Source organism: Mizuhopecten yessoensis, unplaced genomic scaffold (genome assembly GCF_002113885.1).
Source record: "Mizuhopecten yessoensis strain PY_sf001 unplaced genomic scaffold, ASM211388v2 scaffold3235, whole genome shotgun sequence".
Taxonomy (NCBI): Eukaryota; Metazoa; Mollusca; class Bivalvia; order Pectinida; family Pectinidae; genus Mizuhopecten; species Mizuhopecten yessoensis.
The window spans coordinates 1,305,415-1,366,362 of record NW_018404943.1 but is presented as its reverse complement, the minus strand read 5'-3'; the positions used below and the strand labels follow the sequence as shown (position 1 = coordinate 1,366,362).

The following is a 60,948-nucleotide window of genomic DNA, read 5'->3' as shown; positions in this document are numbered from 1 at the left end:
ACAAAGACAGGCAACAATAGGTCACAAAGACATACAACAATAGGTCACAAAGACACGCAACAATAGGTCATCAAGGCATACAACAGGAGGTCACATAAAACAGTTAAAAAGGTCACAAAGACATACAACAATATGTCACAAAGACATGCATCAATATATCCCAAAGACATACAACAATAGGTCACAAAGACATACAACAATAAGTCACAAAGACCTACAACAATAGGTCACAAAGACATACAACAATAGGTCACAAACACAAGCAACAATAGGTCATCAATGCATACAACTAGAGGTCACACAAACAGTTAAAAAGGTCACAAAGACATAGAATAGGTCACAGGACATGCAACATTAGGTCACAAAAACAAGCAACTATTGGTCACAAAGACATGCAACAATAGGTCCGAAGACCTGCAACAATAGGTCACAAATACATGCAACAATTTGTCACAAAGACAAGCAACAATAGGTCACAAAGACATACAACAATAGGTCACAAAGACAAGCAACAATAGGTCACAAAGACATACAACAATAGGTCACAAAGAAATACAACAATAGATCACAAAGACAAGCAACAATAGGTCACAAAGACATACAACAATAGGTAATAAACACAAGCAACAATAGGTCACAAAGAACATGCAACAATAGGTCACAAAGACAAGCAACAATAGGTCACAAAGACATACAACAATAGGTAATAAACACAAGCAACAATAGGTCAAACACAAGGAACCATAGGGCATCAAGGCATACAACAAGAGTTCACAAAACAGTTAAAAAGGTCACAAAAACAAGCAACAATAGGTCACAAGAACATGCAACAAAATGTCCCAAAGACAGGCAACAATAGGCTACAAAGACAAGCAGCCATACGTCATTAAGGAATACAACAAGAGGTAACACAATAGTTGAAAAGGTCACAAAAACATACAACTATATGTCACAGTGACATGCAACAATATGTCATCATGACATACAACATGAGGTCACACAAGCAGTTAAAAAGGTCACAAAGACATACAACTATATGTCACAACGACAAGCTACAATAGGTCACAAACACATGCAACAATATGTCACAAAAACAAGCAACAATAGTTCACAAAGCCATGCAACAAAAGGTCACAGGACATGCAACATTAGGTCACAAGAACATGCAACAATAGGGCACAAAGACAGGCAACAATAGGTCACAAAGACATACAACAATATGGCACAAAGACAGGCAACAATAGATCCCAAGAACATGCAACTATAGATCACAAAGACATGCAACAATATGTCACAAAGACAGGCAACAATAGGTCACAAGAACATGCAAAAATAGATCACAAAGACAGGCAACAATAGGTCACAAAGACAAACAACCATATGTCATCACGGCATACAACAGGAGGTCACACAAGCATTTAAAAAGTCACAAAGACATACAACAATATGTCACAAAGACATGCAACAATATATCAAGAGGACAAGCAAACGTAGGTCACAAAGACAAGCAATAATAGGCTATAAAGACAGGCAACAATAGGGCACAAGAACATGCAACAATATGTAACAAAGACAAGCAACAATAGGTCACAAAGCCATGCAAACATAAATCACAAAGACAAGCAAAAATATGTTAGAAATACATGCAACAATAGGGCACAAGAATATGCAACAATATGTCACAAAGATAAGCAACAATAGATCCCAAGAACATGCAACAATTGGTCACAAAGACAAGCAACAATAGGTCACAAAACCATGCAAACTTAGGTCACAAGGACAAGCAACAATATGTTAGAAATACATGCAACAATATGTCACAAAGACAGGCAACAATAGATCACAAAGACAGGCAACAATAGGTCCCAAGAACATGCAACAATAGATCACAAAGACAAACAACCATATGTCATCACGGCATACAACAGGTGGTCACACAAGCAGTTAAAAAGGTCACAAAGACAAGCAACAATAGGTCACAAAGCCATGCAAACATAGGTCACAAAGACAAGCAACAATATGTTAGAAATACATGCAACAATATGTCACAAAGACAGGCAACAATAGGTCCCAAGAACATGCAAACAAAGGTCACAGACAAGCAACAATATGTCACAAATACATGCAACAATAGGTCACAAAGACAAGCAACAATAGGTCAAAAAACCATGCAAACATAGGTCACAAGGACAAGCAACAATATGTTAGAAATACATCCAACAATATGTCACAAAGACAGGCAACAATAGGTCCCAAGAACATGCAACAATATATCACAAAGACAAGCAACAATAGGTCACAAAGACAAACAACCATATGTCATCAGGGCATACAACAGGAGGTCACACAAGCATTTAAAAAGGTCACAAAGACATACAACAATATGTCACAAAGACATGCAACAATAAGTCAGAAAGACATGCAACAATATGTCACGAAGACAAGCAATCGTAGGTCACAAAGATAAGCAACAATAGGTTACAAAGACAGGCAACAATAGAGCACAAGGACAAGCAACCATAGGTCACAAAGACAGGCAACCATATGTCATTAGGGCATGCAACTAGAGGTCACACAAACAGTTAACAAGGTCACAAAGACATACAACAATAGGTCACAAAGACATACAACTATAAGTCACACAGACAGTCTTCAAAATGTCAATGAAAGTAAAACAAAGGCCACTTTATTGACAAAGACACTTCAAATAAATAGAGGTTTAACATAGAATCAGGTTAAATGGAGGTCAAAGACATATGTCAAATATATTAAACAGATACAAATTAAGATATAAGCCATTGTAAGATGCTCACACGTCGTCTGTATGGCACATTTACTTGTCAACACAAGGTCACAGACACATTAAACCATGTCAACGCCAACGCTAGGTCACAAGTTTTTATCAACTGTACATCGCAGTGACGTGTTTACCAGGGTTTCATGGAGACGCCTCGCTGAAGGTCACACAAATACGTCAACTATGGAGGTCACAGACACGCGTCAAACTAAAGGTATCGGTGACACGTCAACTAAAGGTCGAAGCAAAACACTAGCAGGGGTCAAAGATATACGTTAACAAGAAGTCACATACACACTTAATGTATATGTTACAGACACATTATTTAGAGGTCATAGAAACAATTCAACCCCGCAATGGCTAAAGAAACACGCCAAATGAAACGTCAAAATAACCGCCAAAGAAAAGGTCAAAAAAACACGTCAAATAAAAGGTTGAAGAGACATGTCAAGCTAAAGGTCATAGATACACGTCAAACCGGCTGAGATCATAGAAACATTGACCTAAACTTCTAAAGGTCAACGAGATGCGTAAAACTTAACGTCACAGAAATACGTCAACTAGAGGTCACAGAAACATGTAAAACTAAAGGTCACTTATTCAATATTTCAGAGACACGTCAACTGGAAGTCCAACTTAAATTCATGGACACGCGTCGACCGTTGGCATATCTATTGCTACACTCGATCGTCACAGTGGACAGTTTGAAGCATACCGTCAAACTATTGCTCAGAAACAGACCTTGTGATTGTGAACAGATCAGTCAAAAAGCCGTCAACAGAGTGGATTGCGGCAGCTCGTACAGCCGCTGTTACGTGAGGCTGGCGTCCTCTCCTTGATGTCCCTAAAGCGTTTATTGATTTGTTAGACAAATTCGAAAGATAAATTGTTAACCTTGCCGTGCTGAAACTCCATTCCAATTAACCGCCATGTAGAGACAACCAACAATTTACGAGGTGTCTTTGCAGAAGCGATTTCATTACCAAGCAATCACATTTTACATAAAAAAGGATCAATATTTAATATGGAAATTTAAAGAACAAATTAAAATAAAGTAACGGGTACCAGGATCTGTTAGAGAAAAATAAGTATGTGTTGTACGAAATAAGAAACAGAGGAGGTGAACTAACAAAAGGAAGATTCTTTTAGACTGAAAATGTAAACCGCACAAACAGTATTGATAAAGCAATAGTTAGTTGTTCGTAAAAGCTGGCATTATAAACAGACAGTATAGGCAAGACGAAACGTTTCTTATACTTTACACCTTTGAGGAAAGGAAGTATTATATTCACGTGAAAACACTCACAGGGACCTGCAAATTAAGACACAGTTCGTACTGGGATAGCTTTTCTATTTTAAAGAAAGCAGGCCTAGTATCAAACGTTCCATGGAATACGATCGGTATTTAACAAATATGTTATACACATGGATAGTGGCCAATTTACATTTACAACCTTTTTTCTTATTGTTGCCCCCTAAAATGAACTGACCAATCAGAGGAGAGCTTTGGTAACACTGTGGTAAGTCCTGATGCTGAGTAATTTTGTTGGTACATGTAAGAGATTATGTTTGTGGAAGGGTATGGCATTTGGGGTTGATACACAGAGTTATATATAAAACATCTTTAAAATCCTGCACCTTTAATTAAGTACGGGTGAAGAGATTTAAGCTTAACTTGGTATAAATGATCCCTGCATGGCTCAACGCAAAAGTGAGAGGATATAAACAACATGTGTGGAATCTCAGGTAGAGGGACGAAGCCCACGAACGAAATACAGGTATATAATTAAAATTCTACCCCTATTGTACGGGTCAAGGGATTTTTTATTCTAATGTGGTACACGTTTAGAGGATCCTTTGACAAAGGTGACTCACTAGACCCAAAATAAGGGTAATATCTTTATTTATTTTAAGACTTCTTTTTCAGTACAAATGAATGAATATTAATCTCATTTGGAATAATGGATTATTATAAGGGGAAAACTCAGACAGACATCCAATGTAATACCCCATGTTAGGTTTTTCTATCTACTTAGCAAACTTTATGTGACATTTGGCTCCAAATTCCACTCGACAATACTTCTCCCGCTGTGCGTTAAAGCAAAATTACCAGCCTGCATTTGAAGCTGATTTTATTTCGTTGGATGTATTGTTTTGTGCTATTCAATTCACGGTATTATATGTCAAATAGATTTTACACAGTAAACTTGCTTTTCTTCCTCCTATTAGTACGGACTACATGATTTATAAGCATTTATACGTAGTTTAAGTAGCATGCGGAAGCGATATCAAATTGAGGTTCCAGACGGGATACTTGTAAAATGATTCTTGAAACATCGACTTAATCAGGTGCAAAACAAAATCAATTACCCCAGGCTAAGATTCTGTAACATCCAAACCTCGGCTTCTACCTCAGTTGGGATTATACATGTACATGTATCACAGAATACTTGCCCTTAGATAAACCTATCACGCTCAATTACATGTTACAGCCTTTGTGAGCATGGCAGTATCGCGGCAGAGAGACAGGGGCCAGCAGGGGTACAGTAAATGTTTCAAAGACTACTTTTAAGTACCGATGAGAGAATTATAACCTTATTTGGTATATAGTACATATAGTACATATAGGTGAAGGGAATGCGGTGAGCAAAGGACACAGTCGTAAAATAGAAAAGGTGCATATTAGAAATATTATCAGCATATACTTTTTAAAGTCTTTCATTATTACATGTTGCCTTAAATGATCAGTTTGTATTTATTTCGCTATTTCGATATACATGTATCATATAAAACATACCAGTAAATGTAATGTGATCAAACGGGATGATTAAGTTGGACCGAGTTGACCAGACATAATTTACCCCCATGATTTCTACACTAGTCTCTCATTGGTACCATTTCGGCTTATTCTTTAAGTAATACATTTAACGGCTTCTTCGGTAAATATTCTTCGCCTTGATTTGAATCATTTGAGTTTGAACCTATATATTTCAATGCCCGTTTAAACTTAATTGGATGATGGTATATAACAAATATACGGGTATTTTTCTACAGTTACTACTTTAACATATAATAATCAATGACTATACGATTTGCAAACAGCGACGATGGCAATCAATCAATCGACCAGGAACAAAATGCCTTAAAGCTGTATGTATCTTGATAAACGATTCTCCATCAGATAAAGAGCACAACTAAGTCGATCTAACGTCCTCGCGTATACACAGTACATCAATCGATCGCATACCATACATCTAACAACGCAGCATTCATTTACATATATATATATGTATACATGTACAAAATTGCTTTTATACAACAATACATGCATACAAATTGAATATAGAGCAGTGCATGGATAAAGCAATCCATCGTATATTACTTATACACAGCATTGCATTTGTATAGCACTGAGAGTAAACAGCATCACAGTGTACATACATATATATACAGCATTGCATATACGCTATGTATAAAGCATTGAATACGATTTGGTTTATTTTAGTAATATAGGATTTAAAGTTAAGATCCTTTAAAGACGTACATCCACGTGTTAAACTTGTGCGTACGTGTGTGTAAATGTGCTGGAGGAATGATATGGTAGTATATTTACTTGTTTGGGATAGCGCGGATCTGATGCCGACTTTACAGTGCTACATTTGTACCCTCACTTAAAAACTCATGTTCGATATCCAGGTGTTACGCTCACTTTCGCTCTCTGCACCCATGGAAAAGCAAAATCGAAGCTTCAAGGTGCAGCACATTGGGAATGAGACGAGAAGACAAGTCTGATCCTTTGATGTACATCAAAAGAATGTCGCGTAACGGTAAAATGTATTGGCTTTGAAGTCGGTCGTCGCTGCTCTGTATTCTTCAAAGGGACAAGTATCAGCTAGTAATTGGTCAGGATTTTTTTTACCTGACACCAACAAAATTGTCAGCCGCGTGCCATCAATTTTGCTTTGACATGTTCCAGGGGTTCAGAGAGCGAAAGTGAGCGTAACCCGTGGATATCGAGGATGTGAAATGCGATGCCGAATGCACTCAGCAAAGCATTTCACCCGGTCACATTACACTGACAACAGATTATTCAGTTGTCGCCTTTTCCCTAAATGCTGACACTAAGCAGGATCAAACAACTACAATTGTTAAGGACTTTGGTATAGTATGTCCGAGCCTTCGGAACGTTCAACGCTAGACCAAAAGTGAGGTTATTGCAACGCGCTAAGAAACAAGCGAAACGGTTGTAAAATGTTGCAAAGGGTGAAGCAGATATATTTTGGTCGCTATTGTGTCCCCAAGTAGAGCCCACACAAGTGCGGGGGGATCCCCCCATTGGTCGCCTCTTACAAGATGTAGTGTGTAACAGCAGGTGTATTCGTTTCTCATTCCCTGACCTACAGGGGTATCTAACATTACATGCATGTAGCAATGTATACATACATCATTGTTGGTATACAGCACTGCCAGCATTTATGATATATGTTACAGGAATGTACACAGGTTTTAATACATGTACACCGTATACTGTATTCAGCCTAGGATCTAGAGCGTTTGATATGGATATAATCACTGATAAAACGATGCGTGTATTCCACATCAAAAATTCATAGTATTCCTTTAATCAATATCATATATACATTTATACAGTATTACAATTATCATTAATGTCACTATTGTAAAATATTCGTTTAGGAACTTTTCATAAAAAATATGCCATAAAAATCACATGTTGCCATACATGTATTTGACAGAAATTGTAGTTGTTTAAAATTTGTGTTTGAAAATTGAGCTGTTCTTTCGAAACAACGGAGAACATTTTTGTTATCAGAATATTACAGATTCAGTGTGTGTAAATATAAAGTATAGAGACTACTGTAAACATTGAAACAATGCTGATACATTTGTTCATGTACATCGCATTGTAGCGGTCTAATCTACGTGACAAATTCAGTCATGCCCTATATTTTAATTGTTGTTGCTGCTGCTACTGTTGCTGCTGCTGTTGCTGCTGCTGTTGTTGTTGTCGTCGTCCTCGTGGTTGTTGTTGTTGACAGTTTTTTTTTCCTTCCTTTCATACTTTTTGAGGATTTTTGTTTTCTATAGATTATAACGTGTATGCATATTTGAAGTATTCCCCTGAAAGGTATGGCTGGTATATTACCTTTTTAATGTTTGACTTTAATCATACGTTATTAATAAATCTATCACCTGTACCTGAGTGAGATCGGGTGACCTTAGTATGATGCTTATATTCTGTAATACAGTCCCGAACTGAGGCCCAAACCGAGGTTAGAATGATACATGTACAGAATCTTAGCCCTCCACCGAGATAACCTGATCTCACTCAGTTACAGGAAATTGATTATTTTCTCTCACCTCATTGGTTCAATATATTTTACTGTTACATGTATACTTTCATCATAGTTACAAATATCCCATTGGGAACTCAATTTGATATCGCCTCTGCACTACTAAATCTACGTCTGAATGCTTGCGCGTAAAAATGTAGTACGTGCTAATAAGAGTTATAAAACAGGTATAAAATGTTCTAGACAGATTCGACGAAATAAAAACAAATCTAGTACAGGTAGCACGTTGGATAGTCCTGTCTGAGATACGAGAAATATGTTTCAAAATACGCAAATCGCGAATGTGTCAACTCGTGCAGAAATTGGTAAAGAATGTTAAGGCTAGGATGTATATATTTATACATATATCCGGATCATAAGAATCCATATTTCACTGTATACTACATGCTATCGACCAGTGAAGCCATGTTGTTTGAGCTATTGGACCGTTCCGGTAACGAACGAGGCTGTGCGAGGTCACGGGGGAAAACACCCGACTCTGTTATTGAATATCACTGAATAGCTGTGATAATGAAACATTGTGTTTGATTACTGAATTGATCCCCAGGACATCGCCACTCTGTATTGAACCATCGACTCCAGCATAATGTCGTCCTTCTAAACCTCAATATGTTCTTTCACACAAAACGGTCGTATAAAATCATGAAAAATATTCCCTAAATCCAATTATAAGATGATTCGTCTATGAGGTGTATGTGCATTTGTTTATTCGCCGCACTGCAACTCATTAATGCGTTTTATTCCTCATTTCATATAGTTAACCTAAACATCAAAATTGTAGAAAAGCGTGTAAACATTATTATTGATTATTTCTAAATAAAATTAAAATCAGGTTGGAAAGAGTGGATTGTAAAAAGGTTAATTTAGCACAACCAGTGAAGTGTTTGTGACGTTTCGATGACTAATACGGAATGTACTCTGTCACCTTCATTTTTGAGATATCTAACTTTTGTTGAGTGTTAATAACGTCTCAGCTATCCCAAATCTATTTTAATATTTTTAGCATAGTTGACATTTTAGTTAATATTTTACAATAACATTTACTGTATGCAGACGATATAGCACTCCTTGCTGAAAATGAAACTGATATGCAATGTGTGCTGGATCTTTTGGATAACTGGTGTTTAAAATGGAGTCTTCGTGTGAATCCGGGGAAATCCAAAGTGGTACATTTTAGAAACAACCGTAGGGCGCGAAGTACCTTTAATTTTAAAATTGGAGAACATTCATTTGAATACTTAAGTTCGTACAAATATTTCTTTTCAACGAACTTAATAGTTTTTCACATACAGCTGAACTGTTAGCGAAAGCGGGCGGACGAGCATTAGGTGGTGTTATATCTAAGGTTCATCATAATAAATCCATTGGTTTTAAAACGTTTGAAAAGTTATATTCTTCCTGTGTTGAACCAGTATTGGATTATTGTTTTGGAGTATGGGTATATCGACCGCATTCTTGTATTGACACCACCCAAAATCGCGCGATTAGATACTTTCTTGGCGTCCATAGGGTTACAACAAATTTGGCCGTAAATGGAGAAACTGGATGGCTTATCAGACAAAAAGGGTGTTTATGTGGGATAAACGTTCAAACAAGGGAAAATCACAGTGTCGCGACGTGCAGCGAGTGCTAGAATATGTAAATATGGAATATTTCTTTGACACTCTTCAACATTGTAATATTGAGGACGTAAAACGTGCACTCGTACACAAATATCAAGATGGGTGGTCAGATAAAGTAAAATGTGTACATGTACCAAAATTAAGAACTTTATATTAATTAAAACCTCTTACCATGTAAAGAACTATGTGTCAATCAACCTTGCAAAATCCGAGAGATCAATCATGGCACAATTAAAGGTGGGGTGTACTCCCATTGCGAGTGGAGATTGGACGGTATACAAATGAACCTGTAAATGACCGTGTATGTACTTTGTGCAACTCTGGAGCGGTGGAGGACGAAACACATTTTCTGTTAAACTGTTTACTTTATGATAATGAGAGAAATGACCTACTTCTTAACACTTGTATAACCTTTCAACATCAATCAAACATCGAACTGTTTAAAATATCATAGTAAATTACTTTCCCAGTAAATTACTTTCATAGTAAATTACTTTCCCAAAATATCTGTCGAAAATTTTTGATGTATCATTTCGTAAAAATAAGATTTCGTCTCATTCTACAAGTATATATATCATTTAATTGTTATTTAACCAATGACGCAAGTGATATTTTGAAGGTAAATTTAAGTTAAAGTGACCTATAGACCCTTTGGGTCGGGTGCTAAAATAATATTTATACATTGTACACGTATGTAATTTTGATGTATGCACATGTCACTATAATAAAATATATTGTATTGTATTGTATTGTATTGTATATCTAATGTTTAAATGCATGGTTTTTTTTTATAATATTCGATTTTTTTATCTCGTTTTTCTATCATTTTAGTTCTAATGTCGTTTCTTCAACCGTTTAAAAGTTGTGTTGATATTATTATTATTATTTTTTTGGAGGGGCAGAAAAAATTGGCATGTTTGTCTATCTTATTTTGTTAAAGTTTGTGTTATTTTGTCTGTTTGTTTTGTAAAACCCTGGTATATGTTGTCGTCTTGACATATAATGCCGATATGATTTACTTACACATTCAATAACACATTCCATGTGTAGCACACAGTACATATCCAGCACACACACATAGGGAGATATTAGCCAGGTGGCATAGGACTAGTAGTTAGTGCCTGATAAGGCAGTTCCTGCGAATTCCTAAAAAAATGTATTGATTAATGTATATCAAATGTTGTATATTATTATTTGGGGTTTGGGGTTATTTCTGAATATCTATTCAATATCCTTCTCTTTCACTAAGAGATGGAAACGATATTTATTATCATTTGAAAATTATGGAAATGGAAAACAAACCATGGCGACCATACAATTTATTCATAATGTTCATCAACCTGCATCCCTCGAAATCCTGTTTTGTAAGTTTGGCCCTCAGCATTGCTCACTAACCATTGAATTGCTGATATTCGAAGCAAGCCTAAGAATATCCAATCAACAGCGAGGCAGGGACATTATTAGACGTATCAAAAATAGAAAGCTCACGATCGGATCATCGAAATTAAATCATTCTCAGGATTTCTTCTTCAGCACATACATGTAATATCTTTGCACTGTATATATACAAAAACTTTAGATTGTATGATTGTTATCCATTGAATATCTTTTCGTTACAGTTTCACGGAACGTTTGCGAGTCATATTTGCGAAAGCAACGTAGATGCGTTCAAGGAAGACCGCTAAAGCAATTTCTGAACAACGACCGACTTGATTTGCTACACCTGCGTTCGGTACTCAAAAAACGAGTTTATGGAATGGTAGCAGTATACAAGACGATACTGTGAAACAGTATACAAGACGGTACCGTGTAACTGTATACACAACTGTTACAGTATACTAGACAGTACCGTGTTACTGAATACACAACTGCTACAGTATGCAAAACGGTACCGTGTAACTGTATACACAACTGTAACAGTATCCAAGACGGTACCGTGTAATTGTATACACAACTGTTACAGTATACAAGACGGCTGTTACAGTATACAAAACGGTACCGTGTAATTGTATACACAACTGTTACAGTATACAAGACGGCTGTTACAGTATACAAAACGGTACCGTGTAACTGTATACACAGCTAATACAGTACACAAAACGGTACCGTGTAACTGTATACACAACTGTTCCAGTATACAAGACGGAACCGTGTAACTGTATACACAACTGCTACAGTATGCAAAACGGTACCGTGTAACTGTATACACAACTGTTACAGTATACAAAATGGTACCGTGTAACTGTATACACAACTGTTACAGTATACTAGACAGTACCGTGTTACTGAATACACAACTGCTACAGTATGCAAAACGGTACCGTGTAACTGTATACACAACTGTTACAGTATACTAGACAGTACCGTGTTACTGAATACACAACTGCTACAGTATGCAAAACGGTACCGTGTAACTGAATACACAACTGTTACAGTTTACAAAACGGGACCGTTTAACTGTATACACAACTGTAACAGTATACAAGACGGTACTGTGTAACTGTATACACAACTGCTAAAGTATACAAGACGGTACCGTGTAACAGTATACACAACTGTTACCGTATGCAAAACGGTACCGTGTAACTGTATACACAACTGTTACAGTATACTAGACAGTACCGTGTTACTGAATACACAACTGTTACAGGATACAAGACGGTACCTTGTAACTGTTTACAAAACAGTTACAGTATACAAAACGGTACCGTGTAACTGTATACACAGCTAATACAGTACACAAAACGGTACCGTGTAACTGTATACACAACTGTAACATTATACAAGACGGTACCGTGTAATTGTATACAACACTGTTACAGTATACAAGACGGAACCGTGTAACTGTATACACAACTGCTACAGTATGCAAAACGGTACCGTGTAACTGTATACACAACTGTTACAGTATACAAGACAGTACCGTGTTACTGAATACACAACTGCTACAGTATGCAAAACGGTACCGTGTAACTGAATACACAACTGTTACAGTTTACAAAACGGTACCGTTTAACTGTATACACAACTGCTACAATATACAAGACGGTACTGTGTAACTGTATACACAACTGCTAAAGTATACAAGACGGTACCGTGTAACAGTATACACAACTGTTACAGTATGCAAAACGGTACCGTGTAACTGTATACACAACTGTTACATTATACAAGACGGTACCGTATAACTGTTTACACAACTGTTACAGTATACAAGACAGTACCGTGTTACTGAATACACAACTGTTACAGTATACAAGACGGTTCCGTGTAACTGTATGCAAAACTGTTACAGTATAAAAGACGGTACCGTGTAACTGTACACAACTGTTACCGTATACAAAACGGTACCGTGTAACTGTATGCAAAGCTGTTACAGTATACAAGACGGTACCTTGTAACTGTTAACCAAACTGTTACAGTATATAAAACGGTAACGTGTAACTGTATACACAACTGTTACATTATACAAGACGGTACCGTATAACTGTTTACACAACTGTTACAGTATACAAGACAGTACCGTGTTACTGAATACACAACTGCTACAGTATGCAAAACGGTACCGTGTACCTGTATCCACAACTGTTACAGTATACAAGACGGTCCCGTGTAACTGTATACACAACTGTAACAGAATACAAGACGGTACCGTGTAACAGTATACACAACTGTTACAGTATGCAAAACGGTCCCGTGTAACTGTATACACAACTGTTACATTATACAAGACGGTACCGTATAACTGTATACACAACTGCTACAGTATGCAAGACGGTACCATGTAACTGTATACACAACTGTTACAGTATCCAAGACGGTACCGTGTAACTGTATGCGAAACTGTTACAGTATACAAGACGGTTCCGTGTAACTGTATGCAAAACTGTTGCAGTATACAAGACGGTACCTTGTAACTGTTAACCAAACTGTTACAGTATATAAAACGGTAACGTGTAACTGTCTACACAACTGTTACGTTATACAAGACGGTACCGTGTAACTGTGTGCAAAACTGTTACAGTATACAAGACGGTTCCGTGTAACTGTATGCAAAACTGTTACAGTATACGAGACGGTACCTTGTAACTGTTAACCAAACTGTTACAGTATATAAAACGGTACCGTTTAACTGTATACACAACTGCTACAATATACAAGACGGTACTGTGTAACTGTATACACAACTGTTACAATCTACAAGACGGTACTGTGTAACTGTATGCAAAACTGTTACAGTATAAAAGACGGTACCTTGTAACTGTTTACCAAACTGTTACAGTATATAAAACGGTACCGTGTAACTGTATACAGAACTGTTACAGTATACAAGACGGTACTATGTAACTGTATACACAACTGTTACAGTATCCAAGACGGTACCTTGTAACTGTTTACCAAACTGTTACAGTATATAAAACGGTACCGTTTAACTGTATACACAACTGCTACAATATACAAGACGGTACTGTGTAACTGTATGCAAAACTGTTACAGTATATAAGACGGTACCTTGTAACTGTTTACCAAACTGTTACAGTATATAAAACGGTAACGTGTAACTGTATACACAACTGTTACAGTCTAAAAGACGGTACCGTGTAACTGTACACAACTGTTACAGTATACAAAACGGTACCTTGTAACTGTTAACCAAACTGTTACAGTATATAAAACGGTAACGTGTAACTGTATACACAACTGTTACAGTCTAAAAGACGGTACCGTGTAACTGTACACAACTGTTACCGTATACAAAACGGTACCGTGTAACTGTACACAACTGTTACCGTATACAAAACGGTACCGTGTAACTGTATGCAAAGCTGTTACAGTATACAAGACGGTACCGTATAACTGTATACACAACTGTTACAGTGTACCGTGTAACTGTATACACAACTGTTGCAGTATACAAGACGGTACCTTGTAACTGTTTACAAAACAGTTACAGTATACAAAACGGTACCGTGTAACTGTACACAACTGTTACAGTATACAAGACGGCACCTTGTAACTGTTTACAAAACAGTTACAGTATACAAAACGGTACCGTGTAACTGTATGCAAAACGGTTACAGTATACAAGACGGTACCGTATAACTGTTTACACAACTGTTACAGTATACAAGACGGGGTACCGTTTAACTGTATACACAACTGCTACAATATCAAAGACGGTACTGTGTAACTGTATACACAACTGTTAAAGTATACAAGACGGTACCATGTAACTGTTTACAAAACGGTTACAGTATACAAGACGGTACCGTGTAACTGTATACACAATTATTACCCAATAGTCTATATAAATTGTAATTAGTCATTTTTGACTGTTTCTGGCCTTTTGTCCAATTTCGGCTGTAGGGGTGAAACAGTCAAAACTGTTTTCCCGGTCAGAGCGAACTGTTACCCGGCGCGAATTCGATGCGCAGAAATCCCCCCTCGAGAGCCCCGTTCAAGCGTTTCGGTGACCGCGACTCAGTGTTGAATTGATACAAATATTTATTTGATAATAAAACAATTGTTTCATGGCTATTTTGGGAACAGTCAAAACTATCATCCCGAGGTGGGGGGAATCCCTGTGGAACTGTTTGCCCTTGGCCTAGCGGCCTCGGGCAAACAGTTCCCCAGGGCTTCCCCCTACCTCGGGATGATAGTTTTGACTGTTCCCCAAATAGCCATGAAACAATTGTATACTGTTACAGTATACGAAACGGTAACACGGTTTACAAAACGGTACAGTGTAACAGTCCACAAAACGAATAGAGTATCCAAAAGGGTAGCAGAATTCCACATTTCTTGTGGGCTTTTATTTTTTGTGTCCCGAATATCACTGTTAACTTCACTGCGATTTGTGTAGCTTGCGTCATAAGGAACGCTGACATTATCATAATTTTGACCAAGCCGGGACACTAAATACACCTGGTAATTAACACCATTATGAACATATAATAAAAGCATGTTTATGAGAACAAACATATAAAAAAAAAACAATTCATTAAAAGTCAAATCAACGGTGTTATACTATGAATAGGGGTCAGTCTAAATCTCACGCGACATCATTTACCAAAGATGGTCATAAACCGACCACTACTTTTTCACTTATCTTTTTCCGGGCACGATAGCATAAGCTGCTTAAATACGCCAACCAGCTAAAAATGGTAACATTATACAAAATGCGAACAATGTACACAACGATTACAGCATAGAAAACCGCGTGAGAGTATCCAAAGCATCCACGGAAGGCGTCAGCAAAAAAGGAATGTACCCCAAACGGGTTATCGCTTCACGAGTTATTGAAAATGACGATGTGAAATATCCTGACCTTTAGGACACCATTCTAGATATATAGGTACTGACCATAAGCAGCATATGGATAGGATTATTTACACAAAGGATGTTCTGATAACGTAGATCGTATTGAACACGCACACTGCACATACTACAATATACCGTCAGCAGCTCCTGCCTCAGAACAGTATTTACCATCGCATGTAGTCACACACCGTGCTTAGGAAAACAAACGGAAAAGATAAAATCGGTCACGCATTAATGTACGTACATCCTGACATAAACAGTCTGGGAATCGTACAACGCATTCTGCAAAAACAAACGGCCTCTTTTTGGTCTTTCGGAACTTCTTTTGTGTCCCACACGCTGTTCGGAACATAGCTCATACAATATATTAATTGGATGCAAATATATAAATACATTATTGTTAAAAATAAGGTTGTACATATTCATTATCATATAAAAGGAACATAGAGATGGATAGAGTATAGATAGCAGTATGTTGTGTTTTTTGTCTTTGCGTTTTTACATCTAATATGTGACCGAACGCGTATGTATTGTATTAACATTCACCAATGATTGGTGTTTGTAGATCTACGACCTAAAAATGACTGCCTTAACGTGTGGCATTGTATATCCTCCATTGTCCAGATCCGTATCGATTCCTTGTCAACATCTCACTGATATGAAGGCTTGTCATACGCGTCAGAAATCATGTCCCGTCGTCTATTGTTCGTAATTAACTTCCTTGCTTCAGTTACAAATGTAAGAGGTTTCCTCTGAAGATCAAATTCTTTCAATCACTTTCCTGATAACGATACATTCTTAGGGATGTGCAATTCAAAATTCGTCTTATTCAGATGCAAAGAACTGATAATATATTCACCGAAAATAATTCCACTTAATACCTTCAAGGTAAGAATTGTATCAGTACATGTATGACGTCAGAAATATCGACATGCAGACAAAACTAGGAAATCAATAGGATTTTATACAGATCAATTTTCTCTATGTATGAAGACGAGATTTCTCGCAACATGAAGTTAATCGGATATTGGCCTTGACATAAAGCCCACGATGGTGACTTCTAAAATGTAGGTACGCCGGGTTCTGTACAATCTATAAAGGTGGAACGCTACGTTTCCGGTCATGGTTCAAAAACCCATCAATATGAACAGGCACAATAGTACTGTTCGATGAATTCTCTTTTATGTGGATAGTCAAGAAAAAATCAATGTAAACAATATAACACTTGTTTGTACGCCCGTGATTTATAAAATTAACCTTTCTCAGAAATCGAAAGAGAATTGATTAAAAAAACCACGATAAAGAATATATATGATTTTGAAATAAGCAAATTAATGTTCTTTTCAACTCCATTATCGCCAGTATATAACGACCCAGTGTGTAACACTGTCGTGAAAACTGGTTTACAAGACGCTTCGCACAATCTACCAAACGTTCCTTATTCAAAGGCCACGCCACCACCACGATCAGTGGCCTCCTCCTTCCATCCTCCCCATCACAACCCATCACAACCCATCACTTTGGTACTGGTTATGCTGTAACAGGTCTAGTTTTATTTATTTTTTCATTTCAAAATATTTTATTAAATCAAATGATTCAATAGGAATTGGGCAACAGGCTATATGCCTATTCCGTCTTTGCGTATTGCAGAGTTATCTTCTCTTGAGAGCAGGTATTGATTGTTACGTCATTTGTTTGTGAGAGTAACGTCATCAATTTTTGAGAAAACGACGTAATTTTCTCACACGAACCAATGATGTAACAATCAATACCTGCTCTCAAGAGAAGATAACTCTGCAATACGCAAAGGCGGAATACAAGCCCTCTCCCTTGGGATACAAACATTTCAAACAATAACATAATTATAATTTAGACATTAAAATATTAGCACTGGCTTGGAACATTAAATAGTACTTAATACTTAATACTTAAAAGTCTCTATCTATCTCTGAACTAAGCAAAATCAAAAATCAAAAAAAAAGAATTACTGAGGTAAAACAAATACAGTTGTTTTTTTTTGTTATTTTTTCTTTACATGGTAGCCAGTATATATAAAATATATTTCAAAATGGAAAGCCATGTGTGTAAACTGCATAAGTAAATAATCAAATTTTATAAATTATACAACATATATTAATATCAAAAACTGGAACCTTCATCCAATACAGTAAATATTAAATATTATTAGTTGAATCAGTGTATCGAGTAACGACTCCAGATAAATCACGTATTCACTTTACAAAATCAACTTCAGCAAGCATAGCAACGGTGTAGATGTGGACCCATGGCGAATGTCATCACTGTTGATATCACCAAGGTAACTGATATAACCACTGAAACCTGTATAACCAAGGTAACTGATATAACCACCGAAACCTGTATAACCAAGGTAACTGATATAACCACTGTAACCTGTATAACCAAGGTACCTGATATAACCACTGTAACCTGTTTCAACAAGGTAACTGATATAACCACCGAAATCTGTGTAACCAAAGTAACTGATAAACCACTATAACATATATCATCAAGGTATCTGATATAACCACTGTACCCTATATCACCAAGTTAACTGATACAACCACTGAAACCTGTATCACAAAGGTAACTGATACAACCACGGTTACCTATATCACCAAGGTAACTGATACAACCACTGTTACCTATATCACCAAGGTAACTGATATAACCACTGTTACCTATATCCCCAAGGTAACTGATACAACCACTGTTACCTATATCACCAAGGTAACTGATATAACCACTGAAACCTGTTTCAACAAGGTAACTGATATAACCACCGAAATCTGTATAACCAAAGTAACTGATAAACCACTATAACATATATCATCAAGGTATCTGATATAACCACTGTACCCTATATCACCAAGGTAACTGATACAACCACTGAAACCTGTATCACAAAGGTAACTGATACAACCACTGTTACCTATATCACCAAGGTAACTGATACAACCACTGTAACCTATATCACCAAGGTAACTGTTACAACCACTGTTACCTATATCATCAAAGTAACTGATATAACCACTATAACATATATCACCAAGGTAACTGATATAACCACTGAAACCTGTATCACCAAGGTACATATAACCACTGTTACCTATATCGCCAAGGTAACTGATATAACCACTGTAACCTATATCACCAAGGTAACTGATATAACCAGTGTTACCTATATCACCAAGGTAACTGATATAACCACTTTTACCTATATCACCAAGGTAACTGATATAACCACTGAAACCTGTATCACCAAGGTAAATATAACCACTGTTACCTATATCGCCAAGGTAACTGATATAGCCACTGTAACCTATAGCATCAATGTAACTGATATAACCACTGTAACCTATATCACCAAGGTACCTGATATAACCACTGAAACCTGTATCACCAAGGTACATATACCCACTGTTACCTATATCGCCAAGGTAACTGATATAGCCACTGTAACCTATAGCATCAATGTAACTGATATAACCACTGTAACCTATATCACCAAGGTAACTGTTACAACCACTGTTACCTATATCATCAAAGTAACTGATATAACCACTGTAATCTATATCACCAAGGTAACTGATATAACCACTGTAACCTATATCACCAAGGTAACTGATATAACCAATGAAACCTGTATCACCAAGGTACATATAACCACTGTTACCTATATTGCCAAGGTAACTGATATAACCACTGTTACCTATATCACCAAGGTAACTGATATAACCACTGAAACCTGTATCACCAAGGTACATATAACCACTGTTACCTATATCGCCAAGGTAACTGATATAGCCACTGTAACCTATAGCATCAATGTAACTGATATAACCACTGTAACCTATATCACCAAGGTAACTGTTATAACCACTGCAACCTGTTTCATCAAGGTAAATGACATCATCAAGGCATTTGATATCGCCAAGGTAACTCATATAACCAAGGTAACTCATATAACCAGGTAACTTGCATCACCAAGGTAATTGATATAACCAAGGTAATTTATATCACCAAGGTAACTTTTATCACCAAGGTAACTTGTATCACCACGGAATCTGATACGTATCACCAAGGTAACTTAAATCACCAAGGTAACTTGTATCACCACGGAAACTGATATCACCAAGGTACACCATGGAAACTCAGCACACCATGGTAACTTCTAACACCAAAGTAACTGATATAACATTACCAACTTGTATTATCAAGGTAACTGATTAGGTAATTGATATCACCAAGGTAACTGATTAGGTAATTAATATCACCAAGGTAACTGCTATCCTAAAAGGTAACTGATATCACCCAAGGCTACTGATATCACCAATATAAATGATATCATCCAAGTAAACTGTAACTGATATCACCAGGGTAACTGATTTGGTAATTGATATCACCAAGGTAACTGATTAGGTAATTAATATCACCAAGGTAACTGCTATCCTAAAAGGTAACTGATATCACCAATATAAATGATATCATCCAAGGAAACTGTAACTGATATCACCAAGGTAAATGATTCCATCAATGCAAATATCATTCCGACAAATGTTGATGTCGCCAAGTTCATCGATGTCTCCATGACATTAGATGTCGCCAAGGTCATTGATGTCTCCATGACATTAGATGTCGCCAAGGTAGCTGTTCACCCCAATATAAAGGCATTCATGTTCACCAATTTCACTGGTGTCACCAAGTACAGTGAGCTGTTACATGTACTACTAAAGTCGATGTCACCAAAGGGACCCCATAATAATGTCCAGTTTTATGTTTAGACCTATCCTGATGTGTAGGTTGTTTAATTTATTCTCAGGTCCCTGCGGATGTCACGATATTCAATGATTTTTTCATTCACATTTCATGTTACAGAATAGCTCCAATGACTAGGGTTATTTGCGTCATGATATCACCAATGTAGCACTTATCACGTTTGTATAGACATTCAATAGCGCATGTACATGTAATGCAGCAAAGCATAGGTTTGTAAATATCCACGATATCGATACGCAGAAATGAGCTTGACATGCTCAGGGTCACGTGGTGAACATTCTATACATAGAAAACGTCACAGCTAATATAACAAGGATCACCACACACGATATGGAAACTAGCACCTTGTTAGAATTTATTTCATCTGTTATTGTTTTTATCCTTCTTAACTTTCTCTCCTTTCTTAGAGCAGTTTTAAAACCTGACCCTGGTGAATGGAATGTAGTATTTGCCGGAAGTGACACTCTTCTCTGGTTACTTCCGGTTGTCATGCGCAGAAATTCATCTGTTGACTTTCGTTTAGGATCACTGCAGTTGTAAAGTACAGCGTTCTCCTCCTCAGAGTGCGTGGCGCTATTCCGACGTCTCTGACCGTGACTCGTTCTGATGCAATGACGCATGATCAAAATCTCAATGACGTCACCCAACACGCGTAAAAGCTGATATCTGAAATAAACATCGAGAACATAGTAATCTATTATATATTTATTAATTGATTGAATTAACGAAAAATGCAAACAGCAATGTGTCTTTAGTAAAAGGTGTGGTTCTAACAAGCAGTATGCAGTTTCTTGAAGCAGTGTGTCTTTAATAGTCAGTATGGTGTTTCTTGAAGATGGATGTCTTTAATAAGCAGTATGGTGCTTCTTGAAGCAGGGTGTCTTTAATAAGCTGTATGGTGTTTCTTGAAGCAGTGTGTCTTCAATAAGCTGTATGGTGTTTCTTGAAGCAGTGTGTCTTTAATAAGCACCAGTGTGGCGATAAAACCAGTAGTGTGAGGCTAAATACAGAGTCGTGTGTATTTAGTTAGCGGTATTTCTTGAGTAAGCTCTGTGTCATAAGTAAACGATGTGGCTTTAATAAGCAGTGTATCTCTAGTAAGCAGTGGGCCTTTAGTAAGTTATGCAACTTTAGTAAGCAGTTGGTCTTTTGGGATTTACATGTCTTTAGTTAGCAGTGTGTCTTAAGTGAGTAATATGTCTTTAATGAGTTATATGTCTTAAGTGAGCAGTGTGTATTTAGTTAGCAGTGTGTCTTTCGTAAGCAGTGGGTCTTTAGTCAGTTATATGTCTTTAGTGAGCAATGGGTCTTAAGTGAGTTATATGTCTTTAGTAAGCAGTGTGTCTTTAGTGGGTTATATGTCTTTAGTTAGCAGTGTGTCTTTAGTGAGTAATATGTCTTTAGTTAGCAGCGTGTCTTTAGTGAGTTATATGTCTTTAGTAAGCAGTGGGTCTTTAGTGAGTAAGATGAGTTTTGGTGAGCAGTGTGTCTTTAGTGAGTTATATGTCTTAATTGAGCAGTGTGTCTTTAGTGAGCAGTGTGTCTTTAGTGAGTTATATGTCTTTAGTGAGCAGTGGGTCTTTTGTGAGTAATATGATTTTTAGTGAGCAGTGTGTCTTTAGTGAGTTATATGTCTTTAGTGAGCAGTGCATCTTTCGTAAGCAGCGTGTCTTTAGTGAGTTATATGTCTTTAGTGAGCAGTGTGTCTTTAGTGAGCAGTGTGTCTTTAGTGAGTTATATGTCTTTAGTGAGTTATATGTCTTTAGTGAGTTACATGTCTTTAGTGAGCAGTGTGTCTTTAGTGAGCAGTGTGTCTTTCGTAAGCAGTGGGTCTTTAGTGAGTTATATGTCTTTAGTGAGCAATGGGTCTTTAGTGAGTTATATGCCTTTAGTTAGCAGTGTGTCTTTAGTGAGTTTTATGTCTTTCGAAAGCAGTGTGTCTTTATTGAGTAATATATTTTTAGTGAGTTATATTTTTTTAGTGAGCGATGTGTCTTTAGTGAGTTATATGTCTTTAGTGAGCAGTGTGTCTTTAGTGAGCAGTGTGTCTTTAGTGAGCAGTGTGTCTTTAGTGAGCAGTGCATCTTTCGTAAGCAATGGGTCTTTAGTTAGTTATATGTCTTTAGTGAGCAGTGTGTCTTTAGTGAGTTATATGTCTTAATGAGTTATATGTCTTTAGTGAGTTATATGTCTTTAGTGAGCAGTGTGTCTTTAGTGAGTAGTGTGTCTTTCGTAAGCAGTTGGTCTTTAGTGAGTTATATGTCTTTGGTGAGCAATGGGTCTTAAGTGAGTTATATGTCTTTCGAAAGCAGTGTGTCTTTAGTGAGCTATATTCCTTTAGTTAGCAATGTGTCTTTAGTGAGTTATTTGTCTTTCGAAAGCAGTGTGTCTTTATTGAGTAATATTTTTTTAGTGAGTTATATGTTTTTTAGTGAGCAGTGTGTCTTTAGTGAGATATATTTCTTTAGTGAGCAGTGTGTCTTTAGTGAGCAGTGTGTCTTTAGTGAGCATTGGGTCTTTAGTGAGATGTATGTCTTTAGTGAGCAGTGGGTCTTTAGTAAGTAGTATGTCTTTAGTGTGCAGTGGGTCTTTAGTGATTTATATGTCATTAGTGATCAGTGGGTCTTTAGTGAGTTATATGTCTTTGGTGAGCAATGGGTCTTTAGTGAGTTATATGTCTTAAGTGAGCAGTGGGTCTTTAGTGAGTAATATGTCTTAGTGAGCAGTGGGTCTTTAGTGAGTTATATGTCTTTAGTGAGCAGTGGGTCTTTAGTGAGTAATATGTCTTTAGTGAGCAGTGGGTCTTAAGTGAGTTATATGTCTTTAGTTAGCAATGGGGCCTTATTGAGTAATATGTCTTTAGTGAGCAAGCTGTCTTTATTGAGCAGTGCGTCTTTAGTGAGCAGTGGGTCTTTTCTGAGTTATATATCTTTAGTGAGCAGTGGATCTTTAGTGAGTAATATGTCTTAAGTGAGCAGTGGGTCTTTAGTGAGCAGTGCGTCTTTCGTAAGCAGTGGGTCTTTAGTGAGTTATATGTCTATAGTAAGCAGTGTGTCTTTAGTGAGTTATATGTTTTTAGTGAGCAGTGTGTCTTTAGTGAGGAGTGTGTCTTTCGTAAGCAGTGGGTCTTTAGTGAGTTATATGTCTTTAGTGAGCAATGGGTCTTTAGTGAGTTATATGTCTTTAGTAAGCAGTGTTTTTAGTGAGTTATATGTCTTTAGTTAGCAGTGTGTCTTTAGTGAGTAATATGTCTTTAGTGAGCAGTGGGACTTTAGTGAGTAATATGTCTTTAGTGAGCAGTGGGTCTTTAGTGAGTAATATGTCTTTAGTGAGCAGTGGGTCTTTAGTGAGCAGTGAGTCTTTTGTAAGCAGTTAGTCTTTAGTGAGTTATATGTCTATAGTGAGCAGTGGGTCCTTAGTGAGTTATATATCTTTAGTGAGCAGTGAGTCTATAGTGAGTTATATGTCTATAGTAAGCAGTATGTCTTTAGTTATTTATATATCTTTAGTGAGCAGTGGGTCTTTAGTGAGTAATATGTCTTTAGTGAGCAGTGGGTCTTTAGTGAGTAATATGTCTTTAGTGAGCAGTGGGTCTTTAGTGAGCAGTTCGTCTTTCGTAAGCAGTGGGTCTTTAGTGAGTTATATTATATAGTGAGCAGTGGGTCTTTAGTGAGTTATATGTCTTTAGTGAGTTATATGTCTTTAGTTAGCAGTGTGTCTTTAATGAGTTATATGTCTTTCGAAAGCAGTGTGTCTTTAGTGAGTAATATGTCTTTAGTGAGTTATATATTTTTAGTGAGCAGTGTGTCTTTAGTGAGTTATATGTCTTTAGTGAGCAGTGTGTCTTACCTAAGTCATGCGGCTTTGGTAAGAAGTGTCTTTAGTGAGTTATGTGGTTTTAGTAAGCAGTGGTCTTTAGTAAGACATGTGTCTTAAGTTAGCAGTGGGTTATAGTGATATATGTGTCATTAATAAGCAGCGTGTCTTCTTTAATCGGTGTCTTTTCAGTAAGCAGTGTGACTTTTAATAAAGAAGTCTTTAGTCAGCAGTGCTGCTTTAATAAGCATTATGGCTTTCAATTAGTAGTCTTGCGTTAAATAATGCAGTGTGTCTTTATAAGCAATGTTGCTTTAGCGAGCAGTGTTATTTTAAGTATGCATGGTGTCTTAAGAGAGCAGTGCGTCTTTCGTACACTGTGTGTCTTTTATAACAATGTGATTTAAGTGTGAATTTATAAGCAGTGTGTCTTTAGTAAGCAGTGTAACTTTTCTAAGCAATGTATCTTCGGTAAGTAGTGTTATTTTATACGCAACGTGATTTCAGTAAGCAGTGTGGCTTTGTTCGCGGTGTGACTTTTATAAGCAATGCGACTTTCATAAGCAGTGTCGTGTTAAATACAACAGCGTGACATTAACTACAATGTGTAATTGCGTTTTCTATTTGAAATATTTTAAGTGAAAAATTATAAACATGAACGAAATAAGTTTGACACATTTAAAGATAATTGAAATAACGTGTTTCAAGAATTCATTACTGTTTTACTCTTATGGACTTTCAACACTACTTGACTGAAATCAATATTGACAGCAATGAAAAACTGATAGAGCATTATAAAACGTCGTTTTTCAAATGTGTACCTGTCAATGGAATCAAGCCGGTAGAATACACAAATAGTGCATGGGCACGTGCATTTCGCGTGTACTCACTATGTTATGTTGACGAAACCATGCAAACTGATGAAGCACCTATGGACAGTAGACAGACAACACAGACATGAAATTGACACTGTCGTCATACAAATCGGAGGCGCACTCAAATGTTTATCATATCATTGGGTCTGTTATTGCCTGAACTTGTCCAACTTGTTATCTCTCGGACAGATGTAAATGGTATGTGTCCACCCGCACAAGTGCAGAGCGTACAACGATACAAATACGAAGTTTCACGTTCTGTCTCTTCTACATAACCACATTTCGTACCGTTGGACACTGTCGCACTGATGTTTACGTGAGGCCCACAATTAAACAGACGTCAGATCCTTTACGAAGAAGGGAGTACACATTATATTCATGAATATTGATGGCTTTGTCGCCTCCCCTTGTTACAGAGACTGGTTTATCAGCGCAAGGTTATTGCTTTCTCGACAGTCCCGGGAGATAGGCGTACACCGAACCTCTCCAGTAACGATCTCCGGAACACTGCGTCCGTTTAACTATCAATTAGTCTTTTCCCGGAATCATCTGCCCTCTTGATAGCCACAGATATACTTGCTTCCGATAGACAAATCCTGTACAAATGAAATGCTTCCTTATTACAAAAAACACGATGTATACAAGTCATCAAAGCACGAATGGATCATCCTTGGATACAACCGCTCGTTCGTGAGTAATGATAACCATGCCATTGCCTGCTGGAGAACTCAACTATAGGTACATTAATGAATCCACAATTATCCGAAATCAATCAAACTTGTATTCCGTACCTCGGGTGACCGCACGTGCATTGTTCATAGCCTGTCAAAGGTAAAAGATAAAATGAATAAGATACACGCTATAAACTGTTTATCACACCAACAAACACTGCGGTCACACATTTATCTAGCTAGCGTCAGTGACCTGTGTTAGATATTTACGCCATCAACTATACATATATATATACTACACGAGAGAAACCAACGTTACACGTGACACCAATGTACATACCCCAGGACTATTCCGAAAGATCCGTACCTACCCGTTTTGGAAGAGGTCCGTATGTCTATGACCATGGAACAACACTTTCCCTGCCGTGCCGCTGACTGCTGCATGTCTGAGTTAGATAAATAATTGAAAGCTGTGAGCTGGTAGCTGCTACAGAAGCTGGGCCGGGAGTATTGATTGGCGCCAATACCTGACGCGGTATGTCGGCGACACACAACATTCCTCAGGACAACCGAGTCAGCGGGCTTACGTGACCAGGGTAAAAATGATTTGACAACAGGCCGCTCTAGTACTGTCAACCTGTATACAATCACCCTTATTAAATTGAAAGGGCAATAGCAATACAGTGTACATATCGTACTAGTCATCGAAACGTCACATAGAAAATGTTATTGGTTGTGTAAAAAAGAACTTCTCATAAACCTGTAGAACTGTTTATAGCGGCCGATGTACCATAGTACATGTTAGCTCGACGGGACTCGGGTTCAATTTACAACTGTCAACTTTCGTTTAGACGAGACTTGCAATCATCTGTCAATCTTAACGGTATACAAGGTGCATATGTGTGTGAAGACGTCGAAACTGCTTCTGTTTATAATATAGTAATGTCAGTCAGTCTGTTCAGAGCATACATATGGTGCAACATAAATTCAGTGAAATTGTAATCAATGACATTAATGATTTCATTTCCGATCTTTTATATATAACACATCAAAAGAAACATACCAATAGAATATTCAAAAGTGGTGGAAATTGCTCCGATACATTTACTGAATTGTGAATATATTACAAGCTTTAGAATGTACCTTCGATACCTATAGCATCTGGGCCCGTACTCATGAAACTGTTATCATGCTCAAACCTTATTTCTTGTTCCAGTTAAAACTTATTTTGTCAATGGCCTGCATGGTGTGAGCAAATAATCCATACTTGAGCATGAGAACGGTTTCATGAATACGGACCAAAAAAATATGATTTGCCTAAAGCGCCCGAAAGAAGTCTTATTTATCTGCAGTGTCCAAGAGGACTCTCCTGTCTACAACAGCGATAAAAGTCAACAAAACCCAGAGCATGTCTTACCTGTCTACAGCGCCAAAGACATATCGCACCTGTAACAGCGCCAAGGACAAATCGTACCTATCTACAGCGCCAAGGACATATCGTAGTACCTGTCCACAGCGCTTACGACATATCGCACGTACCTGTCCACAGCGCCAAGGACATATCGTAGTACCTGTCCACAGCGCTTACGACATATCGCACGTACCTGTCTACAGCGCCAAGGACAAATCTTACCTTGTCTGCAGCTCTCAGGACATCTCTTAACTGCCCATAGTGAAATGGAGTATATGTCTAGTTGTGCGTTATATGACAGTATGGCGTTCGTCGTGTGTTGTATGACTGATCCCAATATTGTGGGCGTATGTTTTTTGTTACGACAGATATGCTACTTTATCAGTGAAGGAGCGGTGTACCTTGTACAATCGTAGTGATACTGACACGGACGTCCTAAGTAGTTTAGATGTACTTACGTAGTATACGGACACACTATCACGATTAGGTTATTTTTGTCGAGTGGTTGATTTACTACTCCTGTAAGGAGTTTTGCTACAGCTCAGCATGTTTTGTATCTGCAACCAATGAATCATTTCCCCATTTATACGAGTACCTAACTGTATTAACATTTCTCCCAGGTTTTTTTTTATTTAATTCGCATTTAAGCAAGTCTAATTCTCACGACATTGAAGCAAGACGTAATCAAATTATAGTTCACTGTACCTAGCAACCTTCATTCATGTTTTGACATAATATGTTGGAACAGTATATCCAGTTAAAACTGCCGAACAAAACAAGACACAAGAAATAAATACAGAAAGAAAAGTCTTTTCTTCATATCAAATTGGATATTTTAAATACATCGCGATCATAATGTAAACGTGTTTGAGTCAAATATCCTTTTTAAGGTAAATTTATAAATACTTTCTTTGGTTGACAACCATGTATCATATACAGCTATAAATTTGCGAGCATAAATCAATTTCAAAAATATAACCTGCTCGTACAGTTAGAAGATATGTTATTTGGTTGACTTTTTTATGAAAGCAGAAATATATAAGTTAGAAGTATATGGGTGATAAACAGTTTATCACACAATGTTTTCAGGGTTTGTCGGTCGAACATGTTTTTCATCGCTGGCACGTGGATAAAACCAATGAGTCCACCGCAATCAGGTAGACTCGAGATGTTATCAACGTGCGAGCGATGAGAAATGTTTTTGAACGACAAACCCTGAAAACACAGTGTGATAATATTTGATATAATTTTACCAATGTAAACCAATTTTTAACTTTTAACCGAATGTGAAAAAGGCAATGTAACAGCCTGATGTCAGACACATCGTGTGTATCTATAACGAGCGTACTTAGCAGAGAACTAGTCACGGTATCAATTAGGTCTAACTCATTTTAGGTTCACCACGAACTCGGTTTTTTCCGTATCTAGTGATCAGCACATTTCGTCTCTCTGGAATTTAACGCGAAATCCACTAATTACCTGCCCGGTGTATTTATAAATGAGAAAATATAGTTGGGCATTAAAATACTTTGAAATATTTTATACATTTATACACACATGATCTGTATGAAATTGTTTTTCTCTTTGACGTCCGCATTGATACTTACGTTTAGAATTTGGCGTGCTGAGATGGTGAGATTTGATTTTAACATACATGCACTTACCAGGCTATGTCGTTTTCACGTGCAGCTGTATTTTATGATTCAGCAACCAATTAAAATAAATATATGTAGTCATGGTATCTCCTCTTAGCTTAGATATGGAGGCAGCCATCGTAAAATGCTGTACCGCTATTAGTCGTATTTAGGTCGGAATGTTGCCATGGAACCAATCCTAGCTGTACAATACATCATTAGACCTTTTATTTTGTTGATGCTGTTTTGAATAAAAATCAGTATTTCTTTTCTATCAAGGTAGGTTAATAAGGTACTGCTGAAAATACAGACGAAGTAATTGGCATAGTTATAGTACATGTTTACACAAAATAAGTATCTTTATATGGAATTGGTCATTAGTGTTCTTGGAAAAACACGGTTTTTTCGGAGTCATTAAAGCCGGATGTAATAACTGCCTACCAAATAACTCGTCTGAACCTATAATTGACTTGTTTCTGCTCGGAGACACATTATTTTGTCATATGTCTGTTTTCAGACGCATTATGACGTTGAGAGTTATTTTCAGAGACGTGGCGAGGGTGCCATAACACGGCGATCTGTACCATAACGGTTGCCCATGTGTTGCTTTAATGTTCCTGCCGATGACTCCAGGGCGGCATAATCACCTAAAGTTTCCTTTACAATTATCTTCCGTGCTGCCATCACCCCAGGTAACATTAACGTCGCCACAAGAGCGATTGTAGTGCAGGAACGTGATCGATCTCCAGAGGAGGTAATTGGAAAGTAAACGGTTGCAAGCGACATTGCAGTACTGTAATTAATGTTACAGATGGAAATGGTACTACATTGCCATCCACATTGCTACTTGGTTTTAGTTAATTGTAATTCTAAACATTTCAAATTTTTACAAATGTATATATACCATGTATGTTTTACCGTATTACAGTGTATAGTGTACAATCGGTGGCATTCCTAAACAATAGTATCGTATGCATTGTCCCCTGTAGCGTATGTATGTGTGCTGTGTCGGGAGGAACATATTTAACCATTCAGCTAAGCATAGCCCACTGGAAATTGTCAATAATAACCAAAAACAGTTAATAAAACTATCGATGTTCACAGTAGTAGGGAAAAAATCAACCACATATATCTAAAAAGTATAAAAAAAAAAAATGTAAGTGTAAATGAATAAACATTTGGGATACCCCTTTATTATAAGAGTTTGATGATAATTGAAAAACAATGAATACCATATCTGTAAAGGTTAAAGGTCTAAACAACTGACATTGAAGTGTCCGAAAGTGATCAAGTTTACCCATCTGGTTACAATGCACATAATCCCAGATGTTAAATATCAAATATATATATATTATTTTGAATAACGGAACGATTACATGTTACATGTATAAAGCAAACTTTTCATTAGTAAAATCGTTATAATGTTTTTATTAATGCTGAGTGATTGTGATTAAAGCTTGTTCAGAACGTTGATTGGTATGCGATGAGCAACTTGCTCAAAAATTTGAGTTATGTGCAGAAGGTCCTTCTTTAAAATGTTAAACTACATATGTATTTGGAAAGATCATTGTTAAGTACGTTCAGTTATCTGAAAAATCCTTGCTAAGAATGTCGGGTAATACAAGGGCAGACCTTTGTTTATAATTTTGAGGTATATGCGATATTCTTTATGCCATCCCATCTAGAATACTATGTAGCAGTGTTCTGCTCTTTTTTTTTTATTTAGTAACATGTGTTGATGTATAATATTATGCAATTAATTAGAACTCCAAACTAGCAATGTCTATTAAGACGAGCAATTGAAAACCATACAAAGTAACCTTGTTGCCAATCTGATTAAAATCATCTGTTACATGGCACCGCCAGGCCTAGTACGAAGTTAACGAAGCCATGTAACAGATTATTTAATCAGATTGCCTTGTTGCGTATTCATTTGTTCTCCATTTTTGCATATCGATATTTTGTGGCACTGTAGCAGTACACTATCTGTAGTCAAGAATATGTCACGTGTATTTTAATATAAATCATTTTAACGTCATTCAAAGAGTTTATTCTTATGTTGCATTTTAGAAGTTAATAAACACATGGTGTTTAATATACATATATACCAATAAGGCAAATTATAGAAAAAATGAACGAATAAAATGCTAATGTAGCAGAAGCTAAAACCAAACAAGATCTTATAGAACATAAAATTAATATTCAATAATGTAATTGAAATTAACATTTGTTATTACACCTATGGCATAGGTGCTAAATTATAAAATCAAAGGAGTCCTAAAAGACTACTTACTCACTGAATATTTTCGTTTGTATATTGTTTAAGTATTTTCTGCATTCTGATTGAAATGAATTCAATGTCAAACTTTCTGTGAAAGATACTGGCAGGCTATTCCAAAGTGCGGAACCATTGCATCTGAACGAATTTTTGGATTTGTCCGTTTTATGATTTCGTACAAAAATCCTCTAGACTTTTCTGGCATTCCGTTGTCAGTATAGTATAACTAATTAATATAACACAACATAAACTAAATTTCACTTTAGAAGAAAAGGAATTCAGGTTAACTCGTAAATAAACATTCAATTAAATGAAATAAAATAAAAAATTAAAGAGGATGATTTTTTTGATTTTTTTTTTGAATAACAAATAGAAAGGAGATGAACAACAGCGATAATAGACTATAAAGGTCGATGTAGCTCACCGAAGGCCGGTACAGGTTAAGTCAGGTTCATCAACATACTTAAGTTATTAATTATTATCCAGTGCCACGACTACACTGAGTTTAAACATTTTTAATGATAATGATGAGTAATGTGCATACAGATATAGATATATTTAAATTTTAGTTGTGGCAAAATCGGTCTAAAAAAACGTCATATTCCGACTGGAGACCCCAATGGGCATTTAATATCGACAATCGATAGTGTATCATGGTCACCTGATTCTTCATAAAGATAGCATTGTTAACTACTTAATTAATCGTCAATGATATACATATCTTATATCTCATATCTTATATCTAGCGAGGGTTACAAAGAAATATATATGCGTCCACTATACTCTCCTATGGTTGGTTTTCAATGATACTATACAATATTTACATGATGAAACAGCCATGTTTAAATCATATACCGCTCTGCTGAGTTAATCGTGATAATTTACAGTTTCTTTATGAAGGGACAGCTAAAGCGAATCAACTAGGTACACCACATACCACTTTGAATGGTAAAATAAATACGCAGTTTATATCTATTGCGTGAGCATTTCTTAGCTTTATTTTCACTACATACCCTTCGCCAGGTTTCAAAATGATAATATATAGTTTTATATATAACGGCAGCTACATTCCAATAGCTTTATTGACACAACACGCTTGTCTAGTTGGTTGATAAGGATGATCTACTTTGTAGCATGCGTATACTTGGTTATTGACAGGGTAAACAAAGTAGTGTTAATGAAATCAATTACATATTTGAAAAGGAAAGCGTCAGACGTTTTTGACGTTCCTAAAGCAGGGCAAACGAGGGGAGTGATATTCCACAAACTGGTATTCCGAAATACTTGTTCCCTGTATTTTATAGTATTCTGAACTTTCAGAAGTAAAATAATTCTTTAACGCCTCCGTGTGTCCAACCTAGTTGTCTAACATTAAGCGTTATTGAAACGAACGAGACCTTTAATTAGTTTCAGATAATGACCGGCTGTGATTGGAATACTGAAACAATCGGACATTTCAGCATTGACATTACTGTAACTTCTCAGCCGACATTATTCCTTTTTTATCTTCTGATGGAAAGTCAATATTGTCACCTGCCTCATTTTGTTTGTGTTTAGGCTCTGCTGATGTTCTTATCGGAGTTCGTCTGTGTGCCGGGGGGGGGGGGGGGGGGGGGTCATTTCGCCTCATGGTGATCTCCTTTGTCTTTGGTGGTGTGTGCATGTCGATCAGGGCTTCAAGAAAATCCGCAATATCAAAGGGGTTTCCTTAGCATTGTTAACACACGTGCACAACAACCGGAAACGTTATTTGAAGGACAGAGATTTCTTCCGGTATAATAATAACACAACCATGTGAATGTAAAAAGGTAAATTTGAAAGAAGAAATTGTCGTTACTTTAAGATACATTGATTTAGTTAATACTATTTGCTTAAATAAAACTCGAACATAATAGTCAGAAACAAAACATAAAATGTTCATCTGATACATGTGTATTAAACACAGGTTCTCGTTGATGTTCGGTATTATTAACTATCAAACTCACGCTTTTAGAGCAATTGGGTTACCTTGTAAATAACGCTTTGATCAAGTAGAATTCGTCATTTAAGCGTTAGTACGGCTGTTTGGGTGAAAGACCTTTAAACTTTGGTAATAGATGAAGTATACCAAATATGAATTACACTGCATCATACAGCTTGTTCGTCTTTCTATGATTCACCGGTGATACTACCTCCATGATGAAGAGAAAACTTGCATAATAATTTTTCATAGAAATTGTCTCAGCAATTACGTATTAAACGAACTCCTGTACTACAGTAATTAAATTTAGTTTAAACATATTTTATTGCCAAAAAATGCAAGAGGATTGGGCACAAGTTGCATGAACATTATTAACGCCCTTTCCTTATAAGATAAATAATTGTATATACACATCATAAGATGGATTTCATATTCTAAATCACTACATTTATCAATAATTGGGAGAGAGAGAGAGAGAGAGAGAGAGAGAGAGTGTTACTTATTCATTGCAGTTTTTAAATTATAATGTACATCTCAATATTCAACATATAATGCACACATTCATTCTTACTTATCTTTACAGATTATGGTATATTTTGAAATTTGGTCATGAAAATGGAACCATCCAGCACAGTCAGCGCAGTAATATCCTGGCACTATTCCATACTTTCAACTATTCAACAGTTCGTCACGTCCCGTGCTTTGTGGCTTTCTCCTTTTCATTCCATCCTTTCTCGAAAATTCGTTTCTACTGCACTGGCTGTAACTGAATGGCCCATCACATGCCTATATTACATACATTCAAGCACACGCACACTTCTTGCATTCACGCTCTCGTGCACTTAAAATAAAAAAAAACATATCAGAGGATTGCTAAAATAATAAGGAACACACAAGTGTACGTTATGCCATGTAATACGGACACAAGCTAAGAAATGAATATGAAAGATAATGAGGACTGTTGGAGAGGAGACAGAAGAACGTGACCAAATTTAAAACCTGCGAGTACTCGATACATACTGTTGGACATATATAAATACATTTTTATTTTCGTCACTCGAATAATCTTCATGGCCATACAATAATTTCTCTAAGCTTAGAGGTAAGTATTCATGAAGATTTCTAAACATTTCAAATCTTTGATCAGTATATATACTGCATGTAAAAAAGAAATTTAAATGTTTGCACTTTTAAAAATAATATTGTTTTTTAATATCTTTTTATCAAAAAATGTATTTTGTTTTATCGAAGCATGGATACTTATGATGATATAATAAAAAGCATTATAATGCAAATTATATATGAGTACCCAGTAAACAATGGACTTGATCTATTTATTTGGACTAATTTATGATGGACATGGCCTTGGTTCTCTGTTTTGAGAAGTAGCATGGTTCATGATATACTTATTTTACAGATTATCTAACTTGTACATCTCTACACATTTAAATTCATATTTTTTAACGCACCTGCACCTCTATTTCAACAGTGGGTTAGACAAATTTGATTTCCAACTTTTCTTTATCCCTGCTGGACGAAGCTGCTGTGCGATACTGTGGATGTCATTTTTGGCACACTGTATCTAATACTAAATTTTAAAAGTGTATTCATCTGTGTGTGCGTGTGACATTAATCTTTCATTTAATACAATAGGACGCAACACAAAGAATTTTCACTAGAATCCTGTGATCTGAAACATGTTAAGAAGCAGTCCGAAAAAATCAGCAACCAATGCTTTTCATGTGAATAACGTCGTTTTACATTGACGGGTATACATCAAACAGTATTAAACATGATAAAAAAAAAATCCAAAGATAATTTACAATAACAATCATAAAATTAATGATAAAAAATATTGACTGACCTTTTAAGTGTCCATCATGTCCCGGTTTGCCTACGTGTAATTAAGATAGCCATCAGTTTACGTTAGCTAGAACACGTGTACATTGTATAAAAGGCAGAGTGACAGCTACTTACTGATACATCACCTGTAGCGCTGCATCTTTGCATAGGCTAATCTATTGGGTAAGTTACTACACCTAGTTTTATTAAAGTATAATGTGTGTCTATTTTTCAAAATTGTTTCCAATTTACACACTTCGTATTGATTTTTCACAAAATCTTTATGGTGATATTGTATGTTTTATAGTAGTGATAAAATCTATTTTGTACAACAAAATGGGGAAAAACACTTTAATTTTTCCTTCAACAACGAGGTAAATTTATTTTCATAATATTTTCTCAAAACATAGTATTATAACTAGCTACTTACTAAGCGTTGTGACATAATGATACATTTTATTTCTTTATGGAAGTAGGTTTCGTCTCGTGACATTGCAATACCATGGTGCCCAGACTAATTTTACTTCTGGTTGTCTGTCGGTTGGCGACAGCAGATACGCATGATTTACTACAAAGAATCATTCAGGTACGTTCAATAACCATGCATTATGTTATAATATTGTTGAGGTAGCGAAAATTTCGGTAAAATATCACATTGAAACCTTGTTAATCCGAACTTTGAGCAAAAGCAAAACTATCCGTATCAGAGAGGTTTAAAGATACTTCACAGAATCATAAATCATTTCAGCCGTAATATTTTCAATACTTGATTTGCTCATTAGCGCGTGTTTTTGTTTCGTAGTATATACCTCTGTCTTCGCTTTGAGAACGCTGTCTTACTTGGGTTCGACATGGAATTTCTTAGATGGTGTCCCCTGTAAAGAAGAAGACGCTGACCCTTTCGGATCACCTGGGTTATTCCCTTTGTATATTTTTGTAAATCCTTTCTTTTATTGTGTTGTTTTATTTTTGAAAACAACACACAATACACTTATTTTTTTATCATGAAACAATAGTCAGTTATGTTTGAAAATTTATATCGCTGTCAGGAGCTGGATCTAATAGACGATTCATCCGACGGAAGTGAATCTAACGAGTCTGGCGATCTGGAATCACGTGACTTGGTAAGTAAGTCCACCACGACACAGCAGAGAGTTGACACAATTAAATCAGATTTTGGTTCATCATTGTTTGAAAACTATAGGTTATTACACTGTGTTTCCAGTGTTTGTCATGAGAACGATTTTCTCATCATCTGGAAACTAATGCCTTACATTGTATATACGTCTCCATTCATAAAAGGTATCTTGATATCATAACTTCCAAATGATTTCAATGATCATTAACATCCTCGTTCTATGACAAACGTTATTTACGGTTCAGAACGTCACCTATTTTTTTGAGAAAATACGTCATTCTCAAGTCGTTTTCAACTTCCTGAGAGTTCTTATAATGACAATCCATGATAATGAATTTTTCATGCTACCAGTTGGTGGTACAAAAGTAGAATATAGATGATAAGTGATGTAGTTATACCAGTATCGGCTATGACAACTAACTACCTGTATCGTACATTGCAGCAATGATATATTTCTATGTTTAAAGCATTTGATATACATAATCAAGGCTTTTGTTTTAAATGATTAGAGACTCTGGGAACATTAGTAAATAGAAAATATCACAATTGATGAGAATATTTCTATCAATATCGAACACGGCCACATCTGCTGGTGCACATATTTGATGCAAAGTTGCATTGACATTATCGTATGTGCATAACGTTTGCTATTTCATACAAGATCATTGGATATTTTGATAACATAAGTCAATTTTTGTTGGCGTTATTTTTATATTACAGAGGTAAAGTGTGCGTGTGTTATGCGTACAAATTGTAAATGATAATGTTCCTGTTAATATCTATTTTTCACAATATTGAACGAAGAAATTCATAAATCTGTTCGTAGAAACTATGCTACATGTCTTTAAACGCATATTAATGTACTGTATATTCGAAGCTGTCGTGTTGACTATATCCAATGATTAAATTTTAATAGTGTATAGCCGCTATCGTACACCTAATACGGCCTTGGTACTATTATATGAGTGATACCGTTTATCCAAGCATGGGTTTATTTATTCTATTAGCTAAGCAAAATTACTCTGGTTCTATTAACTTTGCAAAAATAACACGGACTGCATGATAAATCTATATATAGACTTCCGCCGACACCGACCCAGAGATACAGGTCGACCCAGTGGTACCTGCCGACTCTACGGTACAGGTCGACTCGGGTGAGACTGCCGACTCTACGGTACAGGTCGACTCGGGTGAGACTGTCGACAACGCAGAGGAAGACCAAATGATACCACCTGATCCTCCTGTGTACTCGGGACCCCTCTACCCAGGTCTATTGGTCAAGGACGGCATAATTAATCCTCTTAGTGCTATGGTGAGTCAACGCTTATATGTAAGCATCTTATTACAAAGATGTAAGATTACGATGTGCGTTTACTTGAATCCTGATTTATTCAAGTTAGTTTTCGGGCTTTTTGTATTTTTTTTTGTAAACACGACACAGCTGAATCTTCTATCAATAAGACAACTAATTCAATGCAATATTTTATGTCATTTAACTTGTATATATTTATTTTATTTAATACCATGTCTTTGATTTAACGACACTTTTCATTTGTTAATACAATTGTAACCATGTATTATTATACGCAAACCATGCTCGTGCAAGTATTATTACCCAACAAACCAACGCTCTTCCAAAAGTCTCCCCAGCAAATGTAAACAAGCGAACCGCAGGACCGGTGTCCTTTGTCTAATTAACCTCTAGATCTATTTAAAACATGCTACGCTCATGGTAAGAATGTTCCACTGAACTTACCGCGGAGATGACTTAAAATAATGTTTGTAAATCTAGCTGTCAAATGCTGATTTCATATGTTGTCGAGAAATGTCGATATATTTGTGGATTTGATTGATTGAAATAAACATCTGGTGTATTTAATGCCGTGAGCTTTAGTTGTTTATCGTCTGTCGAGCAAAAGGCAACTTAAAATGAAAACTCTTAAATATAACCAGTTGTAATATACAAAATAGGACAACTGCCCACAGGATCAGAAATTACAAAAACGCGCTACTTGTTGTGAAATAAAAACATATACGCATCACATAACAAATGTTAGCGCGTGCAAAAGAACAGCCTAACTTAAATGATAACTTTATCTAGATCACCTTGCTTATCATAGGCGTATGGACACTGAGGTAGACACGCAAAAAGATTTACATTGCTTTTCACTTGGTAGAATAGATATAATCGACATATTTGTGATGTATATCGTGATGGAAAGGATAACTTGGGATTCAATATTCCAACATTTTCTCAACCTCGTTATGTATTCCACCATAATACACGCACATACCCTGATTATTTATCAAGTACCAATGTCAACAAGGTACAATGGTGGTATCAAGGTATGTACGTCTTATTAGAAGTGCTAGATGGCAGGTTAGTCACGCACTGATGAAATGTTCAATTGCTAATTTATAATAAGTATAATAACTTAACGATGAACAAGATTAAGCTGCATTAATGTTTCTTACTAAAAACATAGCATTGAACATATTCTTAAACTAATGCCCTAAAAATAGTTTTTTTAAACTATTATTGGAAAACATGAATGTATTTCCTAAAAACCCTAAGATTCGGAGACAAGGAAAAAGTATTTGGTAACTATGAAAGGTTAAAAAAGACGTGCATTAATGACAGAGTGAGAGAGACGGACAGGGAAGGAGAGTTATGAAAACATAATGATATATAAACTTGTGAAAGAGTAATTGATGTTTCTGCCTGAAGGACACACTAAAGCCAAATATGTCGACTGATACATATGTTAATGAAGACGACACTTCCGAAAGCAGCGACGATGAACGACGAGGAATTATGGACGTTTTGAAGCGGCTTATGGTAATAACCATACACCTTCTTTACATTATGTAATAGTTTATGATAAAATGATATCATATTGTGAGGTCCCTTACCACAGATGATTTAGCTCGCCAAAGAGACCTCATAATTGTTTCTTGAAAATCTGTTCGGCTTCACCGAGTTTCACCTAATCCATTTACACCTATACTGGGATCAAAAAACAAGCAATGACCTTCACATATCACATAACGTGCTTGTGCGAAAGCTCCGTTAGATATGTTTTACCACGATTGTATTGTAAATTATAATAGTCTGCAAGCAATTTTTTATCGTATAGTTAAATGTGCTGAAGTGTGGCTATTTCTGATTATAGCAAGCTACTGGTTGCCGGCGATAAGACCAAATAGGCTCGGATTCGTCTAGATTACTGTTTTCGGGATCCAGTAACTCAAATTGTATACAAACATAATTTAATCTTGCTTGTAACAAGCATTCTCATTGGCTTAAAAATGTATGTTATCAACCCATAACGTAAACAAATGACGTCGCCGTTTGTAACGTCGATTTTGGCTGATACAGCAGCGCAATAATTTCTAAGAGAAAAGAGTCCACCAATAAAAGTTGATTTCCACAAGGATTGTGTATCGTAGATTAAGTTATAAGGATTTACTTGAATATATTTTTCATGTTATGGAGCTGTAACACAAAACACCGGAGTGTACTCTCATCATCAACCTTACGAGGTTTCATTTAGGGTACACTCCGTTTTTTTGTGTTATATCTTCATAGCATGAAAAATATATTCAAGTTAATACATAAATAATCTCTTTATCTCTCTACAACATTGTACCAACTTCCTTTATGTATTACTGTAATGATTAATTTTATTCGGCATACCTATAAATACATTCTCTTGCCATTTAAAATGCTTAAATTCTTCGGAAAGAAGACAAAATCTAACATTTTTTCGAGGTAATAAAATGTATATTTTATTTATACATCAAAGGACACACTTGGGATTGAGACTGAAACAGAAAACAACATTGATAAGAGGATCATGACAAACCAGCCAAGCAGTCTATGGCCTAAGTGTATCATTCCCTACAAGTTTGGTGATCTGAGTAAGTGTTAGTTTGTCTCACTGTTAACATTTCTAACATCTAAATGACAATCAGCTCTGTAACCTTGAACTCCATCACAATCAAATACTGTAGATATGATTTGGATTTTGGTATTTTCGCCATTTTATTGAAATGTTTCCACTGTTTAAATGAACTCTGATTAGGCCATTAGAGCAAACGTGATCTTTTTGTTCTTGCATGAATTGGGACAAACATCGAACAACTTCTGTGGCTTAACTTTAAAGTAATGAATTTGAAATAATAAAGAGTATATGATATTATTTATAGCATAAATGGTTACGACTAACTTTGACACTGACGTTATGTACGTTTGTGTGGTATGCACCCCGTTAATATCCAAATGTTCAACTTCAATCCTGATATGAATAAATCCTGGAGATGAATCAGGATAACTCGAATTGAAAGCAATTTACATAATCATTGTCTACTACATGATATGACTTATTTTTACTGTTACAGCACATTCGCAAATCGAGTCGATTATACAAGCTTTCAGGATATACGAGAAGTACACGTGTTTCCGGTTCTATGAATGGTACACGACGATATCAGAGGACTTTGGTCTGGGACATAACAGTTACATAGAATTCATCAGTATCAGAGGGTAAATATAGAAGAAGAAAAAACATGATATCCATGACACGTGCACGATACAAATGAATGCCTATCCTTTATCTTTATAGAATGATCTACCATTTATCCACATTATTGTGTGAACACAATTTCGATAGAAACATTGATATTTAATTTCACAAAGTATATCTGAAACAGGAAATCAAGGGCATTGAATAGAAAGTATCGTTCTGTTTGGTCAATACCTAAGTGGTTCACCTACAAATGAAGGAATAACATTTCGAAAATCTTCATTACGGTAAAAATGTAAGTTTTATATCAAATGAATGATAAAAAATAGTTTTTAAGTATTTGTTAATAAAGTAAATATTTGCGTTAAGTGAGGTGAAAAGAAATGCTAAATATTTAAATGGTTCTTCCCAGATGTTCATCCCCAGTAGGAATGAATAAAAACAACAACGGCCAGAAGGTATCGTGTTGTGGAGCGGTACGTATATATTTGTGCTTCGTAACAATCTGACTAATGAACTCTAGAAAAGTACTCCTTCAGTAAAATCAAGTGTGTCTTGAGGATAAGCGTTTCCTGACCAAAGTTTGACTCATCGTGGTGTCTCCTTATAAATCCAGAAAAGTCTGAAATCTTCCAGAGATCATGGATACAGTTGAGATACTGAATCTCAAGCTTAAACCAGGCCTTCATGAAAACCTTTAAACAATTCTGTGAAATAAATATGACACATATCATTTTGGGACGGAAGAACATGTTGACCGTCTTAATTCTTTTGAAAGCAAACAGCATAAATAATAAATGAACTTTCATTTATTGTTTTGTATATTTTTGTTTTTCTATTTTTTTGTTATTTAATTTATGGGATATGTCCTTTTATAAACGTTCATACATAACTACGTTCTATTACCTTTTCAGGGCATTTGCGTTCATGAGCTTGGTCATTCGTTTGGCTTTATACATGAACAGATGAATCCCTTACGTGATGACTATATACGGGTGAACTTTGAAAATATCAATAGCGGTACGTACACTGATTGGAACCTCATTGGGCATTAGTAAGGACGACCCGGCCAAGGATAGGGGTAGTAATATTCAAAAAGGAGAGATAAAAAAGGATACATTAAATGTTAATCGTAGGTCATATTGTCTCCCCTGTTACAAAGTATTTTAGATTTGAAAGTTCCCTATTCAATTTTACCTTTAGAACTTGGTTTCTTTTATTTGGTCTTAAGGTTTCCCGTAAAACAATACAAAACTGTCACTATGCATAGCAACCTTTTTTTGGAATGTCTTTAACTTTTATTTACCGTACATGAAAAAAAAAAAAATCCAAAGTAGATAAAGTTGTTTTTTTTTCATTTAAAAGATGGGTTATTTTCTAAATAGCAAATGGGAAACCAATACACCTGTCAATAATATCGCATCAAGGATTAAATGATAATGAAGCGTAATTTGTCCATGATAACTCAAAAGAACCAGCTGCATTAGTTTTCTCATTAAAATTCTAACATTGCGTTGAACAGATTTTCCAACATTTGTGCAAAATCCATGTGTAAAGAAAAGTATATTTCGTAGACTTACATCTTAAGAGGTCCTAAAGTTATAAATGTTAAAAATCACACATTGTGAGAGAGAAAAAATGTTAGCTTCTGTTTTCACGAAACACGTAGTCTGTGTATATTGATAACACTGTTTATTGTTGTGAAGATTGGTTATGATATCGTTATGTATATGCACATGAAATGCTTTGAGCGAATCATTTCTTACTTGAAAATGTTCGCACCTTTTACATGCGATAAGAAAAACGGTGATCTTGTTATATACATTTATATTAGGTATATTACGTTCTATTCTGTAATGTAAGGAATATTTGTTGTGTTCACATTATTGTGTCTCATATTTGAACAGTATATGTCGTTGTTATCAACAGCTTTTCAGTCTACTTATCAAAAGAAGGACCCTGGCAGTGTAACGACGTTTCCGTGGAAGTATGACTTGTCCTCAGTTATGCACTACGGATTACGTGTAAGAATGGTTCTGCCGTGTCGTATCTCGGCGATTAATATTATGTTTTTGTTATGCATGTAATTATTTTAAAAAACAAGAAACGAGAAAAACTGCAGAAAAAGAATGAATAAAAAAAAAGATTTCAAAAAATCTTTCAAACTTTGATATAATTATGATTACGAAACCTGACAAGTTACTAACTTCTTACTAATATTTTGAAAATGAAAATCTATCACTTTGACGAATACAAACATTTAATATATACTTTGAATGTGAACGACTCATTCTTGACAAGAGCCGTTTAAAGTAACCCCTATTCATATATTTCTAATTAATGTTCGAAAAGTATTTGACCAGCATGCCAGTGATAATTTCAAAACAACGTGAGACAAAACATATGTCGTTTATTGTATGTAGAATTTCGTAATGATCACCATCAAAATTCTGTTAATAATTCATTGTATGTGTGACACTATTCCATTTAATACTATTCTTTATGGCTGTGAAAGACTCGATATCAATAAGAATAGAAGTATTCTGGAGATGGTTCCGAGGCTCCTTAAAGATACTAGACGTTTTTACTAAATTACACTAATTTATAAATCAATCATCACATGATTTACTGTTTGGAATGATACCAGCACAGTCTTGTACGTTTAGTATGTGCTGTCCACCAGCACTAATTGTCTGATGTTTGTGAAATCTAGTTTCTGTATCAACAATCGCCAAAATAAAAATAATATTAATATGCAATAAGCTATTTATATATATAATACATAAATTTGATTTGTCATTATTACCATATGATGTGTGTAACGGTTTATTACTGTAAGGAGAGGGCGTTCATGGGCTTTGCCTGTTGCGCAATTCCTTTGTTTCTTAGATCTGAACAAAAAATATTCTGAAATGAAATTGTATGTGTGTATCATAGGCTTTTGGTTCAGGCTCGGGGCCTACAATGACAATGCGAGATCCTATGACCACATACCTTGTACAAGAGGCAGACAACACCTATTATTACTTTATACGGGAGCTGGAGGCACTCTACAACTGTAAAGGTAAATGTTGTCATTTAATGAGTGCTTATTGACTGACTTTGCTAATAAGATGGTTTAGTAGGTGGGTACATTGTATCTGGTAGCGATACCGCAAACAGTACAGATCTCACGAAACGAAGCTAGTGATAGCAAAAAGCTTCGAAAGTGGACACTTAATTTCCTCTGTTTTCATTCACCATATTAAATTTTACACATTGAGGTTCTGAATATTACCATTTTTTTCCATACAGGCCTGAAGTGTACCTTTTTGACCAATGCAGGTCTAGGGTCTGAGTTTAACATATCGACCGATACAGAAATATTTACTTGTAACTGTTTTAGTGACGGACACATGTAAGCTCTCTATTGCGCTGTTGCAAACACAAATAGATATATAAACAGACAGTTAAACTTACATAAAACAAACGACGGTTTCACTTGAAATATACAACGTAAAGTAAAGATAGTTGTCCACGCTTTTGATTAATAAGAAATAGAACCCTCTTATCACAATGCGGGACATGGAATTTGATACAACCAATCACAACATTAGATTCTCATCGGATACATAGCAAATTATTAAATTGTTCAATTATGACGTCTTACAGGAAAATGTTATTCCGCACTTACTCCTGTGAAAATACAGATAACTTACGTAGCATTTTTGTCTTGAACAATCATTCTCCTATGGAACAAGTGTGTCCAATATCATTCGATGCTAGTTTATGTCAAGGTATTGTTGAATACGTAATTGGGGGGGGGGGGGGGGGTGTTCATTCGTACTGATAATCTATCGTTTGTGTGCAGTTTGTACAGTGTATGTGACATTTGAAAAAGACGAAGAACATGTGAGTTCGGCAATAGTTTTAAATTTGATTCGGTTTGCGAATTGTGCATATCATAAGTGGAATAAAAAATGTTGAATAATTAAACAGAGATAAAACAAACCGGAAGGATTTAAAAAGCACGCATTGACAATTTCATTTAAGGACACTTATGTGCCGTTGCTATTTTATTGGACAGAGTTGAAATGCCCGGACGATAATCGCGTGTGCCATTACGAAGGATACGTGACTTTCCAGGATAACCAGTGTTCCTGTCGCTGTATTCATGGCCTTGACTCCGACACTGACTGTACCTCCTTACTGAAAAGAGGTACGTTCATACACATTTAAGTCCATGCACTAACTCATACGTCATTCTTGTGTTTTTGTTAGAGTTATCTCCCTTATATTAATATAAGACAATTAACAACATAAGTCCTGGTGCATTTATTCTTCAGTACTTTAAATATATACTGTTTCAATACAAAATCTTTCTAGATTAAATTCCAACTACGGTTGTTCAGATCTTTTTTAGTCCCGGACTTGCACCAATGCAACGATCAAACTTATATTGCTCAAATATTCTCACTCCTCGACCAATGCAGTAATTAGAATGCTATTGTCATATACTCAAACTATGTAACACCAACGCAGTGGTCAGATTACCTCATCAGATGCTCGTTACGCTCTTTCTGATTTTTGTTTTATTTTCGAGTGTTTAATTGGCCGAATACACAGAAACACACAAACAATATACATCATATTTCTTGAAACACATTCAAAACGTGAATACCATTATATGTTTCTTAAGTACACCGTAGACTCTGGTTCTTGTTATTTCTTACAATATAACTATGATGTCCTATGTCTTCAGATAGTCGTCTGTACTCTATCGACTGGCCGGCAGTGCCTTTCGCAATGCTGAAGGTGAAGAATGTACCTTGTCCAGCTGGTTCCACAAGAGGATCCCTCACGCATTATGGGTTGCTGTCCTGGACGGCAAAAACACACAATGCAGACGGCGTCGTCACTAAAACTGACACAACGATGAAATTCTGTACCTTCAAGGATTCACAACGAACTGGGGAGTCGTTCACCTTCAGTCCAGGGCAATACTGCATAAACCGCGTGGAAGGTTCCTGTCCTGCTGGTTTGTATTGAAGTACTACGATGTAAAGTGACAACTATGTATATTGTTTAAATCACTACCTTGCATGTTTTATGATTTATATGTATGAACTACTGAATTATTATATGGACATGAAATACCTTTTTTCAAAAAGGCTTTACAAACGGACATGTGCAGTATGATGATGCAGAACCTCCAGAAACCTCTGGATCCCTTCCGGACGGGAACTTTGAAGAAAATACTCGGTTAGAATTCTGCTGTCGGAATGATGGCAACTACCGTATTCCCATAGAGCTACCACTGACACAGAGGTTTATCTTGTGGAGGACTTCCAAAGGGAGTTGTCAGGAAGTCAAAGGTAATGCTTTATCAATTTCATAATAACTGGAACAATTCTTTTATATCTAGACAGTTATACTTGGCACAGTCATTATTACCGAAGAATTCCGCCGTAAATATTAAGCCAGTTAAGCCTGCGCACACAAAAACATATCATGTTATTTGCTTTTCTTCTTATCTCGTACTTGGTGTTTTTTCGACAGTATTAGACAAGAATCTACTTGCTATATATCACCGATCGTAATAAGCGCCTAATGTTGGACCAATTGCAGAATCGGGTGGTATTATACATAAGACCCAAACCATGATACCGGAGAGATAAAAAAAACTTACCTGGTATCCTAGTAACAATCGGATACATATATTTCATATTGTTTCTTATGTTACAGTTGTATAGAATGTTACTATGTTTGGATCCCTTATCTAAGATATGTCATTTTAATGTCGAACACTATGAAATCATTTAAGTGGTCATTTGTAAGTGAATCTATTGAATCAAGTATTATAATGGTATTGCTTGATCCATTTACAGATGCAGTTTTTCTAGGAGAGCAGTATTTTGGTTTTAAGTACCCGAAGGAGAGTTCCATTGCGTATGTTCAGGAACCTATCCCGCTGTCCTTTAGTGGGAACACCAATAACATATGGCTTTACTACTGTGTCTACCAGCCAATCACAAAAGGTAAAACAAAGTTTAACAGCCTGTTACTAAATAAAACCAGCAAATCGCAAAAGGTAAAACGAACTGTTATGTAGCTTATTTCCAAATAGAAAATGGCCAATCGCAAAAGGTAACTGAAAGTCGTGTAGCCCCGTCACTAAATATAAACCAGTAAATCATGAAACGTAATATAAAGTTATGTAGCCCGTAAGTGAAAAGAAACCAACCAATCACAAAATGTAAAATATATGTATGTCTCCTATCACTAACTACAAACCAGCAAATAACAAAACGTTAAGCAAAGTCGTGTAGCTAGTCAATGAATAGAAACCAGCCAATCACAAAATGTAAAATATATGTATGTCTCCTATCACTTATTACAAACCAGCAAATAACAAAACGTTAAGCAAAGTCGTGTAGCCAGTCAATGAATAGAAACCAGCCAATCGAAAATGGTAAAGTATAGTTTTGATGCCTGCCACTTAATAGAAACCAGCGTATCAAAACACGTAACAAAACGTTATGTCGCCTAATACTAATTACAAACAAGCCAATAACAAAACGATTAACAAATGTGTGAAGCTCGTCAATGAATAGAAACCAGCCAATCAAAAATGGTAAACCATAGTTTTGTAGCCTGTCGCTCAATAGAAACCAACCAAACAAAATTGGTAAACTATCGTTTTGTAGCCTGTCACTCAATAGAAACCAGCCAATCAAAACACGTTGAAAAGTTATGTCGCTTAATACTAATTAAAACCAGCAAATAACAAACGTTAAACAAAGTTGTGTATCCCGTCAATGAATAGAAACCAGCCTATTAAAAATGGTAAATTATAGTTTTGTAGCCTGTCACTCAATAGAAACCAGCCAATCAAATATGGTAAAGTATAGGTTTGTAGCCTGTCACTCAATAGAAACCAGCCTATCAAAATGGTAAAGTATAGTTTTGTAGCCTGTCACTCAATAGAAACCAGCTAATCCAAAATAGTAAAATAAAGTTCTGTCGTTATGCACTTAATATGATACAATCAATTATAAACATGAATCATATTACATGTATGAATTAGTTGCAAAATATATATCATACATTTCAAAGAGATGAAATAGGAGTGAGAAGTACATGTAAGTATGAAACATAAAATCATTAAAAAATAAATTCTGTGGAGAGATGTCAAATATTGATTTTCCAATTATAGAAACCCTAACAGGAATATGCATTCGTCATGTTTGTGTTAATTAAATCATCACAATGGAATACAATAAGCATTGCACCACTGATTATTTTTGGATAAAAATGATCATTTAACGTCAATATGACATAAGATACCTGCTGCTTTGCAGAAAAAATCAATGTACATAAATGTTTGATGCAATACTTATTTTCATCGTTTTTTCCCTTTGATAAATTGATTTCAAATAATAATTCTTTATAGATTTTTTTCAAAGCTTATTTCAACTGATTTATGTATTTAATGGCTTTGGTACATGTAGTGGAATTTTGCCTCCTTTTGATCGATACAAAACCTTGCGCTGATACCGTGTATCCCTTTCATCTTAGGAGATTGTGGCGGCATTATCGAGTTGACAGAGGATTCCCCAGAAGCCGTGATCTCCTCTCCTAGTTATCCTAATCCGTATAATGACTATTCTGAATGTACATGGATTGTACGGGTGAGTTACTTCTTATCTGACAGTAACCTCTGATAATGCTGATTATTTGTAAGTTGACAGTAAATCCCTGGTTATATGGATAGTAAGTAAACTCACAGTAGCCTCTGATGATGCCGATTATTTGTAAGTTGACAGTAAATCCCTGGTTATATGGATAGTAAGTAAACGCACAGTAACCTCTGATAGTGCCGATTATTTGTAAGTTGACAGCAAATCTGTTGTAATATTGATAGTAAGTAAACTGTCAGTAACCTCTGATAATGCCGATTATTTGTAAGTTGACAGTAAATCCCTGGTTATATGGATAGTAAGTAAACTCACAGTAACCTCTGATAATGCCGATTATTTGTAGATTGACAGTAAATCCCTGGTTATTTGGATAGTAAGTAAACTGACAGTAACCACTGATAATGCTGATTATTTGTAAGCTGACAGTAAATCCCTGGTTATATGGATAGTAAGTAAACTCATAGTAAGCTCTGATAATGCCGATTATTTGTAAGTTGACAGCAAATCTGTTGTAATATTGATAGTAAGTAAACTGTCAGTAACCTCTGATAATGACGATTATTTGTAAGTTGACAGCAAATCTGTGGTAATATTGATAGTAAGTAAACTCACAGTAACCTCTGATTGTGTTTACGCATACTCGGTACCACTGGGTACTACATTTTGTATATATGTACCTGAACTATAAGTCAACAATTTATATTTTATCCATTAAAGAATGAATAGCATGCTAAGCGCAATGTCTACTCCCTTGTGGACTAATGTGATGTTAGAACGCACCTGCTATTGTTTATAACATATAATTAACACCATGGATACTGTTTATAATATATAATTAACACCATGGATACTGTTTACACTATATAATTAACACCATGGATACTGTTTATAATATATAATTAACACCATGGATACTGTTTATTGCAGAGTCCTGTCAACACCAGAATTGTCTTGGATTTCATTGATTTTAACATACCCAGTGGCACTGCCGCTGCATCCTGTGACGAGGACGAACTTGAGATCAGATTCGCGTTACCCGGACAACCTGGTTTACGGTACGTTGATGAGACATATCACGTGCGTTCCGTTATTTTTTTTATAAATAATTAACATTAGATATATTTGATTGATTGCAGTGTCAGTAAATTATCAGATTATTTGAGATTGTATGTTACACGTCCAGTCATTACTCCACTTATTTTGATATCCTTATTTCAGACTCTGTGGCAACGACTATAAATTGTCAACTGTTTCCGAAACCAATATAATGTCATTGGTATTGCACTCTATGGGGCATGTCACATCAGCAAGACATTTCAAAGCAAAAGTGAAGATGTTGGAAAAAGGTATATTCAGTTGTAACTAGGTAACCCTATAGATAATTTCACATAACTACTCGTGTATAGCATATGTTGTTGTTGGGTTTTTTTAAGATTTTGACAAAAAGCGTTTGAAACAGATTAAAATTATCTGGAAATATCTTTTGAGTAAAAGTTATTCTTATATAGTTACAATTATAATACTCGGGTCTTGCATTGTTTGCTGGTTCGTTTGTTTCTAAACATTCCGTTTCCGGAAATAACTTCATAGCAAATGAAAACATTTTTAGAGTCAGTCAAGTCAATGGGTAGTATGACCTTTGTGCTTTTTTAGGGGAAGCCTACTTCAAGAACCAGGTTTAGAATAGCGGTACAATTTCCAATTATGGGAATATCTTGCTTCTGATTTGGCGAATTCATGAATATTCAAACCGTACACGCTTATCACTCAGTATGAATCTCATAGCTGTTTTTCACATGATTGAATTAAAGATAGTAAGAGAAGTTAAAATTGATATTTGTTTCGGCAGAACTCCAATTGAAGGTCACAATGCTTACTGTTACCGGTGCATGTACTCATGGTATAATACCGGCCGTTGATAATGATGCAATGCCCATTTTTGCAGATGATGAGTTGTGTTACAAAACCTCCGACAAGGGCGTTACCTACCGAGGACATGTGAACTTTGCACAAGATATGAAGATTTGTCTCCCCTGGTGGAAAGTCAGTCACTGTCCGCATAACGTCTTTGAATACAGGTAAACGGTTTGATTACGTGATACTCATTTATTTGTCTAATGTATTTGACAACGATAACGAGTTGTCGAAGGAGAAACATGGGTTGCTCTATATTGATAATATATATATATAATTGATTTCATGCTTTCCTATTTATTTATTCATTTCTAAATTGTCACATAATGTTCAATAAATGTTCCGTTCATTGAACAGCGACTTTTTTGATGGTTTGGATGAAAACTATTGCCGGACTCCTGGTCACGGTCTCCGTCCATTTTGTTACACAGCTGCTGACGGATGCGTCCCTAACTACTGTGACGTATGTGGTGTAGGTAGGTACTACCATAACGCTGTATTCTTCCTTATACGACGTCACTTTTAACAGGGCTACATAATACAATGGCCTTTTACAATATCAAGTATATTCATAACATCCTATTCAGTGCACCATGTGTATATTTTGATGATAATGTCATATTCCTTTCAAATAGTGGCGATTGCGTTGAATGTTTTTACCTCATATTATTTGTACATGACGCTTCTAAATGTTTTATAATGAAACCCTAATATAAAACAGTTCTCATTAAGGTAACCTTCATTCAAAACAGCTTTTATAACGTAACCTAAATATAAAACAGTTCTCATAAAGGTAACCTTCATTCAAAACAGCTTTTATAACGTAACCCTAATATAAAAAAGTTCTCATTCAGGTAACCTTCATTCAAAACAGTTTTTATAACGTAACCCTAATATAAAACAGTTCTCATTAAGGTAACCTTCATTCAAAACAGCTTTTATAACGTCACCCTAATATAAAACAGTTCTCAGTAAGGTGCCCTTTTTTCAAAACAGCTTTTACAATGTAACCCTAATATAAAACAGTTCTCATATATGTAACTTTCATTCAAAACAGTTCTTATGATATAAACCTAATACAATAAAATAACCCTAATACAAAACACTTTTTATGATGTAACCCAAATAAATAACAGTTTTAATGAGTTTAAGTGACCCTAATACAAAACCGTTGTTATGACAAAACCTTTATACAAATAGGCCAGATTTTTATGAGGTAACCCTAATACAAATTAGTTTTTATCATTGTAAACTTCAAAACAAAATTGTTATGATGGAACTCTAAAACAAAACAGTTTTAATGCTGTAACCCTAATACAAAACAGTTTTTATGATGTAATCCTAATACAAAAGAGTTTTGATCAAGGTGACACTAAATATAAAGCATTTTATTTTGGATAAACCAGTTAAGGATATGCTGTTTCTCTGTGGTAAAATGGTGTGTAGACTGATTGTACACATTCTTGTTTTTAGGTTCATGTAAAGATATCCATGATGACTGTATGGAGAGGTTCTTGGCCGACAACTCCTACTGTTTAGATTACCAACACATAGCTTCGGACGGCACTATTGGATGTGCGGCTACCTGTAACATGTGTGGTAGACGGATCTCAGAAAGAGGTCAAGACCAGTCTTAGTTTAGTTCATGTATAGAACTCAGGACATGATTATCGTTATAAGATTAAAAAACAGGTATTAAGAATTGGTCGCGAAAAGTTTCGTTTGGCAAATGCATATAATTGCAAGTAAGACATACGGACGTACGCTCTCAACAATTACCTATGTTCTTCATACGTATGTTCTTTTATGTAACTTATCACAAAAACATAAAATCTTTCTTTTAAAAAGTAACATCTTCATTACAGCGAACACCATGGCCTGTGCTACTCCCATCGTGCCAGTTGATGGTAGTGAAGCCGAAACACTGAAGTATGCATATACCGTCGGGGAATCTGTTCACTTCACGTGCATACATCACACCAGCTATTCAGCCACACACACGTGCACCACATCCGGCAAGTGGGATGGACCTATGTTCGCATGTCAAGGTATCTAAAACTCACGTCTATCATTAAAGTGTAAAAATAAGATACAAACTATAAATAACATATAATAATATAAAGCGAATGAAGGAGGACGAGGACTTCGATCATCTGACAAGTATAACGGTACCCCTCTTCTAGTGTACTTAGGAAATCAATATGATTTTAAAGGAAGTTTCGTTACATGGTCTCGATTTGCATCATTCTCATTCTTCAAACATTTTGTACATTTATTAAGGTATTAATTGGTTCACGTTTTTCAATGTGGTATATAGTAACATAGAACAAAGTACTACTGCATATTTGATCATTGTTTCAATTTTGTATTTAAGGATGTCCTGATGGCTGGTTATATCGCTATGGCATTTGTTATAAATTCTTTTCTGAAACGGCATCCGCAGTGGACGCTGCTCAGCATTGTTCCACCTTTAACGAGGGCACACTCATTGTTCCTGAAGATTTGGACTTTGTTAATGAAGTCATGTAAGTATCTAAAGTAAGGGTGAGGAAAAAGTTAAATTGCTGGAAATGTACTTAATGCAGATTAAATAAATCAAATATTAAAATCTATATTGTGAGATCAAGTCATTAATTGGTTAGACCTAGTGTTACATGGCGGATGTCGTTGATGCAGGAGAAGGCGCTTACCCTGTCGAAACACCTGGTCTTATTATCCTTGTACTTTTGCAAGGGCCTTTTTTAAATCTTTGTTCATAGTTTGCCGTAGTTTGATCAATTTCAATTTGAATTATGATTACGTTAACGCTTCGGTTCTCTTTTGTTTTATTTTCTGTAACAATATGGTAAAGATGGCACAATGAACCTTTGTGTTATAATCATTGACTGTCATGACTACCATACATCAGCAATATCACAGTATTCATTTTTACTATATATACGTGCAATTACATAATGTAACGTGCGACTAGTTTACGTTCAGCGGCGATGAGCTGATACGATCACATTTAATGAGAATCTGATATAATACTGTCTTTAGGCATCCTCACAAAGTCACCGTCTGGTTGGGCCTCGATGACGCGGAGACAGAGGGAACCTTTCTATGGAAAGACGGAACCCCCCTCGATACTGCGAAGTTAGGAGCCTCATGGAAAAATGGTACCCCCACAGTTGTTTTGCATACCATTAATGTTTGTTTTAATGATTTATTGTATATATTTTAAAGCAGATCTCAAGTATCCAAAACACGAGCTCGATAAATGTGTAATACTGTTTTGAAAATACTTTGAATCTTGAACATTTTAATAATCTTTTGATAATTTCATGTCCTTCTTTTACGAAATACTAGGGCATGTACTAAATCATTAGTTGCTTTGTATGAAGATTCATAGGGAACAGACTTGCAATATATTAGATAGAAAGACTAAGCGCTCTATTAGTACCTCCAACGAAGGAGAGTTCTATTTTTCCACTTTTTTTATGACTTTCGTTTGCTTTTAAATAAGCTGTAGCAGATTATTATTTTAATATATAATTAGATATATGTAGAATCTTACATGAGTTTCCATTTCATATGAGATATATGAAACGAGTCTAAGACTTTTTCAATTTAGCGAGCCTCTGGCTTGCTAAAAGGAAAAATTCGTGACGAGTTTCGTAAATTTCACATGGTCACATAATCAATATGTGTGTCATTTATTCGTGTAAAACGACAAGGCTGATAGGTCATGTTACATAGGTTAATATGCAAAAAATATGACATGGGATACCACAGTACATTTTGTGATAAACTTTATTTGTATTTATTATACAGCTATGTTGGTGTATATGAGTATCGTGCAGTTGATGTTTATATGTATATATTTGCTCAGTGTAACTGTCAGACGTATTCCGTTTCCTAACAGGACAACCCGATGACAAGAAGGGTCAAGACTGTGTAGAAGTCAACCAGAGCAAGAAGCTTTCTGATCAAAACTGTGAAACAAAAAGACGCGCATACATTTGTCAGTCACCAGTGAAAGGTAATTTGTACATCAGTAAAAGACTATACCTGGGAATATTTAATAACGCAGACTGCACATATGACATGGCCAAAAAGAAGTTGATTATAAGTTCTCCAGTGATCACTTTTTTTTTTTTAAATGGTTAAAGTAAAACCGGATATTTTATTATTAATTTAATTTAGATGACGAAACACAAGGCTGTATTTATCGTGAGAGCCCTTTAATGTTCGCTCTTTTGTGAAGCAGAAAAATACCATGTAGTGCGTAATCATACTTTAGTGATGTCTTTATGTACGATAGAGTTACATAATGTACGATAGAGTTACATAATGTACGGTAGAGTTACATTATGTATGTACGATAGAGTTACATAATGTATGATAGAGTTACATAATGTACGATAGAGTAACATTATGTACGATAGAGTTACATAATGTACGATAGAGTTACATTATGTACGATAAAGTTACATTATGTACGATAGAGTTACATTATGTACGATAAAGTTACATTATGTATGATAGAGTTACATAATGTACGATAGAGTTACATAATGTACGAAGAGTTACATTATGTATGATAGAGTTACATTATGTACGATAGAGTTACATAATGTACGATAGAGTTATATAATGTATATACGATAGAGTTACATAATGTATGATAGAGTTATATAATGTACCATAGAGTTACATAATGTATGATAGAGTTACATTATGTACGAGAGAGAAACATGATGTATGATAGAGTTACATAATGTACGATAGAGTTACATTATGTATGATAAAGTTACATTATGTACGATAGAGTTACATAATGTACGATAGAGTTATAAATGTATGTACGATAGAGTTACATAATGTATGACAGAGTTACATAATGTACGATAGAGTTACATAATGTACGATAGAGTTATAAATGTATGTACGACAGAGTTACATAATGTACGATAGAGTTACATAATGTATGATAGAGTTACATAATGTGTGATAGAGTTACATAATGTACGATAGAGTTACATAATGTATGATAGAGTTACATAATGTACGATAGAGTTACATAATGTACGATAGAGTTATATAATGTACGATAGAGTTACACAATGTACGATAGAGTTACATAATGTACGATAGAGTTACATTATGTACGATAGAGTTTCATTATGTACGATAGAGTAACATGATGTATGATAGAGTTACATTATGTACGATAGAATTACATAATGTACGATAGAGTTACATTGTGTACGATAGAAATTCACAATGTACGATCTTAACTACATATGTTTTACGGATACACCGAAATCTTGAAAGTAAACACTAGCTCAAATTAAGACTGTCGGATATTAGCGTCTATTTCTAGTGTTGTACCTGAACAATAATGATAATAATCTGTTATAACTGACGGCATAAGAATTCTGTATTTCATTTAAAACATCAGAAGAAATAATAAATATAAATTCGTAAGGTCGATCGCCAAAATTTACAAAACATGCATCAATACCACCACTTTATTATGCATCGACGCCATTCTAGCAGTAAATATAGGTTTTGCATGAAACGAATAATATATCAATAGATTGTCTAAGACCTATACGATTAACTTTTCTCCGTTTGAGAAAAATGGATGATATCACTTCACTACAAGGTGAGACTGTCAGTATTGGGGATCGGAGTTTAACTCATTCACCATTCACGACCTACATGTAGTCACGTTCAAAGCTACACATTCCCACACAGGGATATTGTTGTAAACCTTTGGAACGTGCCACCAATTAAAAGTTTCTTATTTTCATATTTTACAGTCCCGACTCAATGCACGGATACGCGTGACGACTGTGCCTCCATTTTGAATGACGTCCCCAACATGTGCAGCGAACATAAAGTCTTCGCTGACGTCGCCTGTCGTCGGACCTGTGGGATATGTACCGCTCCTAGTGAGCCATGTTCCACCAAGTAACACTGTTTCCTGTTATCCTGCACCTACATTGTATATAGCCATGTTCCACCAAGTGACGCTGTTTCCAGTTAGCCTGCACCTACATTGTATATAGCCATGTTCCACCAAGTAACACTGTTTACAGTTATCCTGCACCTACATTGTATATAATCGTGTTCCACCAAGTAACACTGTTTCCAGTTATCCTGCATCTATATAGTCGTGTTCCACCAAGTAACACTGTTTCCTGTTATCCTGCACCTATATAGTCGTGTTCCACCAAGTAACACTGTTTCCAGTTATCCTGCACCTATATAGTCGTGTTCCACCAAGTAACACTGTTTCCAGTTATCCTGCACCTATATAGTCGTGTTCCACCAAGTAACACTGTTTCCAGTTAGCCTGCGCCTATATAGTCGTGTTCCACCAAGTAACACTGTTTCCAGTTATCCTGCATCTATATAGTCGTGTTCCACCAAGTAACACTGTTTCCAGTTAGTCTGCACCTATATAGCCATGTTCCACCAAGTAACACTGTTTCCACTTATCCTGCACCTATATAGCCATGTTCCACCAAGTAACACTGTCTCCTGTTAGCCTGCGCCTATATAGTCGTGTTCCACCAAGTAACACTGTTTCCAGATAGCCTGCACATATATAGTCGTGTTCCACCAAGAAACACTGTTTCCAGTTATCCTGTACCTATATAATCGTGTTCCACCAAGTAACACTGTTTCCAGTTATTCTGCACCTACATTGTATATAATCGTGTTCCACCAAGTAACACTGTTTCCAGATAGCCTGCACCTATATAGTCGTGTTCCACCAAGTAACACTGTTTCCAGTTATCACATCCTCTTCAGCCGATTTTTTGCTTTGTGTAAATTCTTAAAAAAATATTCTAATTCTTTTTTGTTTAACTTGTGTACATCAACTAGGCCGCATGTCATTACTTTGAATAGAGAAAGTCCGTAATTTATGTTGTTGACAATGTGCATTACGTGTAATTGTGTATGAATTTTGCGTTTATCATTTCCATTCAGTGATAAAAACTTAGATTTCAAACGCTTTTTAAAAGAATGCGTAGCAGGTATATTTGTTTGTATTCAGTAAAAAATGATAGTTTTGTCTTTATTTTTCATTATTTCTAAGTGTTTCTTCAGAGGATCATCATTCCGATTAAAGGACATACAATCAGATGTACGTGTATTTCATTGTCTGTTTTGATATTAAAGGCTATACATTTAGCGTTGTTCATGCTTTACAACTCCAGTGAAATCAAATTTGCTGGTTATTTTTCTGACTTAGCATAGTTTTACCGGAGAGAAAAAGAAATAACAATGCTTTGTGATGTTACACTTACGTGTATATTAATTTAATTTTGAAGTCGTTTCTTGTTCCTTGTTCAGGAGTGTAAATTAGTAAAATAGAACAAAATACACTACGATTTCAAGTTCATCAATAAACGTGAGTATTAGATATTTGATTGGTACATGTATCTAGGGTCCCTGTTTGATTGGTACATATATCTAGGGGCTCTGTTTGATTGGTACATATATCTAGTGGCTCTGTTTGATTGGTACATATATCTAGAGTCCCTGTTTGATTGGTACATATATCTAGGGTCCCTGTTTGATTGGTACATATATCCAGGGTCCCTGTTTGATGCGTACATGTATCTAGGGTCCCTGTTTGATTGGTACATATATCTAGGGTCCCTGTTAGACATCAGTGTCTTAATGGGTCCTAATATGTGTCTAAATTGAAAAGGTAACAAAAGAACGTATGTGTGTAAACTCCAAAGACCCGAGCTGCAAATAACCATATACCAGAATAAAGGAACAAAGGTGCAACTCTCAGTACACGATAAGAGTTGCTACCAATAAAAAAAAGACTGTAAGGAACTTGGGTAAATTCTTCCCTAGTTCTATATCTATTGAAATGCTCCATATGTATCAGTCATTGTCATGTACTAAGTATTTCTAGATCAGAAACACTTGTTGCATCCGTCACTTTCTGACCAACAACGCCTGTTTGGCATTAAATTGGTAAGGCGTTATGTAACACCCACCTAACAACTGGTGCAACCAGGTTAAACTTGACGGTGCAGATTCCAATCGAACCCTGCATAATTTGGCAACCTTTAAACAGGAAATATACAATCATGCCTTACTATAAATTTGTCTAGGTAAATTTAACCTATGATATCCAAAAGGAAATATTAATTCCGATAATGGGCAATTTAGGAAGACATGTGATGATAAATATTGAAATTTTATAGCACTCACATATAAGCTCAAATTTATTCTTTTATCGTATCTTCAATAAGATTCATCAGTTTGGAAATATGTGATATCAAATTTTTATTTTCTACACAAACAAGTTACGTATTAAACGTGTCTCAACGTTCAAATCTACGATAGCTTGACAAAGGGACCAGTCGGTCTTGAAACGTTGCGACACGTTTAATACGTAACTTGTTGTGTAGAAAGTAAAACTATGATACTATTCTTTTATTGTCGAGTTAAAACGAAAGTTGATTAAACCATATATTTTTGTATAGATAGATTCAAGCATGCTATATACGTTGAGTTAGGTGGGAAAATTTTACCAGCAGACTGTTAGCACTCAAATGTGTATAAACCGTGCCCTTTTCCTGGCCGATTTCTTTCTATTTTCTTGAGAGGCTGCAATGATTGACCATCCTATTAGGACTGGTAACAAAAATGTTGCAAAATGTTAAAATTCAACTTAAGATATATCGACCATGTGGTATATGTGTCTATATATAAACAACGAAATACAGTGACCATATCGATTGTATATACCCTATTAAATTTCAAATTCAGGATACCACAGTCTCACCAAAATAGGTCATACTTAAAACAGGATCAAGAGGGACGACTTACGATAATATTATCTTGATTGAATACAAACATAAAAATAAAAATCACAATTGTAAAAAGATTTGATTCTCGAGATATGAAGTTTCGTCTTAATTCGTTTGAAGAGACGTTCGGTAACATCTACTCCGGCATAATTAGACTAGGTGCAGATAGCAATGTTAACTCTGAACATTTATGTCGTTATAAAAGCAATTGTTAACATAATTATTCGCTAGAAAAAGCGACGTACAGACCAGTAAAGCACACACAACAAACATAAAGGAACATAACACCCCAGGAGATTGACGTGAATTAATGGCAAGGTCCGTAATCTTTAATGAAAATAACATATTCAGAGTTTATTTACATATGCAAACATGCGTCTAAAAATATAATTTAAGCGAGTATGATTATCTTCGCCGTACGACTATCTTGTACCGTTTTCCTTTCTTCTTCGTCATTCGATTTAGCATCCATTTTATCACATAGTCCGGGACAAAATACATAAATATATCCACCTAGCTCTTCTCCATCCCTACAGTGATCTTTCACATTCCCGACAGGTGGCAGCACAAGATCTCACACCGAATCCTCGGAAGTCAGTGCAAAGTGTAGGAAGACCGTCAAGGAGTTCCGCACAGTCATCTCGCTCATCATGGCACTGAGAAGGAACTGGAAAGCGGAGCACAGACTTAAAAGCCACACACAAGCTAAGAATCATAATGACAAAATAAGGAGAATGTTTTAAAAACAAACCTTAAGTCATCAGTATGAAATCCTTATGGTAATGGTTCATTCAATTTTGCGTCTATATGATCAACATTGGAAACCCATTTCACTGCACTAGTTATAAAACATGTTCACCATACATTTCTATATCTAGTTTTACCATGACTTGCATGCATGTTTGTTATAATGTGACGACATTAACTTCCTGATTGCGGGTTTTCCTTTCTAAAGCAATAACATATCAACCTCACTTTTTTATTTCCATATCAGAGTCTGTACTGAATACAATGCTTTGATGATATATGTGTGTTGTTTAACAGCGGATGGCCTAACAGGAATGTTCTACCCGATAAGCTTTAATAAAGCCGAGTGTATGATAAGGGTTATCATAATGAACTACTTTTTTTAATTATCATATGACTTTTCAACGATGAAGGATATGTTCTGTTATTTTTACATTTTTGATCTTCGACATCCTTTCATAACAGGAGACATCATGCTGTTACGAACCTTTTGAGCAGATGTTCCCTGTTGGTAAAATATTGTGGTACCGATTCATTTTAACACCTGAGAAGCTGGCTGAATTATACAAGAGTCATGTGAGTCTGATTTCAAACTTAAGTAGGATATGTGGTATCTTTGATTTCAAATAACGATAATAAATAAGATGCAAACATAAACAAGATGTTAACATAAATGAGATGTAAACATAAATAAGATGTAAACATAAATAAGATGCA

General features: G+C 35.7%; 1 protein-coding gene and 1 long non-coding RNA gene across 2 annotated transcripts in view; both read right to left on the bottom strand.

Annotated features, from left to right (window-relative positions):
• Window positions 1-20,988: 20,988 nt before the first annotated feature.
• On the bottom strand, window positions 20,989-28,006 carry LOC110447212. Its single transcript, XR_002462568.1, has 4 exons — window positions 27,905-28,006; window positions 26,643-26,717; window positions 25,616-26,422; window positions 20,989-21,575 (listed from the first exon to the last, which is right to left on the bottom strand). It is a non-coding gene; the product is annotated as an uncharacterized LOC110447212 (long non-coding RNA).
• Window positions 28,007-59,479: 31,473 nt separating this feature from the next.
• Window positions 59,480-60,948, bottom strand: part of LOC110447211 — a 21,058-nt gene continuing 19,589 nt past the window's right edge. The window contains exon 24 of the mRNA XM_021492751.1: window positions 59,480-60,151. Within this exon, the coding sequence (XP_021348426.1) occupies window positions 60,015-60,151 (137 nt within the window). The 3' untranslated portion in view covers window positions 59,480-60,014. The remainder of the gene's footprint in view (window positions 60,152-60,948) is intronic.